The sequence below is a fragment of the Nicotiana tabacum genome, chromosome 18 (assembly GCF_000715075.1).
Source record: "Nicotiana tabacum cultivar K326 chromosome 18, ASM71507v2, whole genome shotgun sequence".
Lineage (NCBI taxonomy): Eukaryota > Viridiplantae > Streptophyta > Magnoliopsida > Solanales > Solanaceae > Nicotiana > Nicotiana tabacum.
Window position 1 is genome coordinate 154,998,094 of NC_134097.1, and position 72,089 is coordinate 155,070,182.

Consider the following 72,089-nt stretch of genomic DNA (forward strand, 5'->3'; position numbering starts at 1 on the left):
ACATCGAGCCTAGTTATAAACATCCATGTAAGTGGTACGGGGTGAAGTGGCCTGAAAACTCACGAATTTGGGAAAATATAAGGGGTTAGGGTTTCGGGTTTTTGCCTATTCGTGGAGATTGGTGAGGTTTTGGGGGATTTGAGTTAAAGATATGGAAAGAGGAGAGAAATATGAGCAGATGGTGAAGTTTTGAGGGCATTTGGACCACTGCCCGCGGCGCCACCGCCGTGGGGGACGGACAACGGCGATAGGAGGAGAAGAACAGAGGAGAAGGGCTTCTAGGGTTTGGGTTATGGAGAAATGGCCAATTTTCTGATTTTTAGAGGGGTTATATACCTCTTGGGAGATCAAATGAGGGTCATTGGATCAAATACCATGGATGGATGAGCTTGATCTTTGTCACTTAACTAAAACGACATAGTTTCGATATAAAACTATGTCATTTCAACCCTCCTATGGAAGCCCCCATTTGGACCGGATCTGGGCTCTTTGGGCTTCTAATTTGGAATATATAATTTAAAGATGCAAACTAAAATATACAAATAAAAGGTAAAAATATTTTTGGTATTTTTAATAAAGGAAATGCAATATAAAAAATGCACAAATAACTAAAAATCATCCAAATACTAGTATTTCTAGGAGAATTAAAAGCATGCAAAAATTAGGTATTCACAACAATGAGGCAGAGTATGAAGCTGCGATTGCAGGTTTAGAACTGGCACGAGAACTTGGCATAAATCAGATTATAATTAAAAGCGATTCACAACTCATAGTTAATCAAATGCTGGGGACTTATACGGCCAGGGAAGCAAGGATGCAGCAATACTTAGAGAAGGTACGGGATTTGATAAGGCAATTTCAAACCTGGAAAGTTACAAAAATACCAAGGGATGAAAATCTTGAGGTCGACGCCCTAGCTAATCTTGCATCTGCGGCAGATGTGGCAAGCAATGAAAATGCTTCAGTTATTCATTTGTTTCATTCTGTTCTCGACCTCGATAAGAATGAGGTAAATTTTAATAACTTAACTTGGGATTGGAGGAATGAGATTGTTGCTTTTTTGCAGTATGGTACCGTCCCTGAAGATAAGAAAAAAAAGCTCATGCGCTTAAGGCTGCTCGGTATTGCTTAAAGCAAGACAATCTTTACCGAAAAATGTTCGGTAATCCCTTAGCAAGATGCCTCGGACCTTCTCAGACGGAATAGTAATGAGAGAAATACACGAGGGGCATTGTGGGAATCACATAGGAGGAAGGTCATTGGTAAGAACCTTAATTAGGGTAGGTTATTATTGGCCCAAAATGGAAGAAGAAGCGGAAAGATTTGTGGCTAAATGTGATAATTGCCAAAGGTACGGTAATAATATGCATAGGCCCGCGAAGTTATTACATCCGATCATTGCAACATGGCCATTTATGAAATGGGGGATGGATATCGTGGGTCCACTACCGCAAGCAAAAGGACAGGTAAAATTTTTGCTCGTACTCACTGATTATTTTACTAAATGGGTAGAGGCAGGAGCATTTAAATAGGTGAGAGAAAAGGAAGTTAAAGATTTCATTTGGAGGAATATCATATATCGATTCGGTGTGCCAAAGGAGATCTTGTGTGATAATGGTCCTCAGTTTATAGGCACTCAAATCACAGAATTCTTTCAAAGTTAGCAGATTAAAAGGATTACGTCTACACCTTATCATCTGGTGGGTAATGGGCAAGCTGAGTTAACAAACAAAGTCATTATCAACAATTTAAAAAAGCGTTTAGAGGAATCTAAAGTTAATTGACCAGAAGTGTTACCTGGTGTTTTATGGACATATCGTACAACAACAAAAACAAATACAGGAGAAACACCATTTTTTATTGGTTTATGGAGCTGAAGCTTTAATTCCAATTGAGATAGGAGAGCCGAGTACATGATTTACACGGGCGACAGAAGAATCTAATGACGAGGAAATGCGTTTAAATCTTGATTTACTTGAAGAAAGAAGAGAAGCTGCACTAATAAGAATGGCAGCACAGAAGCAGGTCATAGAACGATACTACAACTGAAAAGAACACCTCAGATTCTTCAAAATTGGGGACTTCGTGCTCAAAAAGGTTTTTCAATATATGAAGGCAGCTAACTCGGGGAAATTAAGTCCAACATGGGAAGGACCCTATAGAATTCATGATATTGCAGGTAAAGGAGCATACGAGCTGGAAACAATGGATGTCAAGATACTACCTTCACATTGGAATGTTGTTCATCTGAAGAGATATTATTTCTGAGGAATACTCACGGTCAGGTATTCATATTTTAAAATTTAATTTTTGGATTGTTAAAATTTTACTAACTATTTTAGATGATAGGCAAAATGCTAGCCCGTACTAAATGATGAGTCACGACCTGCAAGGCACGTGGAATAAATTAAACTTCCTGGCCTAGGGTTACAATTATTCTGATAGAAATTCAAACGGGTGAAGCAGTCTTCATCTATAATCGTACCTCTGAGTCCTGTATGATTTTCCTTTACAGGGAAAGGACCAAATGAGAGGAACAATCAAGTGCTTGAGGCTTCATACTTCAACGCTCAAATACTTGGGGGACTACATAAAATACACGGGCATGTGTATAAGGAAGCAAAGAAGATCAAGCCCTGAAAAGTTCACTCATTGAATGAGTCAAGTGCAGAGCAAAGTCACGAGCTAAGGCTAAAGAAAAACCTTACCATAGTTAGGGTAAAGGCTATGTACTGAAACGGGTTATAGATAAAAACCTCATGTTTATTTTTCTTTTTTAAATATGTTACAAGAAAAATAGTTACGAGAAAATTATAGATGTAATTCAAATACGTGTAAAGTGTTATTCAAAATTAGACAAAGTTCAAATAAAAACTTGTCAAAGTTATTTCAAAGAAACATGTGTATTCCTATTTTTTTATCGTTTGTTAACACCATTGTGAAGTTGAGACGTCTTCTTCATTAAGTGTCGAATATAAAAGGGCTCTCTTTTATAAAATTCATGATTAATGTAAATATTCATGAAGTTAATAGAAGCATTTTTGAAGAATAAAAATGCAAATTATTCTATAAGACCTTAGAAATAAAAGCAAGAATAAACTAAACGGAAGTTCAAGATAGTAACGAAAAAACTTCTTAATATTAAAAAGCTAAAGACTAAGTACAAACTTAGTCATAAACTGTGAATTGTTTATACAAATTGCCCCATGAAAGGTCCGGGGACTTGAATTTCCAAAACAAACCCTCAAATGAGACCAAAACCACAATTTCCCCAAAAAACAAAACAACACAAAGAAATTCAAATGACTTAAACCTATCATTAAGAAGATCTAGGAACTGAAGTAGGTGCATCAACAGCAGCGGGGTCAACTTGGTTTACAACAGCGGGCTCAACTAGGCTTGAAGGAGTTGGGATACCCGTATCAACTCAACATTCATGGAAGCTTTGGCCACGGGAGAAGGAAAATATTGAGTTTGCTGAGCCTTCTCAATAGTTTCATTGATTTTAGCTAACTCAGATTCCAAGTTAAAAGTCTCTTGGCTAGCTTCAACTAGGGTATCACGGCGGGAATTCAAAAATTCCTAACTCACTTCAATGGCAGATTTATCCTCAAGAATTTCATAATCCTTTTCCCAGTCAGCAATTTTATTCTTTAATTTCTCATTTTCAGCCAAGGTAGAAGTGCAAGAAGCTTGAAGAGAGGCATGGGAACTTTCCAAGATGCAAACCTTATCAGAAGGAGTTGTGCTTGAGTCAAATTCAGCACGAGCTCTCCAACATAAGCCTCTTTCTCACCCAAGAGAGCCTTCAACTCTCTAATCTCTTCACTTGCCTTGGACAACTGCTCGGAGAAAGAGGTTTCAAGACGAGCCTTTTCTTTATCCGCTTGACTTGAGGAAGCCTTTTCAACTGTCAACTCTGAAGTCAAGGCCCGTACCTGCTGCTCCAAGGTACTCTTACTTTATTCTAAGTACTCCACATCAATCTGAAGGTTTTCATACTGTTCCTTCTAATTCCATGTCTCTAATTGAGAATCACGCACTAATTGCTCAGAGAGGGCAACCCTTTTCATAATCTCCGTGCCGATAAGATTGGCCTATAAAAAAAAGGAAGGGAAATGAGAATCTCAAAGATAGAAAAATTTTAAAGCATAGCGAAGGAAAAAAGAGAAGGGGAATACCTTTAAATAAGCATGTACAATATCATTCATCAAAGTCAAGGAGCTATGGCTTTCTAGCTTGGCTCTTTCAATTGGTCCAATTAAGGGCTTTAGCCATACATCTGCTTGACCCGATTTCCTTAAGAGATTGCCCTCAGTGGGGACTTCAATGATCACTTGCCTCATAGCACCACTCCTACTTGAGGAGCCAACTTCAGCACGGTGAATGATTGGGGGAAGAATTGTTGAAGGGGGAACAGTAGAAGTAGGAACAGTAGAAGTAGTAAAGACAGTCTGGGAAGGAACGGAAACAGCCGAGATCGGCAAAGAAGGAGTCATAGACACGGGTGTAGAAAAAGAAGCTAGAGATGCTTCATCCAAAACTGGGCCTAAGCCTTCACCACCAAACCCGCTGATAAAAAGCCGCTCAAGAGAGTCATGAGCAACAGCAAGAGCAACATCATCGTCAGGAATCACTATCGAGGCCTCAACTGATTCGGTTAGGGGAATAGAACGGCGGGGGGATGCTTCCTCTTCATCATCAGAAATGATGCATCTTCGAGCCCGTGGCCTTGTTACCAAAGCGCCCCCGTCTTCCTCTTCTTCAGAATCATGTTTATCAACGGTTTTTCTCTTCGATGAAGAACTCAAGATTATTTTTTGGGCTCTTTCCAAAGAGATACGAGAAGCCATGACCGTCTCGGTAGTAACTCCTCAAATAGCAAATCCTGATAGAAAGAAGGATTGAAATTAGTTCAGAGAAATAAAAATATATGTAAGATAAAATAAAATAAAAGCTCTTACCATGAGTTTTTACTTTCCAACCAAATTGTTGGGAAAGGGTATTCCAAGATCTACCATCCATTGGAATAATCTTCAATAGTTTGTCTACCCCATCACGGAAATTGGGGACATCTTCCACAACTCCCATGGTTGCTGAAAAAGAAAAGAAAAATTAGAAGAAAAATCAACAAACTTGAAGAAAAAGGTACGAGAAAGCCAGAAGACTCACGTGCAAAATTTCACTTCACAGGGAAGGGAACGTCCTCATCACCCACTAAACCAACAGTGGGGGCAGCAACAAACCTGGCATACCAGCCACGGTCTTTGTCATCTTCAGGGCTCACCAAAACTCTTTTGCTCCTGGCTACTAGTGTAAAAACACCATTGCGAAAGAGTCTAGGAGAGTAAAGGTAGATCAGATGTGGGAAAGTAAAAGGCACACTAGATGTGTTGGTCAAATGCCTCAAATAGGCAACAACCCTCCATATTATTGGGCCAATTTGACCCAAGCAAACATCAAAGAAACGACAGAACTTAAGGATAACAGGGTCAATAGTTGGTTTAAATCCTAAAGTAAAAGGGTATGTATAAACAAAGGAAAATTCGATTAAGTAGGAAGTAATTCTTTGATTCGAATTGGGAATGATAATAGGAAAATCATGACTCCAATGGCAGTCTCTATGAACTATAGAAATCAAACCTTCAGTAATTTGAGTAGGATAGATATCAACACGATCTAAAGAAGATACTTGGTTTCTAAGAGACTCTCTATCATGATAAAAAGACAGTTCCGCGGGAACTATCTCTTCTACTAAAGGCTCACGAAGAGGTTCAAAAAGTTCTTTACCCCTAGAAGAAGATCTTTGTGAAAGAGAACCTCTAGTTCTAGAAGAAGGGCAAGAACTAGGTGAAGGAATAGAAGAACCGCGTGCAGATCCTAAACTACGGAGCCTACCTCCTCTTCTGCTCCTACTGGGGGCATTAGGGAAGGTATCAACAATGGGAACCCTTCTAGAGTTAGGTTTTGATGAAGACATGATGATACGATGAAGAAGCAAATAGAGATTTGTGAAAATTGGATGTTCAGAAAACGTTATGTGGTAAAGACAAAGAAGGAAGTTATATTTATATTGATAAGCAACCGCCAAAGGAAAATGTGCGATGATGGAAGGACCATAATAATGATAACTGACGCTTCGTGAATAGTGAAGCCGTGAAAAAGCCTTAAAAAGTACTGCAAAACTGCAGAACTAATGAAAAGGTAACACATGTGAAAAACATTAAATGGAAGTGACAATTGAAGCATCGATTCTGTCATAGCATTAATGGTGACAAAAATCCTCATTTTAATGAAATTTACTTCCCAAATATTCAATCGATGAATAAATGGCAAGTTGGGGGATTATCTGTATTAGAAAAAATTGAGTTTCATATTAAAGTGGTGTAAAGATGACATGTCATGACATATAGACTGGTCAAAGAGTTGCAACTGACAAAGAGGCACGAGTTGCAACAGATACGAGCAGAGGTAAAGGAAGAGGCACGAGCGGTTATCCAAAAGACTCAGCGCTCGTACTTTTTTAAGTCCAAGAATCAAGGGGAATGAATCTGACACTACATGGGAGTACAGATACAATATTTAATGAGCCTTAAATACTAAAAACGTTAGAGAATCTGTATTAAATATAATGATTATGTAACGTAGCATTTAATGTCTTTAATTGTCTATAATGGCCTTATTATGACAAAGGCAAAACGCATATCTCCAAAATAGCTATAAAAGGGAGAGAACAGATCAATTGTAGGGACACGAAATACTATCTGAATATACCGATTTACTTGATTTTCTTTTGATTATCTTATTGCTAGCCAAATTACTTTCTTTCATACATTCTTTTGATTATCAGTAACCCGAGTTCTTCTAAATTAAAACTTTGATCGAAATTCTATTTTTTGGTTAAACAATATGCTTAGTAAAAAATTTCAATAAAGCGGTGTTGAATGATACCACTTCGTTCAACGTATGTCCGCCCCTGCTTAAGATGAAGGAGTAAACGTTGTCGAACCTACACGCCCGGAAAGCTTTGAAAACGCAATTTCGTATCGGAAATGTTGAGTTATGAGTCATGAGGTAAAGTTCTTTTATATGTTAACGCTTTATCCTCATTATAAACTTATTAAACGTGAACTGAATTATGTGACTAAAAGAGTTCGAATATGGAATGATTAAAAACAGAAGAAAAAAAAGATTTTATCTTGGGGAAGAATTTTCTTTCACGGGTGAGATTCGAATTATGTGAAAATAGAGATATTGTTAATTTTAAAAATGAAACGTGAAAGGAGTTTAAAAATAAAAATTCCTGGCATATTTTGGTATGATTTATAACTTTTAGTAATAAAGTTGCCCTCAAAGGCTGATGAAGTTATGAGTTATTCGTTCGTTCAAACTCAATAATTTTGATTCAAACTTTTATATGTGTTTAAACTATTACGGAATTAAGTATAAATAATAAAATTTGAACCAGTAAATCAAATGGATTATGGATTAGAACCAGTTAATCAAATGGGTTCTGGATCGGTCTCTGATTATCATACGTATGTGAGCTGATTTACTTAAACTCTTCAATTATATGGTATGTACATGTCTTTGACTAGATTTGGATCTTAAATATATTAATATTAGTATGGCTTTCATATTAGTATATTAAAATAAGAAAATAATTTAAATAATGGCTAATTTTGTGCGAAATTTAAACTTTTACGAATAGATATCACAAAAAAATTACAAAATATAAATACCAAACGTTTTTTTCCTTTGAAAACGACAAAAAAGAGAGTAAAAATGAGTTTGAGCGGAGAAAGAAGTGCTCCTAACTTTTTGCTCATGTCAGTGTCTCGTCTCATTATTGACCCAATAAAGTTATGAGATTCACATGACTCAATCAAACAAAAGAAATAATGTCAAATCAAATCAAACTATGACAAACAAAGTGAAAGAGAATACAAATAATTAAAACAAGTTACTGAAAATAAGATATACTAGTACTTATTAGTGTGTGTTTAGACATAAAAATGGTAAAATTTCAACAAAAAGAAAAGTAAAATTTATTTTTAAGTGACCATGATATTTGAAATTTAGAATTGTGTTTGGACATTAATATAATTTTGGGCTATTTTTGAATTTTTGTGAGTGATTTGAAGTGAAAATTTTAAAAAATAGTTTTTTTTTTGGAGTTTTCAAATTTTTTCAAAATTTCGAAATTTATCTTCAAGTAAAAATAAATTTCATGGCCAAACACTGATTTTGAAAAAAAAAGTGAAAAATTTCCCAAAAAAAAAAGAATCTTTTTGTATGGCCAAACGGGCCGTTATTATACCGAATTAAATTATATTACTAGAAAAAAAAAAATCTTTACACTATCTGTATATTTAAGTTCAATCTAATTAATTAAAGGCGCTAAGTGAAAGAAAATGCAATGAATGAAATATACTCGTACTTATCTGCGTATGGAATGTGATTAGTTGGGTATCCTTGTTATGTTCAACAGGGAAACAGAGAATGTTTAAATTATTAGATATTTAAGTGAAATAAATAGTAACGTCAATTTTTTTTATAACCTCATAATGATTAAACTATTAAATATTTATTTTAATACTTAATAAACAGTGGAATGTATTCTCATTTGAACTTTGATGTTCTTTTGTTTAGTTATCTACCTAGTTTTTGGTGACTTCGTTATGATAATTTAATTAGATCATGGTGTCTATTTCAGACAACCAGTTCGGGTTCATGTCGGGGCGATCTACCACAGAAGCTATCCACCTTATTAGGAGGATGGTGGAACAGTACAGGGATAGAAAGAAGGATCTCCACATGGTGTTTATTGATCTGGAGAAAGCGTACGATAAAGTTCCTAGGGAGGTCTTATGGAGTTGCCTAGAGGATAAAGGGGTCTCGGTTGACTATATTAGGTTAATTAAAGACATGTATGCTGGAGCTAAGACTCGGGTTAGGACAGTAGGAGGCGACTCTGAACACTTTCCAGTTATTACGGGGTTGCACCAAGGGTCTGCGCTCAGCCCATTCCTATTTGCTCTGGTGATGGATGCACTGACTCATCATATTCAAGGGGAGGTGCCATGGTGCATGCTATTTGCTGATGACATTATTCTAATTGACGAGACACGAGGCGGCGTCAACGAGAGGCTAGAGATTTGGAGACATGCTCTTGAGTCTAAAGGTTTCAAGTTGAGCAGGACGAAGACGAAATACCTCGAGTGCAAATTTGGAGTTGAGCCGACGGAAGCGGGAGTTGAAGTGAGGCTTGACTCTCAAGTCATTCCCAAAAGGGGTAGTTTCAAGTACCTTGGATCGGTTATTCAGGGGATCGGGGAGATTGACGAGGATGTCACACACCGTATAGGGGTGGGGTGGATGAAGTGGAGGTTAGCGCCGGGAGTCTTGTGTGACAAGAAAGTGTCACCGTTACTAAAAGGTAAGTTTTATAGAGCAGTGGTTAGGCCTGCCATGTTATATTGAACTGAATGTTGGCCGGTAAAGAACTCACACATCCAGAAGATGAAAGCAGCAGAGATGAGGATGTTGAGGTGGATGTGCGGGCATACAAGGATGTATAAGATTAGGAATGAAGATATTCGAGAGAAGGTGGGCGTGGCCCCCATGGAGGACAAGATGCGGGAAGTAAGACCCAGATGGTTCGGGCACATTCAGAGGAGGAGCACTGATGCACCGGTGAGGAGGTGTGAGCGACTGGCTGTAGTGGGCACGCGAAGAGGTAGAGGGCGACCTAAGAAGTATTGGGGAGAGGTGATTAGACAGGACATGGCGTGACTTAGGATTACTGAGGACATGGCCCTTGACAGGGAATTATGGAGGTCGAGCATTAAGGTTGTAGGTTAGGGAAAGTTGTGAATATTTCTACAGCACAATAGAGTGAGACTAGCCAGTTAGGAGTTAGACTAAGAATGTCATTGGTCGTATATTGATGCAGAGCTTTACCTGCTAGTTTTACTATACCAGTCATCTATTTCGTATTTCGTATTTTGTATTTCATATCTCTTATATTGATGTTATTTTATTATGCATTTTTATGGTACTAATATATCGGCTCCTGTTGCTTTTTTGAGCCGAGGGTCTCCTGGAAACAGTCTCTCTACCCTTCGGGGTAGGGGTAAGGTCTGCGTACATATTACCCTCCCCAGACCCCACTTGTAAGATTATACTGAGTCGTTGTTGTTGTTGTTGTTGTTGGTGGTGTCCATTTTAACTTATACATAAATCTTTTCATTTCAAGACGGTCTAAATTGTTTGAAATTATTTTATTTGTATATAAATTCTATAAATTTTAAGAATTCAAATTCAAATGTGATAAGTTCTTTACTAAACTAAGTTTTTAATTATTATTTTAATATTTTCTACCATATTTAAACTTCATGCAAGTAGAATGCAACATAAAAATGTAATGGACCCAAATAACTGCTTAGCTAATCTCTTAAACTAAAAATAATCGGTAGGTATGTGTGTGTGGGGGGGTATATATAAGTAGTTCATATATTTATATAATTATGTATAATCTGTATATACCGGTTAAAGCAGGTCAGCAAGAAATTTGGCCAGCTATTTGTGTAACTGTAAAAGTATAAAACATTATCCAATTGTACGGCCCATTTTGAAACGAAAGGATGTAACTTATTTGCATGTGATATATGTCCTACAGTCACTCTTTTACTACCTACAGGGAGCAGAGTATGATAGCCAACTAATTTACTGTAATCCTACTTACCACAGTAACTATAATAATGACTATATATAGATAGCTCATATCACTTCACTGTATAACACAAACCATTCAGCGAAAAACGGCAACCATGAACAATATGCTCATAATGTTAATGGTGGCTGCATTTTTGTTTTGCAGCCACCAACAAGTGGCCACAGCGAGAGAAGTGGTTGTGGCCGAATTGGCCGTGGCCGATGACAGGAATGAGTTACAACTACTCTGGCCATGGGAAATTCCATGTTATCTGACATGGCCATTCCCGTGGCCACCGCCACCCCCATGGCCATGCCCTCCTCCACGTCCACGACCACGACCACGACCATGCCCTAGCCCTCCTCCACCACCACGACCGCGACCATGCCCTAGCCCTCCTCCACCACCACGACCACGACCATGCCCTAGCCCTCCTCCGCCACCACAGCCACGACCACGACCAAGCCCTCCACCACCATCCCCACCCCCTCCCGCCCCGAGTTCGAGCTGCTCAGCTAGTGATGAATCAAATATTTACAGGTGCATGTTCAACGAAACTAAAATTGATCCATGCTGCCCAACATTCAAGAGCATACTTGGTACTAGTTGCCCTTGCTATAAATATGCAGAGAATTTGGATAATCAAGTGTTAATTACTATTGAAGCTTATTGTGATGTTGATAGCCCTTGCAAGGGTGTTCAAGTAAGTTATAACCCCCTTCTATCATTTTTTTATATGTCGTTTAAGATTTTGACACACTTTTAATAGCACTAATCATGATGTGTATTTGACTAAATTATCCTTACTTTTTCCATAAGTGAGTGATAAATGATTGTACGTCTTCTTCAAACGTTAAGGGTGGAATTCACTCCAATAATTACAATATTTTTTCAAGTGAAATGCATGTCCAAGCATAATTTCAAATATCATTTTTAAAATTAATTCCAAGTATTACTTTTTTCAAAAAATTACACTTTTTAGTCCAAGCAGTTCATTGTTTTCTTTTTCTTTTTCAAATTGTTTCTATAATTGGTGAAGTAGTTCTTCATTTAATAATATATACAGTGCCTAATGCTGCATTATGTTAATTAATTTCAGGTGATTAAGCTGTCCAAGGAAGAGGAGAAGAAGAAGAAGTAAAAATAAAGTTTTAATGTTTAATTCCAGATCATTTATTAGTAGATGATTTGCTATTAATTATCCTTTATGTTGAAAGTCTCTAGGTTATGTTTTTGGTCTTCCTTGTTGTGTTTCAGAAATAATTTGCCATATATGTCAAAATCTTAGTACTAATAATAAGAATATTATAATATATAAAATCTCTCATCTAGTAGTATCCTTTCATCAAATCTTGTTTATTTTCGTCAACTGTTGATTTTTTCCTGATTCTATACAATGTTGATCTAATTATATTTGGAAAAATCATGATTTACAGTCAAACTTGGAATATATCTTACTATATTTTATCTTTTTGAATATTAATTCTTTTCTAGGTAATGGTTAACTATAAGCATCGACTAACTCTGTGCCCGCAGTCGTGGTAATACAGATTACGTAAGCGTTATCCGAAATGATTAGGCCTGAAGCGTCTGTAGGGCCTATAATCTTTTTTATTAAGAGGTTTATGATTTATTAAAAGCCTTGACATCCCTCTCTTTTCTTCACTCCAGTTTTGTACCAAAAAAACTTGCACAATTGAAATAAGATCATAACTTAGCTATCAAAGCCGGCTTTTGGGGCAGTTTTACGTGTTCAACTGAATATATTGCATTTGCCTCAAACTATGTTGGAGGGTCTCCTGGAAACAGCCTCTCTGCCTCTCGGGGTAGAGGTAAGGTCTGCGTACATATTACCCTTCCCAGACCCCACTTGTGGGATTACACTGGGTTGTTGTTGTTGTTGTGCCTCAAACTATGTTGCATATGAAATAATCTGAAAACATAAAAATAAAATAATAAGAACAAACTGAACATGTTGAACCCATTGATTCTAAATTCAGTTCGATTTAGCAGCAAAATCGCGACGATTCATGTTTGACTTTAAGCCAATTCTTCATGTATAGAATGAACAATAGTTTAGGGCAAAGATCACTTCTAGTTTGCGACCGAAATTTTATATATATATTTTTCAGTTATTATTTTGAGAGCAGCTATATAATATCATTTTTTCAATACTTTGAGATAATTTGTAACAAAGTAATGTACAAATTTTATTGCATCTTCAATTTTAAATCTAAATTTAGAGGGCAGCTATCAAAAGAATGATGACTATTTTGATAAAGCACATGGTCATGAAGCCAATTATTGATGTCATTTATTCGAATTTAAAAGCTAGCCCACTTTTAAAAAAGTAGCCTCATTCTTAGTTAACTACCCGCCACCCGGTTTGTACATATTGTCATATAGCCAAATACTAATGGAAGGTCTATAGACCTTTTCCACCTGTAATATTAATCCCATTGCACACTTTGAAATACCCCTCTTTTTCAAGTCACATTATTCTTATTAGACCGTTAAAAAAAAAATATTTTTACTATTAAAAATAATTTAACTTTTTAAACTTTTTATTTTATTTATTTTACCTTTAATGTGAAGCTTTTACAACCAGCTATCTCATCTAAATCAAAACTAAGGGAGTAGTAAAATATGAAATTGCATAATTCTGTTCAAGTTCAAAACAACAAACCCATTAATTTTTTACAAGTAGTGTCCGGGGAGAATGAGATGTTCGCAACCTTACACCTACCCTAGAAGGGCGGGGAAGAAAGACCGATGGACGGCTCAAGTTCAAACCGGAAAAAGAAAGGGAAAAAAAACAAGTTGTAGACGCACAAAAATTCAGTACCATTTAGACACCTCATTTAAGTCTTCACAAAGGCATAATTTAAAACTGGTAGTTCATTACATAAAAGGTTACATACTAAAGGGAGGTGGAGGATGCATTTTGTTCCTCTATTTTTTTTCATTTTTTTTTCTCCCAGTTTCATCAAAAACATAAACCTAACATACAAAAAGTACAAAACACTAGCTAAATTAACTTAAAATCCATAATACATACTTAAGACTCTTAGACTCAGACCAAACATAACCAAAGATCAATTCCAAATTCCATGTTCAGAGTTTGTTTTTGTACCAGAAAACACCTTTGCCTTGAGATGCTTCATCTTTCTCAACATAGATACACTCTTTTGCTTCCCTCCACATTGCCTTGAAAACCGGAGTTCCGTCAAATTGGTAGTAGTCTCCGAGTAATGGCTTGACTGCTTTTGTTGCCTCCATCGCGTTGTAGTGTGGCATGGTTGAGAACAGATGGTGGACTACGTGAGTATCGGTGATGTTGTGGAAGACCTTGTTTAGAATGCCATAGTCTCTGTCGACTGTTGCCAAAGCTCCCCTTAGCCAATCCCATTCGGATGAATCGTAGTGAGGCAATGACGGGTGAGTGTGCTGCAAATAAGTGATCAAGACAAGGAAGCCGTTCACAATTAGGAGGGGTACGCCATACATACACACGAGCCAAGCTAGCCCTTTAACTAAGGCAATACGATATAGCAGATAACCAGCTCCAAGAACTCCAGCATCAGAAAGGAAGATCTGTAGCCTCTCGCGGTCATTGTAGATTGGGCCGTAAGGGTCATAGTGACATGCAAAGCGATCATAATGTCGGCCAGAAACATTGAAAGCCAAGTACAAAGGCCAGCCAAGAGTAAGGGTGATTGTAAGTGAAATCACCCGGCCTGGTGGATTGTTCAAGTACTTGGAATACCATCCGAGTTGTGATTTCGGCTTAGGCACAAAGACCTCATCACGCTCGAGAGAGCCAGTGTTGGAGTGGTGGCGACGATGACTATATTTCCAAGAGAAGTAAGGCACCATCAGAGCAGAGTGGAGGATTAGCCCGACAGCGTCATCGACCCACTGGTAGTCACTAAAGGCATGGTGGCCACATTCGTGCGCAATGACCCAAATACCAGTGCAAACGCAACCCTGACAAATCCAGTAAATAGGCCATGCAAGGTAGCAATACGGGGACGGGAGGAGGTGGAAATAAGTGGTGGCAATGTAGTAGAAGACGGACACCAGTAAAAGGTCATACACAACATAGGAGAACGAACGAACGAGAGAACGCTGAAAGCAGTGAGGTGGGATGGCCTTCTTGATATCACCAACTGTGAAAGGAGGCTTTGAGGTTGGCACCTTTTCAAGAGGATTCTTCTTTTCGCCAGTCTTGCCGGTTACAACAGACATATTACCGCCGGCTCCCATTTTCGCTTCCTTACCTCTTCAATCCCGAACCTGCAAAATGTACATTAATCTTGTTTCACTTAACAGTTCGTCGATTATTATCTTGATATAAGATAATCTGTAAGCAAACAGATGAATGCATAAAAGAAAGAAAAATTAAACATTCGCAAAATAAGTGTGGTCCCTTAATGTTTCCACCCCACAATCAATAAAGTCAAGAACCAAATCAGACATGAAAGGTCTTAATTTAGAGATCAAACTATCACTGGCAGAGAAGAAGTACCAAATCAACAATTCAATCTTCTGACAGAAACTTGAGGTCTATAGCAACAGGGTCCACATAAAATTCCAAAACAGAAATATGAGGCCCCAAATTTCCACTGATTTATAACTCAAATACAGAAACATAAATAAGACTAATACATCAAAAGATTTACATTACACAGATACACAATCATAATACAGCACATTACAGCTATTCCTACTAAATGCCCAAATCAAAGTCATTATCACCACAAATTTTCATGCATCATAGAACTAAGGTTGCAAAGATCAAAGATCAGGAAATATATAGATCATAACCAAGTGCAGAGTGCCCAAACCAAAGGGTAGGCCAATGCACAAGACTTCCCGCCAATTGTTAGTGGCTGCTTCCACGGCTCGAACCCAAAGGTACAAAAAATAATGAATAACTGATAATCAGACAGCAAACCAACCACTTATACTGGATGGGGAAAAACTGAATGAATTGAAACTTTTTCATGGAAAAGGAATGTTTCATCATTTGTATATTAGGTTACACACACACACATACAAAAGAAAATTGACAACAAAAAGTTGGCATCAATCATTCATTTTTCATCACTGAAGTAGAGTGTACCTAATGCCTAAAGAATATTAGTCCAGTTTCCACATTTAAACAACTTGACAAGAAGTAGATTAATAAGAGTTTCCTAAAGAAAAAAAATCATCACATGCATAAACTCAGTTGACATCTCACCAAACTTTTAGTCATCTCATTCGTGTAACACGAGTCGTGTTCTAGGCCAATAAGTACTACTTTTTTTATCAAATTCAACATATCATTACATTAAGCAATTTCCAAACATACTCAAATCTCTCAACCAGTCAAAACTCAACAACTAATGACTATATAGGTAACTCAATTAAGTTTACTATAATTATAATTAGTGTTTGCTTTCTCTGAAATAACTTGTATATGTAACTTCCATTACTACACGTTATTCTACTTTTTCCAGTTCCTTCAAATTCAAAACAATGCAACAGTGATGTGAAAACATCTATACAACTAATTAAAGAAGAAAAATTAGTCTGGTGCAACTCAACAATAATGAAGGTTATTGACTTTTTTAAGCTAGGACCATTGGACCCTCATCTATTAATTAAAAGGTAAACCATTAATAACATCAACCAACCAACCAATTAAAATAGACAGCAAAAGCAATTAAAAAGTACAGCACTACTACAGCATTAATTTTCCAAGTCATAAATCACTTCTCACATCCACCTCTAGAGGAAATCATATCACAGAAGAGAACTAAAATGTGGAAGGTGTGCCACATACTTTTGTTGTGCACTTGTTTACATACCTTTTACAGAGCTGAAGAGAGAGAATAGGCTCTTTTGTGGCCGGCGAACCTATGCTATGCTATATAAAGAGGGGTTATCGGCACCCGTAAAATTCAGCAAATATTCTACGTATACAAGTATATATGTCTTTAGAGAATAGTGATATATCGGACACTCTATATACAAAACAAATTTTGATTGAATCCAAAAGTGCTACTTGACCTTCAAATCCTGGGTCCGGCTATGTTTGTGGCAAGTATATAGAGTTACTCAAAGAAGTGAAGCACCCGCACCGCGGTACCGGATATAGCAAGTACCAAGTGGCAAAGTCTAGGTCCACGCAAGCTAACCCAAACCCCACCTTGATTAAAAAGGGAAAAAAAAAGATAAAACTACAACAACGACAACAACAACAACATACCCAGTGAAATAGTGTATACGCAATCCTTACCCTACCTCATGAGTATAGAAAGGATAGAGAAGTTGTTTCTAATAGACCATCGGCTCAGAAAAGCATAAGCACTACACTAATGAAAATAGATAGTAAAAATAAAACTACCTACCACAGAAATTTCCCAGCCATTCAAGCTAGGGAACCAAAGCATAGTAATCTTGACCATTCAAAGGAGTAATACTCTGACAATTCCCATTTACTCTCACAAGTCATGTCCCCATCTGAGATATAACATCAGTACAGAATCTCTAAAAACTTATGGTGGCTGTATATCTATAATAGGCAATGGGTACATTGAATCTAATCAAATAGTAAAAATTTATTTCTCAAATTCTTTTTTTAAATGGATTATTACTTTTCAAATTCTATGCAGTAATAATAACAATGATTTTCATAAAAGCTAATGCTTTTACAAAAATTGATAACCCAAACTGGAAATCAAAACCATTTTTCAATCCTCTTTAGAAAAAAAAATTCAAAATCTTAAAAGAAAAGACTTGTGAGGTCAACAAAAGTAAGAATCACTATTTTTTTGTCATGATGGAAAAGTGGATTTGTCAAAATCATAACGCCCCACATAATGATTTGAACAAATCAAATCGAAATAATTTTTTTTTACTAAAATACGAAAAAAAAAGGACTGATATAAACCAAGATTGATTTGGCCGGTAGCCGCCACCTAAAAAGGATTAAAAATTTCATCTTTCTACCCCCAAAAGCTTTTCAAATTCTCACATTAAACATGCTCCAATATACCAAACTTTGAGAAAAATCTGTACTTACCGCTCTCAAGCAAAAACAAATCCCATAAAAATATCAATATATCATCCAAAAATCATGCATGAAAATTCTATAGTTCTGGATAAAAAAAACTAAAATAAACCCAGAAAACTACCTATCACATAAAGGTTTTAAAAAAACACTTTTTCTCGCCATGCATGCAAAAATTCACACACAAAAACAGAAATCAAAGGCTTATGTGACAAATTTAAATATGTGACTTTGTTTCTGCAAAATATAAAGAGAAATAATCACTCTTGATTAGAAGTCTCGGGTTCAACGCTCCCCTCTAACAAGCCTTACGTAGCACAAATCCAGATTAGCCAGAGCATATAGCTCGAATCCAGATTAACCAGAACCCCAATTAAAATAAACCCAAAAATTTACCTATCACAAAATAGTTAAAAAAAACACTTTTTCTCAAGATGGCTCATGCATGCAAAATTTCACACACAAAAAAAGAAATCAAAGGCTTTTGTGACAAATTTAAATAAGTGACTCTGTTTCTACCAAGTCTAAAAAGAAACCTCAACTCTTAATTAGAAGTCTCGGGTTCAAAAGTCTCCTTTAACAAGCCTCAAGTAGAGCAAATCCAAATTAATCAGAAGATGTATCCAGATTAAGCTCGAATCCAGATTAATCCAAATTAAATAGAGGAGGTATCCAGATTAAGCTCGAATCCAGATTAATCAGAGCCCCAATGGAAGTACCAAACATGGGAAATCACAGAAAAACTAAAGAGAAACCCCATTACAGATCTAGCCAAGAAAAACTCAATGCAGCTAAAATCAAACAAAAAAACTCATAACAAATCAAGAATCATGAAATTAAAAAACAAATAAAATGCAGGTGAAAACAATGTCGATAATTGGAGGAAAAATTACCTCTTTGGCCTTGAGCCTTCACCCCCACACACACACTCTCTCTCTTTCTATTAGGGAAAGAGAATGAGGCTAATTTTTTTGGCTATTTGAGAAAATGGGATTCACAAAAAGGGAGTTGTGTAAATATATATAATAGGCGATATAAGGGGAGGATCCTGCGACGGTCTTTCTTCCTTACATGCATGCTTAAACGTAACAAGCTCTCGAGGTGTCCACGTGTCATAATTTTATTGGTAGTTTGACACGTCATTCGATATCTTGGTCTTTTAAGTACAACAAAGATGGCATATTTGGAGATCTGATTTTTTTATTTTTTTATTTTTTCTTGATACCCTTGTATATATACAACTATTGCACTTCGCGTACATCTTTTTGTCTTGTTATTAATTAGCCCCCTAATTTTTCTCTATACTAGTTCTATTCTTTTTACATATTAATTCCCTAATATAGAATTAATTGACCCGATTAAATCATATTTGCGTTATGTAAAACCCCTTTTATTCTTTCGCAAATCATTGCAAAAAGAAAGGAGTTCGGGTTGCAACAACAATAACAAACCTAGTAGTTCGGACTATGAAAGTTAAATTACCTAATTTTCTAGCTTAATTCAGACATCAATTTTTTAAATTTAAAAAAATTAATTTTACATATTTATTACATACAAAGTATTACTCCATAAGTTACGACTTAAAATGACTAAAAATATATGAGAACATGTAATAAGCAATATTACGACTCTCAAATAGTAAGAGTGTCATATAGTGAAATGAAAATCTCTTTATTATGAAATGAATTCTTCCTTACTCCTAACATTTTGACAACAAATATTCAGTACGACAAGCTGATATGAAATCTTATTGCACGAATGTAATTGCTCTAGCTACATGGAAGAAGGCATAGTGATCATAGACGAATTCAGGATTTAGATTATGTGAGTACAATATTTAAGTAATATCGAACATATTATATTTGTAAAGTTATGAATTCATATATATAATTTATTATAATTATAGGAGATTTTTACACACAATTTTTTGTTGTGAATCAAAAGTTATGGATTCAATTGAATTTGTCCTTGATATACATTTGCCCTTGATAGTGATGATCATATCATAGTCATTTCACGAAACCATACATAGATAATTGGAATTAAAATAATCAAGGTACAAGTCACCAACTAGAGATCTCGGGTTCGAGCTCTGGGTATTAAAAAATCTTTGGTAGGGAACGCTTCCCCTTAAATAAGGCCCTACGTAGCGCGAATTCGAATATAATTGAGTTCCAATACGGATACCGTACACGAATCGGAAACAAAAAAAGGTACAAGTCACAATCCTAAGATTTAAACAATAAGGTTACAAATTGAGTAAATTTTCATAAGTTAGGGGGTATAAAAGCAACTAATTCAGACTTTTATATGGAAAAAGTTTATGTGGGGTGTGACAAAAGAGAGTTTGCATGTGAGTAAGAAAAGGCCAAAAGTTATTGGGGATGAAAATGGCCATTAGTGGCAAAGATGTGTCCACCTGAGTGTGCCTTGTAATTCGTGAAGCACTGAGAAAGAGTTTGAATATTAGTTAGAATATTTTATCTGCAGCTAAGTATTTTCTCTTTGGGGTTGTCTCCTCCACATATAAGTTAAAAGGAAGTGAAAATTTAGTGGAATTATTTTATTATTATTATTATTATTATTATTATTATTTAACACTTGTCTAACTTGGCAAGTTGTTTGATTCCTCTGATCTCACATATTTTATTACTGATTTAGCAAATTTTTGTTCCTTTTTACATTAAAAAGAAAAATAGTTCGGTGAAGAAAGTACTTCGCAATATGCGCATGCGTTAGTGATTATATTCACGACTCGAATCCGTGACTTATATATCAGACGAAAATAACTTTATCGCTACTCTAAAGCTCCCATTCAGTTCTTTTCTTACATGTCGTAAAAAATGTGTTTAGAAATTTTTATTATTTTGCACTTAAAGGTATGTTCTAGTGTTCAATAAATTAGTTGAGAATTATGATATTTTAGGTTCAAATTCCGAGAAAAAAACTAGGTGATTTCATCTTATTTGTCCAGACATTAATGAATCGAAAACCATGATTATTAGAAAAATATATTATTTGAGAAAAAGGGGCGGTAAGACATTTACCCGTCTTATTCTTTTAAAAAAAAAAATTAAACCAAAAGGTTGGTAGGGTATTTGATCCCCTGACCTTAGGCTATTGGAAATAAGAGACCAAAACTAGTACACCACTTAGTCTCTTTTGACCATGAGTTCTATCAAGTATATATAATTATTTTTGCCAAATTATGTACATTATATCTATATTTTAATCCGAGGACCACGGGTTCACGTGAACCATGTTTTACGTGGTAAATCCGCCTCTGCCCGTCTTACAACACGTTCTTGTTTTTAGTAAGTTCTTTTTGGTTATTTCATAAATAGCATAAATAATTAAAATAGTTTGGCTAACACTCTACTTTCTATGTAGGCTATAAATATAAACTTTTCTTTACAAGAAATTAACCCATTTAGGAGCAACTCAAAAAGATCAAATGATTTCCTTTTTATACAAAGTTGACACTTAATGTGGAAAAAGATGAACACTATTTTGGGGGGGGAAATCAGGTAAATTATACACCTTTTTTCCCCATTTGCTATGCCTGCATAATTTATTGCTATTTGCTAGATATTTGTTCCACATTAATGGCAGATTTAAAGTATCTGATTACTCTAGATTTTGAATATAACTTTGGATTTAACGATAAATGTTTGTAGTAAATGAACAAAAGAGTCCCTCTAGTTTACGGTTTCATTCTCTATTAACCACGTGTTTTGATTTCCAATATCTACCAATCCCATACTTACTGGTTATTTTTAGCCACGTCTGACCTTTACCGGATTTAACTGAACCTATAAATTTATATGTAAAAGTTTATTAATATTGAACCTTAAAAAATGAATGTATAGAGAATAAATTTTAAATATGCCTCTATTTTCACCAACACCATTCTTTGTTACCCTCCGGCACATGTGGGATGATGGGAACTATTGCACCACCCACTAGAATTTTGAGTTCGAGCCATAAAAATTAATTTCCTTATGGGAGAGGAATAAATCCATCCGATGTAAATTCTGATTAGTCGGACTAGTAAGCCTCGAATACCATATAATTAAAATAATATTCTTTATTTTTAGTTAATAAAAGAACTCATATATGTTTAAGCATTTCTTTGTTTGTTTTTTAGGCTCGAGAGAAAAAGTTGTACTATACCTTAAAAAATATTCAAGACCTTGTGTAATTTGTGAGAATTCGTAAGTTTTATTATCAAGAAATAAGATAAGAAAAAATTCATCTATTTCATGTGAACTAACCTATAATGTATCAAAAAGTTGTCGCACTATACACCATAACACCACATATCCTTGAGCTTGATCTTACACTAGAATGACAAGAGAAAATGGGAAAATATAGAATGTTTTATAGGGACGAGTGCACGGGTAGTCATTCTCAGGGGTGCTATTTAGGAATTGACTAATATTTATTTTGTTCTGAAATTTTAAATTAAAAATCTTAATTTTAGGACAACTCAGGATATTTTTTTCCTGAACAATTGAATTGAAAAATTGACATTCAGGACGCACTGCCTAATTCTTAAATAACAGTCTTTTAGAATGGCTACCTGGTGTCGTTTCTACGGCTTTATAGGTCTGATGCAAGTTTTAACAACAACAACAACAACAACCCAGTATAATCCCACTAGTGGGTTTTGGGGAGGGTAGTATGTACGCAGACCATACCCCTACCAAAGGTAGAGAGGCTGTTTCCAAATAGACCTTCGACATCCTTTTCTCCAAGAACTCCCCACCTTTGCTCTTGGGGTGACTCGAATTCACTACCTCTCGGTTGGAAGTGGGGGTTGCTTACCATCAGAGCAACCCCTCTTGTATCTGATGCAAGTTTTAAATGAGTTTGAATATAGCCCAATTGAATTGGCCCTCTCTTCTGGATTACTCATACAGTCAAACCTCTCTATAACAACCTCATTTGTTCCGAATATTTTTGGATGTTATCGAGAACATATATTATAACATAATATAAAAATTGGTTCTAGAAAAACTTGGTTTTTATAGTGAAGTATTGCTATATGAGAATACTGTTATAGAGAGGTTTGACTGTATTGGGTTCTCGTCCTTTTTTTAATTTCATTCCAAAATATGATACTCCCTCTATTCCAATTTATGTGAACCTATTTCCTTTTTGGTCTGTTTTAAAAAGATGACTCATTTCTAAATTTAGTAACAATTTAGCTTAAACTTACCATTCTACCTTTAATGAAAAGCTTTTATAACTACACAAATACTTCGGGCTCCTTTTTGACTTGTTTAGGACCATAAATTCCAAAAGTCTTCATTTTTTCTTACAGTTAGTGCTCAATCAAACAAGTTCACAAAAATTAGAACGGAGGGAGTAGTAAGAAAAAAGGACCAAACTTTTCCATCCTTTTTTTTTTCTTTCTGTTTTTCCTTTTAATCATTCATAATGTGTTTAGTAGGTGACATATACATGCTCGATGAGCTAATTACTCAACATTTGTTTATCTTGAATTCTAAAATATGTTTGCATTTTAAAGACTTGCATAACTTAAACTGAAAATTATTAACCTTTTTTTTTGGACCCGTTCGGTGTCCGATATTTGTATTAGATCCCGATTAGATATGAATTTGCACTGTGTAAGGCTTATTTAAGTTCCCTAACATGGTTAATATTAATTAACAATGAAATTGGTCATATTAACCTTTACTATCTCTACACATAAATATTTGTAACACATACTCCAATATTATTTACTCCAAGAGAAATGTAGGAAAAAATAATTAATTCATTCTTGAAATCCGGGAAAAACACTTATTTTTAGACACAAAAAAGGCCAAAAAATCAATTACTCCCTCCGGTCCAAAATAAGTGATTTTTTAGTTGTTTTCACACGGATTAAGAAATCCATCTTTTAACATTAATTAACAGTGAAATTGACCATATTAACCTTTACTATCTCTTCACATAAACACTCCTAACACATACTCCATCACTATTTACTCCAAGGGCATGTAGGAAAAAATAATTAATTCATTCTTGAAATCTGAAAAAATCACTTATTTTGCACCACAAAAAAAACCAAAAATTCACTTATTTTGGATCGGAGAGAGTATTATGAACCGGAGTGAGTACCTACTTTAGATGCTCTCAAATCTAAAAAGTTCCAATATCGCCGAGTTTTTACCTTTATATGATTTCCTATATGTTTCACATACGTAACCCTTTTTTGAATGTTAAAAGCCTTTTTATTTCTGTCAAATTGTGAGGATGATGTCACCTATATAGTCCTTAAGATTGCTAACCAGTATTTTAAAAGGCGTGGGCGTAATGCGAGACATTTTCAGTGAAGCATAAGCCCCGAGGCACGGGGCGTAAGCTCCATAGTTATTTAATCTTTAATATTTTATAAAATAATATAATTATAGTAAATATTTATAAACAAGTAAAATTGCATAAAAATTGAAGAAAACTATAAATATGTGAAAATTATATATATAAATATGCTCCATCTCCATAAAAAACTAGTCAAAATAATCTATCATACGCTACTTAGAAATACAAGTCACCTCAGCCGAAAAGAATAAAATTTTCTATATGGAGGAACAAAAAGGATAACTCGCCTGCAATTTGAATTTTGAACTTGCTACTATATACGAAGGAGAATGAAGTTCTCTTTATATTTGTAAAAAAAAAATTAAATATTCGTTGCTTTTGGAAGATATTAGCAGAGTAGCGGATAAGATAAAGAATTGAGAAAGACCATGAATTAGGGCTTCAATCAATAAAAAAGGTCTTGACTTTTAAATTTAATACATTTCAGTAAAACTTTTGAGTAATTACTAAGCTGAAATTTGAGAATTTGGGTATTATATAAAACACTATTCAACAAATTTTAAAAAGTCTTTGAGACTTACGCCTCACTAAAAATAGGCGCCTCAAACGCCCAGGCGTACACCCCACCCCAAATGCTCGGGCTTACGCCTTTTGAAGTTTTTGCCCAACACCATCGCCTCATGGTGTTTTTGGTGCGCCTCGTCTCGGGGCCCGAAAACGCCTTTTAAAACACTGCTGCTTACAGATTAATGTTAATGTAGCGATTCATGCCTGTAATTCTAATTTTTGTAAATCTGAAGACCTCTATTGAGTGCTTGGTTGACCAACATACGAGTTTGGAACTCGGACACAAATGCCAGAAAAGAACAGAAGCAATCCCATCAAAATCTCATATCCACTAACTACAGTCTGAACCGATCCCCAGAATCCAGCTCTTCGAATAACAGGCTGAATTCAATGCTTGAGCAATCTGGGAATAAAAATGCAAACAAAAGGATATTAACTAATTAGTATTAAGTGCTCCCTATTTTACTTTGCTATTTTGGATAGCAGAAAGACTCGTGTTCTTTAATAGTCATTCCTATAAAGTTGTATTTTAACACAACCAACCAAATGCGAACCCTATAACAACAACAACAACAGCAAATCCAATGGAATCCCACACGTGGGGTCTAGCGAGTGTAGTGTGTACATAGATTTTACCCCTACTCTAGAAAGATAGAGAAGTTGCTTCCGGTCTCGGATTAAGAAAGATGACAAATGTGAACCCTATATTGTAATATCAAATGTTATTTATTCTCCTTTTATCAAAATCTTTATATTTTAATCTCCATAACTCTTCTGTGTACACACATATTTGGTTAAAGTTCACAAAAAGAAAAGATTTATAGTTGAAGTTCAAAAATAGTATATGGAAGTTGAAGTTGTGAGTGAACGCCATTATTGAAGGTGTTGGGAATAAACCTCCTACCAAAATAATATTCACGGTAATAAAAGCGGAATAATAATGTAGCACCGAGATATGATAATTAACAAGAATAAAAGAGTAACAATGACACCAAAATTTTTACGTGGAAAACCCTTCTGAATAAGGGAAAAACCACGACCCCGAGAGGAGCAACTGATATCACTATAGTAAGGAATTTACACTTTGTAGGCTCGAGTAAAATACTACAAAGACCACTACAATACTCAAAAGAAATAACCCTCTTTTGATATTTCAGCTCACTACAATATCGCTCACACTCTCTATTTTCTTCACAGACTATTTTCTTATATCCTGTCTGTGAAACCTCACTCTTTCTTTCTAACTCTCACATATATTTTCCTCTGAGATTGATGATGTTAAAAATGAGAGTCGAAGCTCTCATTTTATAGGCAAAATACAGCCTACCTCATTTGATATTACAGGTTCTGCAGACTGCTTAATTCGATAAAGAAATTGAACGTGGGCTGCTTAGCAGCCATATTTGACAAAAGTTAACAAAGGAAGAGAATTCTTCCATAATTCAAGGGCTGGACCCCACAAATCTCCCCCTCCAGTCTCATTCACCCGAAGGAGGTAACATCAGAGGTACTAGTTTGAGTATATGCCGACAAGTTCTTTGCAAAGCTCGAACTTGTCTCTTGGTACTACTTTGGTTTGCATATCCGCAGGATTTTTGCTTGTGTAAATCTTTTTGACCTGTAAAGATTCGTTCGCCACCTGCTCACGAATCCAATGATATCTCGCATCTATGTGTTTGGTCCTTGCATGATACATAGAGTTCTTGCTAAGGTCTATTGCACTTTGACTGTCACAATAGACGACATACTCCTTCTGATGCAATCCAAGCTCTTGAAGGAACCGTTTGAGCCATATCATCTCCTTGCCAACTTCAGTAGCGGCAATATACTCCGCTTCAGTTGTAGAGAGTGCAACACACTTCTGCAACCTCGACTGCCATGATATAGCTCCCCCTGAAAATGTAAACAAATATCCAGTAGTGGATTTTCTATTATCAATGTCACCTGCCATATCAGCATCTGTATAGCCCTTCAAGATTGGATCAGATCCTCCAAAGCACAAACAATCTCCCGTGGTACCTCTCAGCTACCTGAGTATCCACTTGACTGCTTCCCAATGTTCCTTTCCAGGATTTTCAAGAAACCTGCTGACAACACCAACTGCGTGAGCAATACAGGTCTAGTGCATACCATTGCATACATTAAACTTTCGACTGCTGAAGAATAAGGAACTTTAGCCATGTTCCCTTTCTCCTCCACTATTGTAGGACACATCTTCTTACTCAACTTTAGATGACCAGCAAGAGGTGTGCTAACTAGCTTAGCATTCTTCATGTTGAAGCGGTCTAGTACATGTTCAATGTACTTCTCCTAAGATAGCCACAACTTTCTACTTGTTCTCTCTCGAACTATCTTCATCCCTAGAATTTGTTGTGTTGGGCCCAAGTCCTTCATATCAAATGACTTGGACAAATCTCCTTTCAACTTTGCTATCAACCCCTTGTCTTTTCCTACAATTAACATGTCATCCACATACAATAATAATATAATGAAGTTATTCTCAGAAAATCTTTTGAAGTATACACATGGATCAGAATAGGTCTTTAGGTATGTTTGACTTTTCATGAATGAGTCAAACTTCATGTACCACTGCCTTGGTGCCTGCTTCAATCCATAAAGACTCTTATTCAATTTGCACACCATGTGTTTCTTTCCAGCTACTTCAAATCCTTCTGGCTGCTCCATATAAATCTCCTCTTCCAAATCTCCATGAAGAAATGCAGTTTTCACATCCAACTGCTCCACTTCAAGATCTAGGCTAGCTGCTAAGCTCAAAATTGTTCGAATAGAAGTCATTTTGACAACAGGTGAGAAAATTTCATCAAAATCAATACCTTTCTTTTGTTCGAAGCCTTTAACCACCAATTGAGCTTTGTATTTGATCAGCTTGCCATTTTCATATTTCTTGAGTTTAAAGACCTATTTGCATTTAAGTGATCTTTTACCCTTTGGAAGTTCAACCAGCTTGTATGTGCCATTTTTCTATAGAGATTCCATCTCTTCTTGCATAGCTTTCATCCACTGGTTCTTTTCTGGATGGGACAACACCTCCTTAAGACTTTCTGGCTCCCCCTCATCACTGATGAGGACATACTCTGTGGAAGGGTACCTGCATGACTCTACCCTTGGCCTCTCTGATCTCCTCAGAGGTTGAGGTTGTTCTTCTCCCTGAATGGGGTGCTCCACTTCCTCGACACCTTCATCAAGTTGCTCCCCCTGCTCAATAACCTCACCAGGTTGCTCCCCTGCTCGGCAACCTCGCCGGTTGTACTTTCTGCACTTGTGGGATTGTTAGAAGTAGAAGGAATAGTAACAAGGTTAGGAATTATACTATTCTTTGCATATTCTGACATATCAGCAGCAGTTCCAACTTCACTTTCTCAGAAGACTACATCTCTGCTTCTGATGACCTTCTTCTTTACAGGATCTCACAGTCTGTACCCGAACTCTTCATCTCCATATCCGATAAATATGCAGGGAACAGATTTATCATCCAGCTTTGTTCTCTGCTCTTTTGGTACATGTGCAAAAGCTCTGCAACCGAACACCTTCAGATGCGAGTAGGACACCTCCTTATTGGTCCAAACTCTCTCTGGGATGTCAAACGCCAACGGAACTGATGGGCTCCTATTGATCAGGAAACAGGCTGTCTGAACTGCTTCACCCCAGAATGACTTAGGTAGTTTAGCCATTCTGAGCATGCTTCTCACCTTCTCCACAATGGTGCGGTTCATCCTCTCGGCTACGCCATTGTGTTGTGGGGTTCCAGGAACTGTCTTTTCATGTCTGATCTCATGACTTGAACAATATTCTTCAAATTCCCTTGAAGTGTACTCACCTCCATTGTCACTTCGGAGACGCTTTAGCTTTCGACCTGTCTCCCTTTCTACTAGAGCATGAAACTTCTGGAAAACTTGAAACACATGATCTTTGGTTTTCAAAATATAAACCCATAATTTTCGTGAAGCATCATCAATAAAAGTAACAAACTGTTTGTTACCGCCCATTGATTCAATTTCCATTGGGCCGGAAACATCAGAATATACTAAATCAAGTATATTCAATTTTCTTTCAGACGATGTCTGAAATGAGACTCTATGCTACTTACCAAATAAACAGTAGTCACAAGGTTTTACCGTTGTACCTTTGGCATAAGAAATGAGTGATTTCTTGGCAAGAATCTGCAATCCTTTTTCGCTCATATGACCCATTCTTTTGTGCCACAATATCTGCAGAAATCTCATCTTGTGCCGCGTTCAATTCACCTTGGCATATTTATGCATTTGTCCTGTACAACGTGCCGCGAGCAGCTCCCTTTGCAATCACCAATGATCCCTTAGTGAGTCTCCACTTTTGATTTGCAAAATAGTTCTCGTATCCATCTCGGTCTAATGCAATTCCCGAGATCAAGTTCATCCGCAAATCAGGTACATGCCGCACATCCTTTAGAACCAATGTGCATCCGACATTTGTCTTGATACAAATGTCACCAATCCCCGAAATCTTTGAGTAACTTGTGTTACCCCTTCTGATTGGCTCTATAATTCTACAGCCTTTATTCAAGGCTTCTTTATCCCCTCTATTCACGAAGTGATAGTTGCCTTTATTATAGGCTTTCCATCATTACACTTCTTTGTTTGACGATTGTTATTATATACATATTTAACCTTTTTTCCTTTATTTCATCCTTTCTCTGCAATGGCGTCTCTGAATCCTAACCCTAAGAGAATCCCAATTCTTGATAGCTTCCCCAACGCCCCTGTAAGACATAGAAGGGGTAGAGGTGGCAGGCTTCGTAGCCTAGGATCCGTTCGTGGTGGTTCCTCTGGTTCCATCACTCCTTCTTCTAGTTTTGGCACTATTTCTAGAGGTTCTATCACTAAGAAATCCTCTTCTAAAGGTAAAGAACTTTCTGAGCCTCTTCAAGAGCCTTTAGTTGAGGAAATAGTACCCAATGACTTATCCTTTGAGAATGATAGAAAATCTCTTCATGAACAAGTTGTTAATTTAGAGAAAGCTGACATTTTTCCTTCTCTAATCACTGAACCTTTGATTTCTATTGTTCGAAAAGATTGCAACTGGAGAAGTGACGCGCTAACCTAGATCCCACAAAGGGTGTTGGTTGATTAAGAAAGCAGGACGGTGGTCATGGAAGTCGAAATCCACTAAGGAGTGTGTAACAACTCACTTGTCGAATCAACTAGCCCCGAAAATGGATGGCGCTTAAGCGCGCGACCTACACCCGGTCGTCGGGGCAAGTGCCAGGCCCCGATGAGTAAGAGGGCGCGGCGGTCGCTCTTCGTATAGTGATCCCTAATCCAAACCAAAGAATATCTTCTTTTAGGATTGGATTTTCTTTTGTTTATACTTACCCCTTTACTTTGGGATTAGGACCAGAGGAACCACCACGAATGGATCCTAGGCTACGAAGCCTGCCACCTCTACCCCTTCTATGTCTTACAGGGGCGTTGGGGAAGCTATCAAGAATTGGGATTCTCTTAGGGTTAGGATTCAGAGACGCCATTGCAGAGAAAGGATGAACTAAAGGAAAAAAAGGTTAAATATGTATATAATACCAATCATCAAACAAAGAAGTGTAATGATGGAAAGCCTATAATAAAGGCAACTATCACTTCGTGAATAGAGGGGATGAAGAAGCCTTGAATAAAGACTGTAGAATTACAGAGCCAATCAAAAGGTGACATGTGTGCAGAGCATTAAATATAAAAGACAACTAAAGCGTCAGTACTGTTATAGCATTGATTACGACGAAAATTCCTTTTTCGTGAAGATCCACTTCCCAAATATTTAATTGATAAATAAATGGAAAGTGGGGGGACTATCTGTATTGGAAAAAAACTGAGTCTGAATATTGAAGATGACGTGTCATGACACGTGGACTGGTCAAAAGGTTAGAACGCAATAAATAGCCAAGAGGCACGGGAGACAACAGATATGGGGAGAAGAAAACAACATAGGTGTGGACCGTTACTCAAAAAGGTACGAGTCTCGTACCTATTCGAGTCATTTAAAGACCGAAGATCGGAAGAAGTTGAAGATACGAATCTGATGACGTAAAAGAGTCTAAATACAGCATTAAATATCAAATATGTTAGAAAATTTGAATTAAATAGAAATGATTGTGTAACATTTCTTTTAATGTCATTTATTGTTCATAATTGCCTCATTAAGACAAAGGCATTACATCTTCTCCTAGAATCAACTATAAAAGGAGAAGGACTCAACATCTGTAGACACACGAAATATTATTGACATTAAACTGATTTTCCATCCTTTTTTTTTCTTTCTGTTTTTCCTTTTAATCATTCATAATGTGTTTAGTAGGTGACATATACATGCTCGATGAGCTAATTACTCAATATTTGTTTATCTTGAATTTTTAAAAAATGTTTGCATTTTAAAGACTTGCATAACTTAAACTGAAAATTATTATCCTTTTCTTTTTTGGACCCGTTCGGTGTCCGATATTTGTATTAGATCCCGATTAGATATGAATTTGCACTGTGTAAGGATTATTTAAGTTCCCTAACATGGTTTTTTTATACCTAGAGCTCGACCCGAGAGCTCCAGTTAAAGATGATATCCATGTGTTCCATATATAATATTTTGAAGTATCATCCAAACACTATTCCAATGCCATATGTTTCACCTTGTAACGTAATAAATATTACTCCATCCGATTCAAAATAAGCGATTTTTTGGTTGTTTTCATACATATTAAGGAATTTATCTTTTAATATTAATTAACAATGAAATTGAACATATTAACTTTTACTATCTCTACACATAAATATTTGTAACACATACTCCAACATTATTTACTCCAAGGGCAATGTATGAAAAAATAATTAATTCATTCTTGAAATCTGGAAAAGCACTTATTTTTAGACACAAAAAAGGCCAAAAAATCAATTACTCCCTCCGGTCCAAAATAAGTGATTTTTTAGTTGTTTTCACACGGATTAAGAAATCCATCTTTTAACATTAATTAACAGTGAAATTGACCATATTAACCTTTATTATCTCTTCACATAAACACTCCTAACACATACTCCAACACTATTTACTTCAAGGGCAATGTAGGAAAAAATAATTAATTAATTCTTAAAATTTGAAAAAATCACTTATTTTGGACCACAAAAAAAAATAAAAAAAATCACTTATTTTGGACCGGAGAGAGTATTATGAACCGGAGTGAGTACCTACTTTAGACGCTGTCAAATCTAAAAAGTTCCAATATCGCCGAGTTTTTACCTTTATATGATTTCCTATATGTTTCACATACGTAACCCTTTTTTGAATGTTAAAAGCCTTTTTATTTCTGTCAAATTGTGAGGATGATGTCACCTATATAGTCCTTAAGATTGCTAACCAGTATTTTAAAAGGCGTGGGCGTAATGCGAAACATTTTCAGTGATGCATAAGCCCTAGGCACGGGGCGTAAGCTCCATAGTTATTTAATCTTTAATATTTTATAAAATAATATAATTATAGTAAATATTTATAAACAAGTAAAATTGCATAAAAATTGAAGAAAACTATAAATATGTGAAAATTATATATATAAATATGCTCCATCTCCATAAAAAACTAGTCAAAATAATCTATCATACGCTACTTAGAAGCACAAGTCACTTGAGTCGAAAAGAATAAAGTTTTCTATATGGAGAAACAAAAATGATAACTAGCCTGCAATTTAAACTTTGAACTTGCTACTATATACGAAGGAGAATGGAGTTCTCTTTATATTTGTAAAAAAAATAAATTAAATATTCATTGCTTTTGGAAGATATTAACAGAGTAGCGGACAAGATAAAGAATTGAGAAAGACCATGAATTAGGGCTTCAGTCAATAAAAAGGTCTTGACTTTTAAATTTAATACATTTCAGTAAAACTTTTGAGTAATTACTAAGCTGAAATTTGAGAATTTGGGTATTATATAAAACACTTATTCAACAAATTTTAAAAAGTCTTTGAGGCTTACGCCTCACTAAAAATAGGCGCCTCAAACGCCCAGGCGTACACCCCATAACTCTACTGTGTACACACATATTTGGTTAAAGTTCACAAAAAGAAAAGATTTATAGTTGAAGTTCAAAAACAGTACATATGGAAGTTGAAGTTGTGAGTGAACACCATTATTGAAGGGTTGCATATAGATGTTCTTAACACGCAGCGAAAAACAATAACAATCCTAGGCAGATCTTTTTCGTATTTAAAATTTATTTACATGTCAAAGATCGAATCTAAGACGTACCTGGTGAAGAGAGCCTCGTTTCAGAATTTTCTTCGATAGTGCGGAGAATCTATGCGTATCCATACCGAGACCGATCCTTGCTATGAACTGTTTGATCAATGAAATCTGTGAACAAATTGAACGAAATATTGTATTGAAATTTTTCTCAAAAATCTCAACTCAATATTAGAAGAAGAAGAAACACTTTTCTTGTAATGACGGGCGTATGCAGGAATTTTTGTAAGCGGTGTCGAAATTTATAGAAGAACTGGAATGTTACTTTGATTATCATACTTTTAGACAGGAAATAACCTTAGTTTATTGGCTTTGTTGAGTCTTAAGTTAAAAAAGATTTTGAGTTCAATTCTACTTCATCACAATTTTTAACTTCAAAGGCTCTCTCAAAATATTTACAAAAGAAAAATGTGCTAGTTAAGGTTCGAACCTTTGACCTCTTAGAGCAAAATCAAGCATAAAATCAACATATCAAGGCACAATTTATGTCATGTGGTGTCATTTTTTCTTACTTATCCGTTTCCGTACAATATTAATACATATATTTAGTAAAAAGTTTCGACGAAGCGGTGTCGCATGACACCGCTTGAGGAAGCGTGCATCCGCCCCTGCTTGTAATTGTATTTTCTCTCTTGGCTTGTGTTGCACTCTCACTTTCACAAAGTGATTTTTCTTCTCAAGAATTAATAATGCAAATTTTGTTCCATCATCTATAAACCATTTTCCTATTTGGTTGAGGTAATGATTTACTTAAGATAAAAGTTTATTCCAAAATAAACGTCAATCGAATTGTATGGAAAATTGAAAATCATGTCTTAATTAAAATGTGACTGCCGAACCATTCCTCAACTCAAAGTTGGATTCTGGTCAATCCAACTTAATGTTGGATTCAATTTATACGTCCTTTTATGGACTTTACCTTTCCAATTCCAAATTGGTAAATTAATTGATATTATATATATAACCTTTATATAAATCAATATTAATTCATATTATATATATCTCATATATATTTCAACTAAGAAAAATAATTTATTTTCTATTCCAAATAGAAACTTTGATTTGTTCACAATATTAATTATATCCTCTGTGCTAGCAAATAATATAATAATATTTTATTTGGACTAATAACTAAATTTATTTGACTAATTAAATTATTTAATTCAATTATCAAATAATAAGTTAATTAACCCTTTAGTAAAGATCAGAACACTCGTTAGTGTGCGACCTCATAGGTTAAATACTAAACCGGTAGTAAATTGATCATATCAATATACTAATCAAGGGTGGCGTCTAGCAACACTCCTTAACGACCGGATAGCATGAAGTATATAATTTGCTCTCAAGAACCAGTAGAAGAATAATGTATTAATTCCTTCTGTCCTTATAGCTTCGAGTCACCCTAGGATATGGTTCAACTGTCAAATCCTAATAGGCGACCAACTATGTGTTCATGTCACATATAATCGACCATTGAATGACCTAAGAAACTCATTTCTTCTTTCATTCAATTGCCCTGGCCAAGGTCTTAATTTGGTCGTTTATAATTCATGATAACATGGAGCTTAAACTCATTACTAAAAGTTGACAGATTCCATCTTGATCAATCACTAATTCTACAAGCATTTAATCATACCCAATATCCTTTCAACTATCGCCCTAGGGCCATAGGTGTCTGGTATCAAAACACAATAAATAACTTGTCAATTACTATGACGATCTCAGATCAAAGGAAACTTTTACATCACATTCTTCAAGAGAATATCCTTCTGACAATATATGATAATTCTAACCATTAGGAATTATCCAATGAGTCGGTTCAATGATCACATCTCTATATGCATCATCTATCTATGTAATTTAGTTAATGAGATCAACTAATCTTTATCCCATAAAGACGATCACATAAATATTGATCTAACCGGATTACTAATGTCCAAATTAATAACCCTACGATCAAGAACAAATTTAGATTAAATTATAAGAAACTTTACTCTTATTATCATGATTTCCATCACAATGTCAAGTCTCAAAATTTAATCAAGGACCTTATCAAATTAATCAAGCAATTAATAATAATGATAAAAGAATATCAAATGCCATATATTTTTATATCAAATAACGTTCACAAAATATGTTCAAATCATCAAATATGATATTGGATTTAGGGCATATCTACTATATCCCTAACAATTATAGCACCTGAAATACTCCTCAAACAAGCTTTCAATACTTAGTATTTAAGTTCAATATTTGCAGATACTAAAATACTATCTATGGCCAAACAGTCTGTTTTTTATGCGCTAGTACTAGATTGTAGGCGGATATTACTTATCTCTGTACTGGTACTACTAGATGATTGGTGCCCGTGCACAGCACTAAGTAATATGCTTACATACATACTATACTGGAAAAAAGAAGATAACATCCCTTGTAAAAGTTGATCAGTCCATAACCTTTGTTGTTAAAAGCCTCATTTCCCTTGAAGCACGCAGTTCTTGTCAGTCTTCCTACATGACTAGGCGGGTAAAAACGGACGGGTAGGGTCGGATATGGTTCGGACCAAAAATTGATTATGAGAAAACGGATAAATTATTAGATCCGACCCATATTTAATACAGATAAAAAACGGGTTAACCGACGTATAATATGGGTAACTATATTATCCATGACTTTTGAATATAATCACTTTTGGAAGAACTCTTATAGCCTGTTTGGCGAAAAGTGTTTTTGGCCAAAAATTGAGGTGTTTGGCCAAGCTTCTGGAAGGAAAAAAAATGTTTTTGAGGAGAAGCAGAAAAAGTAGTTTCTCTCCGAAAACACTTTTTTGAAAAGCACTTTTGAGAAAAATACACTTAAAAACAGTTTTTTAAAGATTGGCCAAACACTAATTGCTGCTCAGAAGTGTTTTTCAAACTAATTAAGCAAGCACAAACTGCTTCTCACCAAAAGTACTTTTGAGAAAAACACTTTTCAAAATAAGCTGATTTTTGCAGCTTGGCCAAACGGGCTATTAGTCTCCCAAACTTGAGGAACCCTCAATGGCCGAACGAGCTATTAGTCTCCCAAACTTGAGGAACCCCCAATTTGAGACTTTAAAAATGTTAAAGTTCAACTTATTGGTTATCCATTGGTTACCTATTAGTTAACCATTTTTTAAATGGATAATATGGTTCTTATCCATATTTGACCCGTTTTTAAAAATTTTATTATCCAACACATTTTTTAGTAAATAATATGAGTGGTTAACTGTTTTCTTTTAACTATTTTGCCGCCGTCATACATGACCAAATTTACGGCACCAAGTTTTTTATAACAACCTCGGGGCTCGGAAGCACTTGAGCAATAAGATACTTGTGATTCCATTTTGAAGGAACTCCATTCCAAATGCAGGAAGTTGGAGTCAAACTGCAGAAAAATACGTGGAAATTACAAAAATATACACCAAAAAAGCGCATAAACAGTTGCAAGAGTACAAAACTTAGTCCAGAATGTAGATTCATGTAGAGACTAAAATTCTCAATCCAAGCCACATTTCGCACGTACCAAGCTGCGGAAAACGCTAAAAGAATATAAAATAGTATCCAGATTTTAAAATAACATAGGAACCTAAGTTCTCGATCAAAATGATATCCTCATTTTTCATTGGATAACCTTTATATGATGCAAAAAGTGATCAAATAAGGTTCTGAAGTGGTACTGTAAACTATTTCAACTGACAAGGTAATAACTGTATCCTATAATCATCTTTTCAATGATTTTCTCAATCTTATTCTAAATCAAATATTCTAATCTAACATGTGCCCACATAAAACACATGAATAAGTACCCGTGACCTATACCCAAATTTTTATATAGACACTCTACCTTTGCGGGATTTTAATTATCCCCCTAAATTATTTTAAAGTAAATTATCTGCACTCTTTAAGCTAACGTGGCAAAGTGTGTATTTTACTCTCCTTGGGAGAGTGAGAAGCAAGAAAAAATGATTTTTATATTTTTCTTTTTTCTTTTTTACCATTTTTTCTTACTTTTTTCCCTTTTCCTTTCCCTTTTTCTTTGTCTTTTTCTTTACTTCTTTTTTCGTTTCTTCTCTAATTCCGGCGGATATTCATTCACCGGCAACTTTGGGGGGAGGGGGGGGGGGGGGAATTCATCATCGAAAAACCTTCCGCGGCAGAAAAAATTGAGATATTGAAATTTTAACTGAAAAAGTCTTCTCAGTACTTATATTCGTTTTTCTTTCTTTTGCTCTTCCTCCCACACATAAATTACACTTTCAAAAAAAATTCACACACACACACACACACACACACACACACACACATATATATATATATATATATGTCGCCGGAAAGAATGGTGTCCCTGAAATTCCGACGACCATCATTTTATGCCGTAGGTGACCAAAACAAAAAGAAAGAGAATGAAATAACAAAATAAAATGAGAATAATAAGAAATAAGAAAAAAGGTTAAGAAAAAGAAGAAAGAATAAAAAAGTACTAAATATACATGTGGCAGCGCGTGTAGTTCACCACTTGCCAAGAGTTTGGTTGTCTAGTTTTAGGGTGGTATTTATTCCATTTTAAAAAGTTTAGAGGGGTAATAAAATTCCCGCAAAAATAAAGTGTGTAGTTGAAAATCCATGTATAGGTTAGGAAGGTGCTTATGCACAGGGGCGGCGGGAGGACCAAGCAAATAAAGCATTTGCTTAAGTCCCCCAACCACTTGGGCCCCCCCACAAATTAGTACTAGTAATGATTCTTTTAGCTTAAACTAAAAAGTATTGGAGAGAGGTGATCAGATAGGATATGGCGAGGCTTCAGATTTTCGAGAACATGACACTTGATAGGAAGATGTGGAGGTCGAGTATTAGGGTTGTAGGTTAGGAGGTAGTTGGGTCTTGCCTTACTTTGTATCTTTGCGAGCCTAGTCTGTTAGGGTTTTTGTTTAAGATAGCTAGTGGCAATGTTGTGTCTTACTATTTCGCTTTTAAGTGCAGGACCTATTTACTAGCCATTGCTTTTGCTTTGCATCTTTCTTCTGGATTTCATGTTGTTCCTATTTTTCCTATGAATTTCTGTGGTAAAATTAATATTGTCTCCTTTTGTGTTTTTATTTTCTTGAGCCGAGGGTCTTTTGGAAATAGTCTCTCTACTCCTTCGAGGTAAGGGTAATGTCTCCGTACACACTATCCTCCCTAGACCCCACTAATGAGATTTTACTGAATTGTTGTTGTTGTTGATTCTTTTAGCTTAATTTTTTAATAGAAAATATTGAAGAAAAGAATTAGAAAAAAAGGACAACTTATGAATGGAGTTACGGACATACCACATGCCGGTATCCTTTTAAGGTCATATTTTCCCAATTCTATTTCATTCTTTTGAAAGATTTTAAGCATTAAAATAAACAAAGTAAAATTGATTTATTCGATATCAATAGTCAAAATTATCAACTTCTAGCATTAAATTAATCCTATATTGTTATAATATTTTTTTATGTGATAGCTTTATTCCCTGTATGCTTATTTCTACGTATATATTATGTTTTTATTATATACTAGGATTTAAATATGTCAACTGAAAAATTGGATCACCTCAAGTCTCAAAAAAAAAAAAAAAAAAAGAGAAAAGAATTGGAATTTGATATAATTTCAAAAAGATTTTCTTGATGAAGTCTTAAGAAACAATAAAAAATTGACGTTCTTTAACAAGGCTCTCGTAGCTCAGTTGGTTAGAGCACCCGTTTAGTAAGCGGGAGGTCTTGAGTTCGACTCTCAACGAGAGCATTTTGGCTAAGCTGAAATCCCTCCTCAACGAGAGCATTTTGGCTAAGCTGAAATCCCTCCTAAAAGGGCTTCAATTATCCCTCCTAAAAGGGCTTCAATTAGCAGAGCAAAATGGATAGTAATTCAAATGGCCGATGGCGAAAGAGGCAGCAAAGTCATATTTTTGGGAAGACAGTACTCCAACATAGACAATACTATGCATTGTATTTTCTAGTTTTATAAGCTTTTATAAATATATATATTTATTTATAGATTGGATGCCCATGTATGTGAATAGCTTACAAATGAAATCTTCTACTTTATGTCCATCCCATTCACTATTTACAATATTAAGTCTTCTCATTTTATGCCTATAAAAGGCTATGTAAATTGTAATGGAGAACACACCAAAGTGAAAGAAGAAAAGAGTTCTTCCTTTTTTCTGTCTCTTCTTATTTATATTTTACTGATTGCTTTTCTTTTATAAGACGTTATCAGCGCGAAACTCTAATTTTATTCTTAATCTCCGCTAAGTTGAGCCATATTCTATTAAGGTATGTATCGTTATATTCATTTTATTTATGGCAGTACATATAATATGCTCACTGTTTGCAAATTACTTGTGATCTTGGGCATCTTAAATAGTTTAAGTACATTGCAATGATAAAATAACTATTTCCTTCAGTGCTCAACTCTTAGAGGACCTCAAAGTCATCGAACTAGCTACCCACTAATGACATACTTATAATATTCATGAACTTCCTCGATCAAAACATATCTTTAAGGCATTTGAAGAACTGTGAGAAATGAATTGACAAGTAATAATTTCACACTAGTTTAATTACTTTATATTTATTGGATTGGAACATATAAATAATGTTAGTCACGTTCAATTCTATTAACACATATATATCAATAATATAAAGTGATATGAAACAGTATGTTGTTTCCAATTTATGTCCAGAATAAAATAAAATAGTAGGTTGTTTACATGATATAGCTCTATTTTCGTTTCTTTTTCCCTTGCTCGTTTTGTTTCATTAATTGTTTATTAATATAATTATTTCTCTAACTTATTTATCTTTTATGGTAATTTTTACTATGTCAAATTTATCAAAACTTGAATTTGTGGCACTTGACATCACCAGGAAGAACTATTTATCACGGGTCCTTGATACTGAAATTCATCTTGACCCTAAAGGTCTTGAAAATACTATTATACAAGAAAATGAAGCATCAAATCAGGATAAAGCGAAGGCATGATTTTCCTTCGTCATCATCTACATGAAGGGTTAAAAACTGAATATTTAACTGTAAAAGATCCACTTGAATTATGGATTAATTTGAAGGATCGATATGATCACCTAAAACTTACGGTATTACCGAAAGCTCGGTATGAGTGGATACCATTAATGTTGCAAGACTTTAAAACCGTAAGTGAGTATAATTATGATATCTATAAAGTAAGTTCTCTATTAAAATTATGTGGTGACACTATCACATATGAGTACTTATTGGAAAAAATATTTTATACTTTTCACGCTTCAAATGTGGTGCTACAACAGCAATACCGTGAAAAAGGTTTTAAGAAATATTCTGAGTTAATCATATGCCTACTTGTGGCAGAGTAGTATAATACTCTATTAATGAAAAATCATGAAGCCCGTCCCACTGGGTCAGCTCTATTCCCGGAAGTGAATATTGTAGCAACATATGATAAGTTTGAAAGAAAACAAAATAATTACCGTGGTCGTGGACATGGTCGTAGATGTGAACGTGGTAGGGGACGAAACAATTATCGTCATTATGGTGGAAATAAACTGGAGAACAATAAGGATTCTCAAATTAATCCTTTAAAAGGTAAAATTAGTATATGTCACCGATGTGGTATGAAAGATCATTGGGCATGCATTTGTCGTACGCCAGATCATTTTGTCAAACTTTATCAAGCCTCTGTCAGAAAGAAAGAAAATAATGTGGAGGCACACTTGACCTTTCAAAATAATGATGATGAAGCAGGTCCCTCAAACAAATATGATTCTAAGGCACATCTTGCATATAAAAATGATGATTTTGGAGGCCTAGCAAATATTACTCATTTAGAAGCTGGGGACTTCTTTGAGGATATTGACTGAAGAACTAATCATCTTACTGGGGAATGAAGCTATAAAAGTTGTCATTTTTTATGTTTGCAACTAGTTTATTTTTCTTGAGTGTATTTTCCTAATGCATCATGTGTTGCTAGTTTCTACATTCCTAATGTATTTCTTAATGTTCTTTTTCTGTTTGTCTTTCATATTTCTTATGATATATTTTTTGAATTTTTTTATAAAGAATATGAAAATTTCTCAGTCTTCAGTTGGACTAAAGATTAATAAAGATGATCTGTATCTTCTGGATAGTGCTACAATACACACTATTTTAAGAGATAAGAGATATTTCTCTTATTTGGTAATGAAAGAAGCCAATGTTAATATAATATCCGGTAGTACAAGATTAATTAAAGGTTCTGGTAGAGCCAATTTATTACTACGAGGAGGAACGAATTTGGCCATTGATGAAGCATTATATTGTAGTACATCTCAAAGAAACTTATTAAGTTTCAAAGATATTCGCCAAAATGGCTATCATATTGAGACTATAAATGTTGAAAAGTTTGAATATCTTTATATTGTTACAATAATATCTGGTAAGAAATATGTGCTTGAAATATTACCTGCTCTTTCCTCCGGCTTATACTACACAAGTATTAGCAGGATTAAATCACATGCCATAGTAAACGAGAAGTTTACTAATCAAGATAATTTTATTATTTGGCATGACCGTTGGACCATCCTGGTTCTAATATGATGCGTAAAATAATTAAGAATTTATATGGACATTCAATGAAGAACCAGAAGATTCTTCAATTTAAGGAATTCTCTTGTGCTGCATGTTCTCAAGGCAAATTAATTATTTGACCATCAATTACTAAAATTAGGATAGAATCCCCTGCATTTCTGGAATGTATACATGGTGATATATGTGGGCCCATTCACCCTCCATGTGGACCATTCAAATATTATATGGTTTTGGTAGATGCATCTACAAGATGGTCACATGTGTGCTTACTATCAACTTGCAATATGGTGTAATGACCCGGCCAGTCGTTTCATGAGTTACCGCTCCATTTCCCCCATTTTTGCTTCTTTTTGCCTTATTCAGCTATATTATGTGTTATCAGGTTGGTTAGCTCGGGTTCGGAAAGGTTTTGGTAAGGTTTGAGATACTTAGTCTCTTTTGAGTGAGCTTAAGTTGGAAAAGTCAATCGGATGTTGACTTATGTGAAAAAGGGCACGGATGTGAGTTCCGATGATTTGGGAAGTTATTTAGGACTTAGGAGCGTGATCAGAATGTATTTTGGAGGTCCGAGGTAGATTTAGGCTTGAATTGGCGAAATTGAAATTTTGGCGTTTTCCGGTTAGTAGGTGAGATTTTGATATAGGGGTCGGAATGAAATTCCGGAAGTTGCAGTAGGTCCGTTGTGTCATTTGGGATGTGTGTGCAAAATTTCAGGTCATTCGGACGTGGTTTGATAGACTTTTTGATCGAAAGCAGAATTTGGAAGTTTTTGGAATTCTTAGGCTTGAATCCGATGCAAAATTGGTGTTTTGATGTTGTTTTGAGCGTTCCGAAGGTTGGAACAAGTTTGAATAATGTTATGGGATATGTTGGAATGTTTGGTTGAGGTCCCGAGGTCCTCGAGTGAGTTTCAGGTAGTTAAACGGACCATTTCATGTTGGAAGATATTGTAGAAAAACTGTTATTGGTGTTGCAGGTTTTTGACCTTCGCGTTCGCGATACATGGCCCGTGTTCGCAAAGGGTTGGGAAGTGAGGCTGTGAAGTTAGCCTTCACGTTCACGAAGGTGGTCTCGCGATCGCGAAGGTTTGAGATCGATGGTCATCGCGTTCGCGAGGGGTTAGTCGCGTTCGCGTAGAGGAAGGTGAGCAGCTGGGTCCAGGTTGATTTGTTCTTCGCATTCGCGGGTATGGAATTGCGTTCGCGATGAGTTGGGAATCTGAGTCTTCGCGTTCACGTACGGGGAGTCGCGATCACGATGAAGGAAAAAGTGGCCAACTCAAGTTTGTGCTTCGCGAACGCGAGGCGTTGACCACATTCGCGAAGAAGGATTTTGAATAGCTGGGCAGAATGTTTTAAAAGGTCATATCCTTGATTTTGGGTCAAAGTTTCATCATTGTTGGGCGATCTTTAAGCTTTTTGAGGAAGATTGAAGAGGGAATCAAGGGAAAACATTTGGAGGTAAGATTTATGGACTTAATACTCAATCCTAATGTAATTTCTACCTAATTAATTATGGAATTTGTGGAATTTAAGCTTAAAAATTGGAGGTTAGGGCTTGAAAACTGGAGACCTAAATCTAGGGATTTGAGAGGTCATTTGTGGTCGGATTTTGATGCATTTGATATGTATGAACTCGTGAGGGTGTAAGGATTCTAGTTTATGATTTTTATCGGAATGCGAGACGTGGGCCCGGGTCGGGTTTGGCCAATTTCGGGATTTATGATGTAAATCGATTATTTTCGAGTGGGCTTTGTTCCCTTAGTATATTTTGATGGTATAATTCTATTTTTGGATAGATTTGGAGCATCCGGAGGCCGATTCGAGAGGAAAAGGCATCGCGGGCTAGAGTTTGGACCGGATAGAGGTAAGTAATGATTGTAACTATTGTCCTAAGGGTATGAAACCCCGAATTTCACATCGTTGTGCTATTATGAGGTGCGCACACGTTAGATGACGAGCGTGAGGTCGTGCACCATTGGGGATTGTGACTTAGTCCGTACTGTATGACTATTAAATTGCGTATTTGACTGAAAACATTTTGCTATCATCATGTTTTGGGCTGAATGCTATATTTGGGGCTCATGCCAACTGTTTTGGACCCTTAGGGGATTTTTACTACTATTCCTCACTGTTTTGACTTTATATTTATACTCAGCCATGCTGTATTCAACTGTTTTCATAATTCAACCATATTTACTCTATTTTGACATCTTAAATGATATTTTGGGCTGAGAATCATATTTTTACTGTGCCCGAGTGGCTTTGAGAGATTTCTGACTAAGTAAGGCCGAAGACCTATATTGTGAGGTGATTATAGGATCGGGTTGCGGGCCGCAACGGTATTGTACGGATTCATGATTATGAGGCCGAGGGCCTGAGTTGTTACGCCACAAGGTGGCTTGATATGAGGCCGATAGTCTGTTTGATTATGCCATAAGATGGCTTGTTATTGTGCTTGGGCCGTAAGGGCCCCCTCTTGGAGTCTGTACACCCCCAGTGAGCGCGGGTACCCAGTGTGATACGTGATATAGCCCGAGGGGCTGATGTTGTTCCATGTTATTGCCCGAGGGGTTGATATGAGTGATTGTGAGATAGCCCAAGGGGCTGATTCTGTTGATATTTTCCCCGAGGGGCTGATATATGTCTCTATCTTTTCTCCTTGTTTTCATTCACTCATTTGAACTATTAAAATATTTTTTAAAGAGGTTTTCACCGAACTAAGGTGTTCTATGAGTTTTCACTATTTTATTGCATTGTATTGATTTTATACTGCCACGTTGTAGCATTTTGCTGTGTTTTACATATTTTCTTATCGCTCAATTGCCTTTACTTTTATTACTTACTGAGTTGGAGTACTCACATTACTCCCTGTACCCTGTGTGCAGATCCAGGAGTCTCGGGTCACGCTAGCGAGGGCTGATTACTTCCAGCAGGCTGTTCTGAGTTTACTAGGTAGCTGCTCGGCCTTTGCAGCCTAGTGCTTCTCCCTCCTATCTTTACTTTCCTTTGTACTAGTTCTATAATAGACTGTGTAGTCCTTTTTAATACTCTTAGACAGATGTTTAGATGCTCATGACTGGTGATACCCCGATGTCGGCTATGTTTGTTTCCGCAATTATTCTATTTCACTCTATTTTGGGATTTATTAGTTATTAATGACTAAATTATGACTTATTATAACTGTTAATTGGTTTTGGGGGTTTGTGTCGGCTGACCTTGTTTCACGAGAGGCACCATCACGACCAAGTCCGGTTTGGGGTTGTGATAAATTGATATCAGAGCCTAGGTTACATAGGTCTCACGAGTCATGAGCAAGTTTAGTAGAGTCTCGTGGATCGCTACAGATACGTCTGTATTTATCCTCGAGAGGCCGTATAACCTTTTGGAAAACTTTATATTCTTGAAATTCTTGTCGTGCGAAACTGTTGATCCGAGTACTAAACTTCTGTTATTCTATTCTCTCACAGATGGCGAGGATGCGTGCTACCGTTTAGGATGGACGACCACCAGTACCACCAGTTGGGGCCACTAGAGGCTGATGACGCAGTCGAGGTCGTGGTAAGGGCAGGGGTGTAGCCCGTACAGCAGCTAGAGCAGCACCCGTAGATCTACCAACCTCCCTAGTTCATGATCAGGTCCTAGTTGTGGACGCTTCAACAGCACCAGCTCAGGCACCAGTTGTGTCCATTGTGATTCCAGGTCTTCAGGAGGCCCTGGCTCAGATTCTATCAGTATGCACTAGCCTAGCTCAGGAGGTCTCAGTTACTACAGCTGCAGCTACTTCTCAGGCCGTGGGAGGCACTCAGACTCCCGCCGATCGCACATCTGAGTAGGTTGTATAGGGACTTCAGACACCGGGGGCACCCCCAGCCCAGCCGGTTGTAGCTGTTCAGGACTATGTAGCTCCTGTTATACTAGAGGACGATTAGCGCAAGTTGGAAAGGTCTGGTAGACTTCAGCCTCTGACTTTCAATGATACAGAGGGCAAAGATGCCAAGGGTTTCTTGGACCAGTGTTAGAAGATTCTTTGTATAGCAGGTATTTTGGAGACCAGCGGGGTCGCTTTCACTACTTTTCAATTTTATGGAGTTGCCTTCCCTTGGTGGGAGGCTTATGAGAGGCGTAGGCCTGTTGGTGCATCACCTCTTACCTGGCAGCAATTCTCCGTTCTCTTTTTGGAGAAGTATGTGCCACAGTCTCGTAGAGAGGAGCTGCGCAGGCAGTTCGAATGGTTGTGTCAGAGAGAGATGATTGTGACATAGTAAGAGATGAAGTTCTTGGAGTTAGCTTGTCATGCTGTTTGGTTGGTTCCTACAGAGAGAGAGAGAGAGGATTAGGAGGTTCGTTGATGGCCTCACGTATCAGCTTCGTATTCTTATTACAAGGGAGAGAGTGTCTGGTGCTACTTTTGAGGAGGTTGTTGACATTGCTCACGAGATTGAGTCAGTTCGTCGCTAGGAGCGAGATGAGAGGGAGGCAAAAAGTCCTCGGGGATCTGGTAGTTATGGTGGTGCTCCTTCGAGGGGTTAGTTTCAGCACGACAGAGGCCATCCATTCAGACATGCTCAGTTAGTTCGCCCGGGTTATCGTGGGACGTCATCGGGTCATGGTTCTCACAGTTCTCATCAGGGCCAGTCATCACTCAGTGCCTTTCCATCCTAGAGTTTGTCCCGTGCTGCATCGGTTCAGTGCTCTTCTATGCCAGGTACATCTGCTAGTCATTTCGGTGTTAGGGGTTCCCTTCAGTCCCCGTCTCCAGCACTAGAGAGTTGTTATGAGTGTAGAGAGTTGGGCCATATATGGATGCAGTGTCCTCATCGTCTTGGAGGTTCGTCTTAGTAGAGAAGTCAACCATCAGCTTCAGCGCCAGTTACTTCACCACCACCCACCCAACCAGCTAGGGGTGGGGTCAGTCAGCTAGGGGTCGCCCTAGAGGGGGAGGTCGATCAGGTGGTAGTTAGGCCCGTTTCTATGCACTCCAAGCTCGACACGATACTATTGCTTCAGATGCTATGATTATAGGTATTATCTTAGTCTACTACCGAGATGCCTCTATATTATTTGATCCCGGTTCCACGTTTTCATATGTGTCATCATATTTTTCTTGTTATTTGGATATGACCCATGAGTCTCTTGTTTTATCTGTTTGTGTATCTACTCTTGTGGGCGATACTATTGTTGTGGACCGTGTGTACCGATCATGTGTGGTGACTATTAGGGGTCTGTAGACTTGAGTGGATTTGTTATTACTATGTATGGTAGACTTTGATGTGAGATTGGGAATGGATTGGTTATCTCTGTATCGTGCTATTTTGGACTGTCATGCTAAGATAGTGACATTGGCTATGCCGGGTGTGCCACGGATTGAGTGGCGGGGTTCGACTGATTATGTTCCTAGTAGGGTAATTTCATTCTTGAAGTCCCGACATATGGTTGGGAAGAGTTGTCTTTTTTACTTAGCCTTTGTTAGGGATGTCGGTGCAGAGACTCCTAGTATTGATTATGTTCTTGTTGTGAGGGATTTTCCCGATGTGTTTCCTACAGACTTGCCAGGCATACCGCCGGATAGGGATATTGATTTTGGTATTGATCTGGTACCGGGAACTCAGCCCATTTCTATTTCACTATATCGTATGGCACCAGCGGAGTTGAAAGAGTTAAAGGAGAAGCTTCAGGAACTCCTTGATAAGGGGTTTATTCGGCCTAGTGTGTCGCCTTGGGGTGCGCCTGTTCTATTTGTGAAGAAGAAGGATGGCACGATGAGGATGTACATTGATTACAAGTAGTTGAACAAAGTAACAATCAAGAACAAATATCCTTTGCCTCGTATTGATGATTTGTTTGACCAGTTTCAGGGAGCGAGAGTGTTTTCCAAGATTGATCTCCGTTCAGGTTATCACCAGCTGAAGATCAAATACTTGGATATTCTTAAGATAACGTTTAGGACCTGATATGGTCATTATGAGTTCCTAGTGATGTCTTTTGGGCCGACCAATGCCCCAACAGCGTTCATGCATTTGATGAACATCGTATTTTGGCCTTATATCGACTCGTTTGTCATAGTTTTCATTGATGATATTTTGGTATACTCGCGTAGTCAGGAGGAGCACGCGGAATATTTGAGAGTTGTGTTGTAGAGATTGAGAAGAAGCTTTATGCAAAGTTCTCCAAGTGTGGGTTTTGGCTTAGTTTAATGGCTTTCTTGGGGCATGTGGTGTCCATTGAGGGTACTTAGGTTGATCCAAAGAAGATAGAGGCGGTTCAGAGTTGGCCCAAACCGTCCTCAGCCATAAAGATTCACAGCTTTCTTGGTTTGATGGGTTATTACCGCCGGTTTGTTCAGGGATTCTCATCTATCGCATCGCCCTTGACCAAGTTGAACCAAAAGGGTGCTCCATTCAGGTGGTTGGATGAGTGTGAGGAGAGCTTTTAAAAGCTCAAGACTGCCTTGACCACAGCTCCAGTGTTAGTTTTGCCATCAGCTTCAGGTTCATATATTGTGAATTGTGATGCTTCGAGAGTTGGTATTAGGTGTGTGTTGATGCAGGAGGGTAGAGTTACTGCTTATGCTTCTCGTCAGTTGAAGCCCCATGAGAAGAACTACCCTGTTCATGATTTGGAGTTACTTGCCATTGTTCACACGTTGAAGATTTAGAGGCATTATTTGTATGGCGTGTCTTGTAAGGTGTTTACTGATCATCGTAGCCTCCAGCATTTGTTCAAACAAAAGGATCTCAATTTGAGGCAGCGAAGATGGTTGGAGTTGCTAAAGAATTATGATATTACTATTTTGTACCATCCGGGGAAGACCAATGTGGTGGCCGATGCCTTGAATATGAAAACGGTGAGTATGGGGAGTTTGGCATATATTCTAGTTGGGGAGAGACCTCTTGTAGTTGATGTTTAGGCCTTGGCCAATCGGTTCGTGAGGTTAGATATTTCGGAGCCCAGTCAGGTATTGGCTTGTGTGCTTTCTTGATCTTACTTATTTGATCGTATCAGGGAGTGTTAGTATGATGATCCTCATTTGCTTATCCTTAAGGACAGAGTTCAGCACGATGATGCCAGAGATGTGACCATTGGTGATGATGGGGTATTGAGGATGCATGGCCGGATATGTGTGCCCAATGTAGGTGGACTTCGAGAGTTGATTCTGGAGGAGGCTCATAGCTCGTGGTATTCTATTCATCTAGGTGCCACAAAGATGTATTAGGATCTGAGACAGCATTATTGGTGGAGGAGAATAAAGATCGACATTGTAGGATTTGTAGCTTAGTGTCTCAATTGCCAGCAGGTGAAATATGAGCATCAGAGACCAGGTGGCTTGTTTCAGCAGATGGATATTCCTGAGTTGAAGTGGGAGCGGATCACCATGGACTTTGTAGTTGGGCTCCCACGGACTTTGAAGAAGTTCGAGGCTATTTGGGTGATTGTGGATTGGCTGACCAAGTCCGCGCACTTCATTCCTATGTGTACTACCTATTCTTCAGAGCGGTTGGCAGAGATCTATATTCGGGAGATTGTTCGTTTGCATGTGTCCCAGTTTCCATCATTTCATATAGGGGCACTCAGTTTACTTCATAGTTAGGTCTGTATAGCGAGAGTTGGGTACTCAGGCTAAGTTGAGCACATCTTTTCACCCTCAGATGTATGGGTAGTCCGAACGCACTATTCAGATATTGGAGGACATGTTGCGTGCTTGTGTCATTGATTTTGGAGGGTCATGGGATCAGTTTCAATCGCTTGCAGAGTTTGCTTATAATAACAATTACCAATCGAGTATTCAGATGGCTCCATATGAGGCTTTGTATGGGAGGCGGTGTAGATCTCTAGTTGGTTGGTTTGAGCCGGAAGAGGCTAGGCTTTTGGGTATAGACTTGGTGCAAGATGCTTTAGTGAAGGTGATTCAGGAGAGGCTTCATACATCACAGTCAAGACAAAAGAGTTATGCTGACAGGAAGGTTCGGGATGTGTCCTATATGGTTGGTGAGAAGGTTCTGTTGAAGGTTTCACCCATGAAGGGTGTTATGAGATTTGGGAAGAAGGGTAAATTGAGTCCTCGGTTCATTGGGCCTTTTGAGGTACTTCAGAGGATTGAGGAGGTTTCTTATGAGCTTGCTTTGCCACCCAGCTTGTCGAGTGTGCATTCGGTATTTCATGTTTCTATGCTTCAGAAGTATATTGGCGATCCATCTCATGTTTTGGAATTCAGCACGGTTCAGTTAGATGGTGATTTGACTTATGATGTGGAGCCAGTAGCTATTTTGGAGCGTCAGGTTCGAAAGTTGAGGTCAAAGGATCTAGCTTCAGTGAAAGTGCAATGGAGAGGTTGGCCCGTGGAGGAGGCTACCTGGGAGACCGAGCGAGAGATGCGGAGTAGATATCCTCACCTGTTTGAGGCTTCAGGTATATTTCTTGACTTGTTCGAGGATGAACGTTTGTTTAAGAGGGGGAGGATGTAATGACCCGGTCGGTCGTTTCATGAGTTACCGCTCCGTTTACCCTATTTATGCTTCTTATTGCCTTGTTCAGCTGTATTATGTGTTATCGGGTTGGTTGGCTCTGGTTCGGAAAAGTTTTGGTAAGGTTTGAGACACTTAATCTCTTTTGAGTGAGCTTAAGTTGGAAAAGTCAACCGAATATTGACTTATGTGAAAAAGGGATCGGATGTGAGTTCCGATGGTTCGGATAGCTTCGGAAAGTAATTTGGGACTTAGGACCGTGATTGAAATGTGTTTTGGAGGTCTGGAGTAGATTTAGGCTTGAATTGACGAAATTGGAATTTTGGCGTTTTCCGGTTGGTAGGTGATATTTTGATATAGAGGTCGGAATGGAATTCCGGGAGTTGCAGTAGGTCCGTTGTGTCATTTGGGACGTTTGTGCATAATTTTAGGTCATTCGGACATGGTTTGATAGACTTTTTGATCGAAAGCGGAATTTGGATGTTTTTGGAATTCTTAGGCTTGAATCCGATGCAAATTTGGTGTTTTGATGTTGTTTTGAGCGTTCCGAAGGTTGGAACAAGTTTGAATGATGTTATGGGATATGTTGGCATGTTTTTTTGAGGTCACGAGGGCCTCAGGTAAGTTTCAGGTGGTTAAACTGACCATTTCATGTTGGAAGATATTGCAGAAAAACTGCTATTTGTGTTGCAGGTTTTTGACCTTCGCGTTTGCGATGCATGTCCCGTGTTCGTGAAGAGTTGGGAAGTGAGGCTTAATGCTGTATTGTGGTCCGGGCCCAGGCCAAACGGGCCTAAACGGGCCGGGCCAAACTGGCCTGGGCTTGAGGCAGGCCGGGCTGAGGCGGTCCCGGGCCAAACGGTCCCAATGTGTGGAACCGGCCCACGATGGTCCTAAGTCCACATGGTCCCGGGCTAAATGGGTCGGGTCCGCGGGCCTAAACGGGCCTAACGGGCTTTTTCCGTTTCGGGCTATTTTTTTTAATTTTTTTTATCTAAGGCACTTTCTTGTAAACTATATATGTATATACTAGTATAAATTGCTTATATATAGCTATATAAATATATATAGTATATATAGTATGTATAGTATGTATATATAAGGGTGTATTATGTGTATATATAATTATATATTGCCTTATGTAATATATATTGCCTTATATATATATATATATATAGTTTATATGTATTAGAGATATATATAGTTTATATGTATTAGAGATATATATAGTGCCTTATAGATATGCGTATGTGTGTATATATATATATATATATACACACACACACACACACACATATATATAGGTTATTTTTTTTATGTAAGGCACTTTCTTGTAAATTATATATGTATATACTAGTATAAATTGCTTATATATAGCTATATAAATATATATACTAAAGCAATTTATCCGCCTCAGGCTCCCTTTATTTTACCTAATAATACTGGTATTACTTTCACTGCCTTTCAAAAATTTATTGATGATAATGTGGCAGCTATTAGTATTGCAGAAATTAATAAATTGATTTCTCAAAACAATTATTTGGGTTTATATGTTAAAATTTTAGGAGAACATATTGGTTCTCTTGATAAAAAACTTGATGATTTGACTATTTTAATAAAAAAAATGGGTACTAAGAAAGGACCAACTGATATTGCCTCCACTTCAGGAAGTAAAACAGTTGATCAAAACATTCTTACCCATATTCAAAGACCTCCTGAGATTCAAGATTTTAAATTTAAATCTCTTGATGACTTAGCTCAGCTTTTAGATAAAAAGCTTTCTGGTTTAAATATTAGACCTATTGATTTATCAAAAAATTTTGCTGATAAAATGGAGACCGTTTCTGATTATAAAACTGAGACTTGGTCAGAGTTTAATAAACTCAAAGGGATTGTTAAGCAAAATCATAGGTATGCTGATAAACCGAGAATGCAGACCTATTATTATCCTCGTCCTACTCCTCAAGATGTGTTGATTGAGGAACGAGATTGGAATCAGACTAATACGTCTTATAACGGTTCCGAAATTTATGAATGGAATCTTGAGGAGGGAAGTATTGATAAATCAATACTTAGAAGGGTTGAAAAGAAATCTGCTCCAATCACTAGATCAGTGTGAAAAATCAGACACTTCAATGAGAAGTGAGACGAGTGGTGATGACCTCGTAGAAGATACTCAACCTATACAGCCAGAAATGATATTATCTGACAGAGAAATTGACAAGGTGGAAGAATTCCTCCAACAGATGCAAAATATGGACAAAAAGAAGACTTGACAGCTTATCAGCCGCCAGGACCCACTTAAACAGTAGATACACTGTTCATCAACAGTAGAAACACTGTTTATCTACAGTAAAAACACTGTGTAGGGACCCAGATGTGGGACCCATTTTACTATTCAAGATTCTTTTTTTTGTTATTTAAGAATGCTTCTTCATTTGAAGAAGAGAAGGCCGGAACCCCCCTCTCTCTACTTTCTCTCTCCTCTCTCTCTCTCTCAACCAACCCCCTTTGTAAACACTTAGTTCATAGCTTAGTTTGTAAATCAAGTTCAAGAATTAATAAAAGTTTTGAAGTTCATCTTCAGGGCAGAACCAGGCGCATAATTATAACCATGCGTTTTCACATTTAAAGTTAAAGCATCAAGAATATTAACATCAGAAAGAGATAGTTGCAAATTGGGTTGAGTATTAAAATATACTGGACCATAGGCCACTGTAGATTCTATCGAACCCATTAGAGACTGTCTGAAATTCAGATTTCTAGCATCTCTAAGAGCTGCTAAGAAGGTCTCTGGTAACCCTTTAAGGGTTAAAGGTTTAAAAGCAATTTGAACCATACCAATATGCACATAATGGTAATGATGTTTATATAAATCTATATCATGCTTGTTTAACAAACGAATAGTCTGTTCAGATGAATTTCTACCTGAATCACAGACCTCTTTATATAAAGAGGTAAATAAGTTGTTATAAACCAAGGAACAAAATACATAATTTGATTATGTAAGGCACAAGTTTCATAAAATTCTTGAGATATATTACTCAAATCCTCTTTACTATAAGTATCAAAAAACCATGTTATAAAGACGGGAGTGGTAATATTACTAAAGCAATTTATCCGCCTCAGGCTCCCTTTATTTTACCTAATAATACTGGTATTACTTTCACTGCCTTTCAAAAATTTATTGATGATAATGTGGCAGCTATTAGTATTGCAGAAATTAATAAATTGATTTCTCAAAACAATTATTTGGGTTTATATGTTAAAATTTTAGGAGAACATATTAGTTCTCTTGATAAAAAACTTGATGATTTGACTATTTTAATAAAAAAAATGGGTACTAACATTCTTACCCATATTCAAAGACCTCCTGAGATTCAAGATTTTAAATTTAAATCTCTTGATGACTTAGCTCAGCTTTTAGATAAAAAGCTTTCTGGTTTAAATATTAGACCTATTGATTTATCAAAAAATTTTGCTGATAAAATGGAGACCGTTTCTGATTATAAAACTGAGACTTGGTCAGAGTTTAATAAACTCAAAGGGATTGTTAAGCAAAATCATAGGTATGCTGATAAACCGAGAATGCAGACCTATTATTATCCTCGTCCTACTCCTCAAGATGTGTTGATTGAGGAACGAGATTGGAATCAGACTAATACGTCTTATAACGGTTCCGAAATTTATGAATGGAATCTTGATGGTCTAACTGATAGACAATTAACCATTCTCGTACACAGAATGCTCATGTATTCGACTATCTGTAAAAGTGTTAAAAATACAGATAGAACTATTTGCAAAATGATTATTGCAGGTTTTACTGGCCAACTTCGTGGCTGGTGGGATAATCATTTATCTGTAGAGGAAAAGGCGTTCGTTATTAATGCTATGGCAACCGACGAAGGTGTTGATAACATAGGTATGGCTCTAGTAGTGGGTAGAGAAGATGCAGTTTATACTCTTATCCTTACAATTTTAGAGCATTTCAACGGTAGATTTACCTCAAACCATCAGACTGTCCGAACTTTACTTAATGGACTTAGATGTAAGACCCTTAGTGAGTTTAGATGGTATAAAGATACTTTTATGAGTAGAGTTATGGAACTACCCGAGAATAGATATGAGCACTGGAAAGCCAAGTTTATAGACGGCCTCCCTTCCTTATTTGCTGAAAGAGTAAGGAATGTGTTAAAGGGTAGTTGCGGAGAGATTCTGTATAATAATTATACCTATGGTAAGCTTATAGGTGTTTGTACAGAAGAAGGTCTTAAATTATGTAATGAGCTAAGACTTTCTAGACAGCTTAAGATAGATAAGCTTAAAGAAAGGTCCCAAGTAGGTGACTTTTGTACCCAGTTTGGTTTACCCGGAACTTCCACTCAAAATAGGAAGAAGAAAACCAAATATCATAGGTACCCTAACCCGGATAGCCCGTATAAGAAAAAGAGGTCTAGATATAGGCCTAAGGAAGAACGTGATACTAGAAAAGCGAACAGGAAATCTACTCGATTTGCGAAGAATAGATCCAAACGTGATCTCGCTGATATTAAGTGTTATAAGTGTGGAAAGTTTGGTCATATTTCTCCAAACTGCAAGCTTCAAAAGCTAAAAACCTTAGAACTCGATGATGAGTTACACGATAAGGTTTATGGCTTGTTATACACTTCGGGATCAGAATCTGACTATTACTCAGAGACTGAATCTGAAGCTGAAGTTGAGTTAATTGATTTTTCTGATAATAATAAAAATGTTGATACTGCTTGCACTGCTTGCAAAGGTGATATTTGTGCTTGTGATAGTGACGAATTTTATAAATTGAAATCACAATTTGATGATCTTAATATAAAAACTATTACATCTGACAATGTAATAGAACTTTTAAAAGAAGTTACTGATGAAAAACTTCGTGAAAAAATTATTACTTTAGCTGCAAGTTCAAGTTCTAGTAGTTCAAAAACTGTTGAAAAATACAAAAACGAATTTGAACACTTTGCACCATATTCTTTATCTGAAATAAATAGAAGACTTCAAAAGTCCAGTACTCCTAGTCGAGATACTTCTTTTGATGATTTAAAAGAAGAAATCGAAAATTTGAAAAGAGATATTAAGTCTCTTAAGCAAAATCAAATAATTTGCGATCACCGGATTACTCAAATTGAGAAAAATAATTCTCTACCTGAATCTTCGACTAAAGGATTTTCTGATTTTTCTAATGATAAAGAAAAAGAAATTTTTGATGAAAAATCTGATTTATTTTTAGGTATGATGCAAATTGTTACTGCACACAAATGGTATATTAAATGTACTATTTTAATTGATAATAATTTTTCTATAACTGATATAGCTATGATTGATAGTGGTGCAGATGTAAGCTGCATTCAGGAAGGATTGATTCCTACTAGATATTTTCAAAAGACTACTCATTTGGTGAAATCCGCTTCTGGTCATGCTTTAGATATAGAGTACAAATTGCCTAATACTCATATTTGCCAGAATAAAGTCTGTATTCCACATTTCTTCTTTTTGGTAAAAAACCAGTTATACCCTCCAATCATACTTGGAACACCTTTTATTAATGCTATTTATCCGTTTAATAATATAGATAAACATGGTTTTCTGCTACTTATCAAGATAAAAAGATAAGCTATTCCTTTGTTACAGATCCCGTAACTAGAGATATTAATGCCTTGATTAATATGAAACAAAGGCATGTTGATTCACTACAATTAGAAATTCTTAGTATGAATATATTTGATACTATACAATCTGCAAAAGTTCAGCAGAAGATTAAATTAATTGCTGAAAAAATGGCCGTTGATGTTTGCGCCGATCACCCTAGTGCCTTTTGGAACAGGAAAAGGCATATTGTAACTCTTCCATACGAGGAAACCTTTTCTGAGGATGATATTCCTACTAAATCTCGACCTTGCCAGATGAATGCTGAGCTAGTTGAATTCTGCAAAAACGAGATTGATAGTTTGTTACAAAAGGGTTTGATAAAACCCTCAAAATCTCCTTGGTCATGTTCTGCCTTTTATGTTAATAATGCGGCAGAGAAGGAACGAGGTATTCCTCGCTTAGTCATAAATTATAAACCATTAAATAAACATCTGAAATGGATTAGGTATCCTATCCCTAACAAAAGGGACTTGCTATCCAGATTATATGACGCCAATATATTTTCAAAATTTGATTTAAAATCTGGTTATTGGCAAATTCAAATATTTAAAGAGCATACTTATAGGACTGCTTTTAATGTTCCATTTGGGCAATATGAATGGAATGTTATGCCATTTGGTTTGAAAAATGCCCCTTCTGAATTTCAAAAAATTATGAATGATATTTTTAACCCATATTTGGATTTTATCATCGTTTATATTGACGACATATTGGTATTTTCTAAAACTCTGGAGATGCATATTAAGCATCTTGATATTTTCAAGAAAATTGTTATACAAAACGGTTTAGTAATCTCTAAGCCCAAGATGAGTCTATTCCAAACAAGTGTTCGTTTTCTAGGTCATAATATTTGCCAGGGAAAAATTACCCCAATACAAAGATCTATTGATTTTGCCTCAAAATTTCCTGATGTTATCACTGACAGGACTCAATTACAAAGATTTTTGGGAAGCCTAAATTATATTTCCCCTTTTTATAAAAGTTTGTCACGAGATCTAGCCCCTCTATACGATCGGCTAAAGAAAGATCATAAACACCCTTGGACTAACCAACATACTGAGTTAGTCAAAAGTATTAAAGGGCATGTTAAATCTTTACCATGTTTAACCCTTGCCAATCCTACTTGGTAAAAGATTATCGAGACAGATGCGTCTAATGTTGGATATGGAGGGATTTTGAAACAAGTAAATCCCAATAATAAGAGTGAATACTTAATAAGATTTCACTCTGGTAAATGGACCGAAGCTCAAAAGAAATACGCTACTGTGGCGCATGAAATGTTAACTATTGTTAAGTGTGTATTAAAATTTCAAGACGACTTATACAACCAAAAGTTTTTGATAAAAACTGATGCTCAATCGGTTAAATACATGTTTGACAAAGATTTTAAGCAATCTTTCTAATACCTTTATATAAAGAGGTAAATAAGTTGTTATAAACCAAGGAACAAAATACATAATTTGATTATGTTAGGCACAAGTTTCATAAAATTCTTGAGATATATTACTCAAATCCTCTTTACTATAAGTATCAAAAAACCATGTTTTAAACTGGTTCCATTTTTCACTAAAAAATTCTTTTTGAATATAAATACGGGCCCGAGAACCTGGGCTAAAATCAATTTGGTGTGGAATCATTAAATATTATTGGGGTCGAAATCCATCTCAGATAGAGAAGGAATATCCTTATCTGAAATATTGTCATTATCTTGAACAATATTTGTTTGAGGGTTAATCTTAACCCTTTCAACCCTCTTATCTTTGGAATCAGGCTTATCGCTAGCAATAGTGTGTAAAGAAGCTGCACGATTGCGTGCTGGACCGTAAACTGGTTCAACAGGGGAAAGAGCATACTTATAGGACTGCTTTTAATGTTCCATTTGGGCAATATGAATGGAATGTTATGCCATTTGGTTTGAAAAATGCCCCTTCTGAATTTCAAAAAATTATGAATGATATTTTTAACCCATATTTGGATTTTATCATCGTTTATATTGACGACATATTGGTATTTTCTAAAACTCTGGAGATGCATATTAAGCATCTTGATATTTTCAAGAAAATTGTTATACAAAACGGTTTAGTAATCTCTAAGCCCAAGATGAGTCTATTCCAAACAAGTGTTCGTTTTCTAGGTAGTGCAGAATTCCAGTACTTTTCAGGTTATAACACAAATGAAAATGTTTATAACTTTTCAAAAGTCATTATCAAACAGATTATATCTGTTGAAGAATGGGGTATTTCCACAATGAAAGAAAGGCAGATAAGCCTTAATAAATCACCAATGAATTTCACTTATTGGGATTATATTCAAGCATTTGATAGAGTGCTTTATTATAACAATGAAAGACATAAGCATACTTGGTTTATCAAGGTATGCGCCAAGGTATTTACAGGACCTATCCCTAACTGGTTTTTAAACTGGTGGTCATACCACGGTCCTACTACCAAAATTTTGCCTGAACCATTCCTGAAATTATACAAAGAATGGACAAAAGCCTCTCCGTTCTTAACAGATTTATATCATGCAGATCATATCTGCTATTTAGAAAAAATTGATCAGATTTACTTCTTTATTGAATTTTCTATCCCCTGGATCCATAAATGGACCCCGGAAATGGGTTATACGGAAGAACAAATCCCTTGTTTATATAGGGTATTCTACAACAATTTTTGGGACAAATTGATGAAAACTGATCCCAAAACAAAGACGTTATACGGCCAAGAATTATTAGATTCTATAAAAACACAAATTCATTTATATGTGACAGCCCCTCAAAAAAGGATAGTAGAAGAAAGCACTGTTAAACATATCGCTCGGAGAATATCAATCCAAGATGGAGATAAAATGGATTTGATAAATCAATACTTAGAAGGGTTGAAAAGAAATCTGCTCCAATCACTAGATCAGTGTGAAAAATCAGACACTTCAATGAGAAGTGAGACGAGTGGTGATGACCTCGTAGAAGATACTCAACCTATACAGCCAGAAATGATATTATCTGACAGAGAAATTGACAAGGTGGAAGAATTCCTCCAACAGATGCAAAATATGGACAAAAAGAAGACTTGACAGCTTATCAGCCGCCAGGACCCACTTAAACAGTAGATACACTGTTCATCAACAGTAGAAACACTGTTTATCTACAGTAAAAACACTGTGTAGGGACCCAGATGTGGGACCCATTTTACTATTCAAGATTCTTTTTTTTGTTATTTAAGAATGCTTCTTCATTTGAAGAAGAGAAGGCCGGAACCCCCCTCTCTCTACTTTCTCTCCTCTCTCTCTCTCTCTCTCAACCAACCCCCTTTGTAAACACTTAGTTCATAGCTTAGGTCGAGATTTAGTAGGAATATCATCCTCAGAGAAGGTTTCTTCGTATGGAAGAGTTACAATATGCCTTTTCCTGTTCCAAAAGGCACTAGGGTGATCGGCGCAAACATCAACGGCCATTTTTTCAGCAATTAATTTAATCTTCTGCTGAACTTTTGCAGATTGTATAGTATCAAATATATTCATACTAAGAATTTCTAATTGTAGTGAATCAACATGCCTTTGTTTCATATTAATCAAGGCATTAATATCTCTAGTTACGGGATCTGTAACAAAGGAATAGCTTATCTTTTTATCTTGATAAGTAGCAGAAAAACCATGTTTATCTATATTATTAAACGGATAAATAGCATTAATAAAAGGTGTTCCAAGTATGATTGGAGGGTATAACTAGTTTTTTACCAAAAAGAAGAAATGTGGAATACAGACTTTATTCTGGCAAATATGAGTATTAGGCAATTTGTACTCTATATCTAAAGCATGACCAGAAGCGGATTTCACCAAATGAGTAGTCTTTTGAAAATATCTAGTAGGAATCAATCCTTCCTGAATGCAGCTTACATCTGCACCACTATCAATCATAGCTATATCAGTTATAGAAAAATTATTATCAATTAAAATAGTACATTTAATATACCATTTGTGTGCAGTAACAATTTGCATCATACCTAAAAATAAATCAGATTTTTCATCAAAAATTTCTTTTTCTTTATCATTAGAAAAATCAGAAAATCCTTTAGTCGAAGATTCAGGTAGAGAATTATTTTTCTCAATTTGAGTAATCCGGTGATCGCAAATCATTTGATTTTGCTTAAGAGACTTAATATCTCTTTTCAAATTTTCGATTTCTTCTTTTAAATCATCAAAAGAAGTATCTCGACTAGGAGTACTGGACTTTTGAAGTCTTCTATTTATTTCAGATAAAGAATATGGTGCAAAGTGTTCAAATTCGTTTTTGTATTTTTCAACAGTTTTTGAACTACTAGAACTTGAACTTGCAGCTAAAGTAATAATTTTTTCACGAAGTTTTTCATCAGTAACTTCTTTTAAAAGTTCTATTACATTGTCAGATGTAATAGTTTTTATATTAAGATCATCAAATTGTGATTTCAATTTATAAAATTCGTCACTATCACAAGCACAAATATCACCTTTGCAAGCAGTGCAAGCAGTATCAACATTTTTATTATTATCAGAAAAATCAATTAACTCAACTTCAGCTTCAGATTCAGTCTCTGAGTAATAGTCAGATTCTGATCCCGAAGTGTATAACAAGCCATAAACCTTATCGTGTAACTCATCATCGAGTTCTAAGGTTTTTAGATTTTGAAGCTTGCAGTTTGGAGAAATATGACCAAACTTTCCACACTTATAACACTTAATATCAGCGAGATCACATTTGGATCTATTCTTCGCAAATCGAGTAGATTTCCTGTTCGCTTTTCTAGTATCACGTTCTTCCTTAGGCCTATATCTAGACCTCTTTTTCTTATACGGGCTATCCGGGTTAGGGTACCTATGATATTTGGTTTTCTTCTTCCTATTTTGAGTGGAAGTTCCGGGTAAACCAAACTGGGTACAAAAGTCACCTACTTGGGACCTTTCTTTAAGCTTATCTATCTTAAGCTGTCTAGAAAGTCTTAGCTCATTACATAATTTAAGACCTTCTTCTGTACAAACACCTATAAGCTTACCATAGGTATAATTATTATACAGAATCTCTCCGCAACTACCCTTTAACACATTCCTTACTCTTTCAGCAAATAAGGAAGGGAGGCCGTCTATAAACTTGGCTTTCCAGTGCTCATATCTATTCTCGGGTAGTTCCATAACTCTACTCATAAAAGTATCTTTATACCATCTAAACTCACTAAGGGTCTTACATCTAAGTCCATTAAGTAAAGTTCGGACAGTCTGATGGTTTGAGGTAAATCTACCGTTGAAATGCTCTAAAATTGTAAGGATAAGAGTATAAACTGCATCTTCTCTACCCACTACTAGAGCCATACCTATGTTATCAACACCTTCGTCGGTTGCCATAGCATTAATAACGAACGCCTTTTCCTCTACAGATAAATGATTATCCCACCAGCCACGAAGTTGGCCAGTAAAACCTGCAATAATCATTTTGCAAATAGTTCTATCTGTATTTTTAACACTTTTACAGATAGTCGAATACATGAGCATTCTGTGTACGAGAATGGTTAATTGTCTATCAGTTAGACCATCAAGATTCCATTCATAAATTTCGGAACCGTTATAAGACGTATTAGTCTGATTCCAATCTCGTTCCTCAATCAACACATCTTGAGGAGTAGGACGAGGATAATAATAGGTCTGCATTCTCGGTTTATCAGCATACCTATGATTTTGCTTAACAATCCCTTTGAGTTTATTAAACTCTGACCAAGTCTCAGTTTTATAATCAGAAACGGTCTCCATTTTATCAGCAAAATTTTTTGATAAATCAATAGGTCTAATATTTAAACCAGAAAGCTTTTTATCTAAAAGCTGAGCTAAGTCATCAAGAGATTTAAATTTAAAATCTTGAATCTCAGGAGGTCTTTGAATATGGGTAAGAATGTTTTGATCAACTGTTTTACTTCCTGAAGTGGAGGCAATATCAGTTGGTCCTTTCTTAGTACCCATTTTTTTTATTAAAATAGTCAAATCATCAAGTTTTTTATCAAGAGAACCAATATGTTCTCCTAAAATTTTAACATATAAACCCAAATAATTGTTTTGAGAAATCAATTTATTAATTTCTGCAATACTAATAGCTGCCACATTATCATCAATAAATTTTTGAAAGGCAGTGAAAGTAATACCAGTATTATTAGGTAAAATAAAGGGAGCCTGAGGCGGATAAATTGCTTTAGTAATATTACCACTCCCGTCTTTATAAGATCTTTCTAATACCTTTATATAAAGAGGTAAATAAGTTGTTATAAACCAAGGAACAAAATACATAATTTGATTATGTAAGGCACAAGTTTCATAAAATTCTTGAGATATATTACTCAAATCCTCTTTACTATAAGTATCAAAAAACCATGTTTTAAACTGGTTCCATTTTTCACTAAAAAATTCTTTTTGAATATAAATACGGGCCCGAGAACCTGGGCTAAAATCAATTTGGTGTGGAATCATTAAATATTATTGGGGTCGAAATCCATCTCAGATAGAGAAGGAATATCCTTATCTGAAATATTGTCATTATCTTGAACAATATTTGTTTGAGGGTTAATCTTAACCCTTTCAACCCTCTTATCTTTGGAATCAGGCTTATCGCTAGCAATAGTGTGTAAAGAAGCCGCACGATTGCGAGCTGGACCGTAAACTGGTTCAACAGGGGAAATATGTTGCATAGCAGGTAGAAGTCTGTGATTAGAAAAAGAATGTCTATTATAAATAGTAGACTTATCATCAAATTGAATACAAATCCTACCATCCGGATTTTGAGTGACATGCGAAAATTCAGTATTTGACAAGTCGTTAGTAATCTGACTTGGGGATATAACAGAATTTAAAGTCCATGTAGTCGGAAAATTAATTTCCTCCCATCTGATAGGTCTCCTAGTGGTGACCTTGGACTTTGCAAAATTGGTTTCGACCAATATGGTCTGATCCGAAGTATCGTATAACTTACATTTCGGATTTAAAGTAGATAATAATTTGAAATAAATCCTATAGGACAGACATATAAGTTCAGAACCAGGCGCATAATTATAACCATGCGTTTTCACATTTAAAGTTAAAGCATCAAGAATATTAACATCAGAAAGAGATAGTTGCAAATTGGGTTGAGTATTAAAATATACTGGACCATAGGCCACTGTAGATTCTATCGAACCCATTAGAGACTGTCTGAAATTCAGATTTCTAGCATCTCTAAGAGCTGCTAAGAAGGTCTCTGGTAACCCTTTAAGGGTTAAAGGTTTAAAAGCAATTTGAACCATACCAATATGCACATAATGGTAATGATGTTTATATAAATCTATATCATGCTTGTTTAACAAACGAATAGTCTGTTCAGATGAATTTAATGCTAAAGACTGTTCAGTCATTTTTATCAATTGTTTAGAAGAAAGTTTATCAAACCAACCATAATCATAAATGGTTTTTATAGAAACTTTAGGAATTGTCCATTTATTTAACAAATCAAGGTTTTGAGGTATATCTACCTCTTCAAGTCTAGTACTTTTAGTACTTGTTTCTCCCAGATCCATTCCAAAAGCTTCATATCTATGTTGAATCTTTCATATCTATTACACAATTACCATGAAAATATCTAGGCTCTGATACCAGTTTACACCAGGATCTAGGTAGGCGGGCGGTAGTCCGCACGGCCAACAAAGGAATAGCTTATCTTTTTATCTTGATAAGTAGCAGAAAAACCATGTTTATCTATATTATTAAACGGATAAATAGCATTAATAAAAGGTGTTCCAAGTATGATTGGAGGGTATAACTGGTTTTTTACCAAAAAGAAGAAATGTGGAATACAGACTTTATTCTGGCAAATATGAGTATTAGGCAATTTGTACTCTATATCTAAAGCATGACCAGAAGCGGATTTCACCAAATGAGTAGTCTTTTGAAAATATCTAGTAGGAATCAATCCTTCCTGAATGCAGCTTACATCTGCACCACTATCAATCATAGCTATATCAGTTATAGAAAAATTATTATCAATTAAAATAGTACATTTGATATACCATTTGTGTGCAGTAACAATTTGCATCATACCTAAAAATAAATCAGATTTTTCTTCAGAGATATCTGATTAATGGATTATACTATCCGGGTGAATCATATAAAACCCGCACCTATTATGAAACTATCCTGATCAGTACAGGTAGTGCAGAATTCCAGCACTTTTCAGGTTATAACACAAATGAAAATGTTTATAACTTTTCAAAAGTCATTATCAAACAGATTATATCTGTTGAAGAATGGGGTATTTCCACAATGAAAGAAAGGCAGATAAGCCTTAATAAATCACCAATGAATTTCACTTATTGGGATTATATTCAAGCATTTGATAGAGTGCTTTATTATAACAATGAAAGACATAAGCATACTTGGTTTATCAAGGTATGCGCCAAGGTATTTACAGGACCTATCCCTAACTGGTTTTTAAACTGGTGGTCATACCACGGTCCTACTACCAAAATTTTGCCTGAACCATTCCTGAAATTATACAAAGAATGGACAAAAGCCTCTCCGTTCTTAACAGATTTATATCATGCAGATCATATCTGCTATTTAGAAAAAATTGATCAGATTTACTTCTTTATTGAATTTTCTATCCCCTGGATCCATAAATGGACCCCGGAAATGGGTTATACGGAAGAACAAATCCCTTGTTTATATAGGGTATTCTACAACAATTTTTGGGACAAATTGATGAAAACTGATCCCAAAACAAAGACGTTATACGGCCAAGAATTATTAGATTCTATAAAAACACAAATTCATTTATATGTGACAGCCCCTCAAAAAAGGATAGTAGAAGAAAGCACTGTTAAACATATCGCTCGGAGAATATCAATCCAAGATGGAGATAAAATGGATTTGATAAATCAATACTTAGAAGGGTTGAAAAGAAATCTGCTCCAATCACTAGATCAGTGTGAAAAATCAGACACTTCAATGAGAAGTGAGACGAGTGGTGATGACCTCGTAGAAGATACTCAACCTATACAGCCAGAAATGATATTATCTGACAGAGAAATTGACAAGGTGGAAGAATTCCTCCAACAGATGCAAAATATGGACAAAAAGAAGACTTGACAGCTTATCAGCCGCCAGGACCCACTTAAACAGTAGATACACTGTTCATCAACAGTAGAAACACTGTTTATCTACAGTAAAAACACTGTGTAGGGACCCAGATGTGGGACCCATTTTACTATTCAAGATTCTTTTTTTTGTTATTTAAGAATGCTTCTTCATTTGAAGAAGAGAAGGCCGGAACCCCCCTCTCTCTACTTTCTCTCTCCTCTCTCTCTCTCTCTCAACCAACCCCCTTTGTAAACACTTAGTTCATAGCTTAGTTTGTAAATCAAGTTCAAGAATTAATAAAAGTTTTGAAGTTCATCTTCAGGGCCTTGCTTCTCGGCCTACAAGGTACATATTTATTCTTCTTTTAAGTATTTTTAGTATCTCTCCCTAGCCGTGACTATGTCCGGCTAAACGGATTCATATCTATGTTGAAGCACTAATTTCTCTTGCATATTAACCATGAAGAATCCAGACTCTTTCAAAATATAAAGAAATTGTAATATAGTTTCTTGATTTGGTTCCAAGATGGTGGTACAGTCGGTTCTGGTACTACTCTTATTGGCTTTGCCTTAGTGGCTACGTCTAGCCAGCTGTGACATTAAAAGCCCGCTGAAGTTGTCAAAAGGGCTATCTCTTTCACAGTTAGAACTGCTAGACACATGGGCTCAGTAAGAGTATGTATCGGGCTTAGACAGGCCCCTTGCTTGGGTAAAAGGATATAGATCCTTCCATACAGTCATTAAACTATAATAAAATTTCCGTATATTTCGAATCCTTATTGGTCGTGCGGACTACTATAATAGAATTTCCATATATTTCGAATCCTTATTGGTCGTGCGGACTACCGCCAACCTTTAAAGTGTACTAAAGCAGCTAGATCTGGATGGCCGTGCGGACTACCGCCCGCCTACCTAGATCCTGGTGTAATAAACTGGTATCAGAGCCTAGATATTTTCATGGTAATTGTGTAATAGATATGAAAGATTCAACATAGATATGAAGCTTTTGGAATGGATCTGGGAGAAACAAGTACTAAAAGTACTAGACTTGAAGAGGTAGATATACCTCAAAACCTTGATTTGTTAAATAAATGGACAATTCCTAAAGTTTCTATAAAAACCATTTATGATTATGGTTGGTTTGATAAACTTTCTTCTAAACAATTGATAAAAACGACTGAACAGTCTTTAGCATTAAATTCATCTGAACAGACTATTCGTTTGTTAAACAAGCATGATATAGATTTATATAAACATCATTACCATTATGTGCATATTGGTATGGTTCAAATTGCTTTTAAACCTTTAACCCTTAAAGGGTTACCAGAGACCTTCTTAGCAGCTCTTAGAGATGCTAGAAATCTGAATTTCAGACAGTCTCTAATGGGTTCGATAGAATCTACAGTGGCCTATGGTCCAGTATATTTTAATACTCAACCCAATTTGCAACTATCTCTTTCTGATGTTAATATTCTTGATGCTTTAACTTTAAATGTGAAAACGCATGGTTATAATTATGCGCCTGGTTCTGAACTTATATGTCTGTCCTATAGGATTTATTTCAAATTATTATCTACTTTAAATCCGAAATGTAAGTTATACGATACTTCGGATCAGACCATATTGGTCGAAACCAATTTTGCAAAGTCCAAGGTCACCACTAGGAGACCTATCAGATGGGAGGAAATTAATTTTCCGACTACATGGACTTTAAATTCTGTTATATCCCCAAGTCAGATTACTAACGACTTGTCAAATACTGAATTTTCGCATGTCACTCAAAATCCGGATGGTAGGATTTGTATTCAATTTGATGATAAGTCTACTATTTATAATAGACATTCTTTTTCTAATCACAGACTTCTACCTGCTATGCAACATATTTCCCCTGTTGAACCAGTTTACGGTCCAGCTCGCAATCGTGCGGCTTCTTTACACACTATTGCTAGCGATAAGCCTGATTCCAAAGATAAGAGGGTTGAAAGGGTTAAGATTAACCCTCAAACAAATATTGTTCAAGATAATGACAATATTTCAGATAAGGATATTCCTTCTCTATCTGAGATGGATTTCGACCCCAATAATATTTAATGATTCCACACCAAATTGATTTTAGCCCAGGTTCTCGGGCCCGTATTTATATTCAAAAAGAATTTTTTAGTGAAAAATGGAACCAGTTTAAAACATGGTTTTTTGATACTTATAGTAAAGAGGATTTGAGTAATATATCTCAAGAATTTTATGAAACTTGTGCCTTACATAATCAAATTATGTATTTTGTTCCTTGGTTTATAACAACTTATTTACCTCTTTATATAAAGGTATTAGAAAGATCTTATAAAGACGGGAGTGGTAATATTACTAAAGCAATTTATCCGCCTCAGGCTCCCTTTATTTTACCTAATAATACTGGTATTACTTTCACTGCCTTTCAAAAATTTATTGATGATAATGTGGCAGCTATTAGTATTGCAGAAATTAATAAATTGATTTCTCAAAACAATTATTTGGGTTTATATGTTAAAATTTTAGGAGAACATATTGGTTCTCTTGATAAAAAACTTGATGATTTGACTATTTTAATAAAAAAAATGGGTACTAAGAAAGGACCAACTGATATTGCCTCCACTTCAGGAAGTAAAACAGTTGATCAAAACATTCTTACCCATATTCAAAGACCTCCTGAGATTCAAGATTTTAAATTTAAATCTCTTGATGACTTAGCTCAGCTTTTAGATAAAAAGCTTTCTGGTTTAAATATTAGACCTATTGATTTATCAAAAAATTTTGCTGATAAAATGGAGACCGTTTCTGATTATAAAACTGAGACTTGGTCAGAGTTTAATAAACTCAAAGGGATTGTTAAGCAAAATCATAGGTATGCTGATAAACCGAGAATGCAGACCTATTATTATCCTCGTCCTACTCCTCAAGATGTGTTGATTGAGGAACGAGATTGGAATCAGACTAATACGTCTTATAACGGTTCCGAAATTTATGAATGGAATCTTGATGGTCTAACTGATAGACAATTAACCATTCTCGTACACAGAATGCTCATGTATTCGACTATCTGTAAAAGTGTTAAAAATACAGATAGAACTATTTGCAAAATGATTATTGCAGGTTTTACTGGCTAACTTCGTGGCTGGTGGGATAATCATTTATCTGTAGAGGAAAAGGCGTTCGTTATTAATGCTACGGCAACCGACGAAGGTGTTGATAACATAGGTATGGCTCTAGTAGTGGGTAGAGAAGATGCAGTTTATACTCTTATCCTTACAATTTTAGAGCATTTCAACGGTAGATTTACCTCAAACCATCAGACCGTCCGAACTTTACTTAATGGACTTAGATGTAAGACCCTTAGTGAGTTTAGATGGTATAAAGATACTTTTATGAGTAGAGTTATGGAACTACCCGAGAATAGATATGAGCACTGGAAAGCCAAGTTTATAGACGGCCTCCCTTCCTTATTTGCTGAAAGAGTAAGGAATGTGTTAAAGGGTAGTTGCGGAGAGATTCTGTATAATAATTATACCTATGGTAAGCTTATAGGTGTTTGTACAGAAGAAGGTCTTAAATTATGTAATGAGCTAAGACTTTCTAGACAGCTTAAGATAGATAAGCTTAAAGAAAGGTCCCAAGTAGGTGACTTTTGTACCCAGTTTGGTTTACCCGGAACTTCCACTCAAAATAGGAAGAAGAAAACCAAATATCATAGGTACCCTAACCCGGATAGCCCGTATAAGAAAAAGAGGTCTAGATATAGGCCTAAGGAAGAACGTGATACTAGAAAAGCGAACAGGAAATCTACTCGTTTTGCGAAGAATAGATCCAAACGTGATCTCGCTGATATTAAGTGTTATAAGTGTGGAAAGTTTGGTCATATTTCTCCAAACTGCAAGCTTCAAAAGCTAAAAACCTTAGAACTCGATGATGAGTTACACGATAAGGTTTATGGCTTGTTATACACTTCGGGATCAGAATCTGACTATTACTCAGAGACTGAATCTGAAGCTGAAGTTGAGTTAATTGATTTTTCTGATAATAATAAAAATGTTGATACTGCTTGCACTGCTTGCAAAGGTGATATTTGTGCTTGTGATAGTGACGAATTTTATAAATTGAAATCACAATTTGATGATCGAAATATACGGAAATTCTATTATAGTTTAATGACTGTATGGGAGGATCTATATCCTTTTACCCAAGCAAGGGGCCTGTCTAAGCCCGATACATACTCTTACTGAGCCCATGTGTCTAGCAGTTCTAACTGTGAAAGAGATAGCCCTTTTGACAACTTCAGCGGGCTTTTAATGTCACAGCTGGCTAGACGTAGCCACTAAGGCAAAGCCAATAAGAGTAGTACCAGAACCGACTGTACCACCATCTTGGAACCAAATCAAGAAACTATATTACAATTTCTTTATATTTTGAAAGAGTCTGGATTCTTCATGGTTAATATGCAAGAGAAATTAGTGCTTCAACATAGATATGAATCCGTTTAGCCGGACATAGTCACGGCTAGGGAGAGATACTAAAAATACTTAAAAGAAGAATAAATATGTACCTTGTAGGCCGAGAAGCAAGGCCCTGAAGATGAACTTCAAAACTTTTATTAATTCTTGAACTTGATTTACAAACTAAGCTATGAACTAAGTGTTTACAAAGGGGGTTGGTTGAGAGAGAGAGAGGAGAGAGAAAGTAGAGAGAGGGGGGTTCCGGCCTTCTCTTCTTCAAATGAAGAAGCATTCTTAAATAACAAAAAAAAAAGAATCTTGAATAGTAAAATGGGTCCCACATCTGGGTCCCTACACAGTGTTTTTACTATAGATAAACAGTGTTTCTACTGTTGATGAACAGTGTATCTACTGTTTAAGTGGGTCCTGGCGGCGGATAAGCTGTCAAGTCTTCTTTTTGTCCATATTTTGCATCTGTTGGAGGAATTCTTCCACCTTGTCAATTTCTCTGTCAGATAATATCATTTCTGGCTGTATAGGTTGAGTATCTTCTACGAGGTCATCACCACTCGTCTCACTTCTCATTGAAGTGTCTGATTTTTCACACTGATCTAGTGATTGGAGCAGATTTCTTTTCAACCCTTCTAAGTATTGATTTATCAAATCCATTTTATCTCCATCTTGGATTGATATTCTCCGAGCGATATGTTTAACAGTGCTTTCTTCTACTATCCTTTTTTGAGGGGCTGTCACATATAAATGAATTTGTGTTTTTATAGAATCTAATAATTCTTGGCCGTATAACGTCTTTGTTTTGGGATCAGTTTTCATCAATTTGTCCCAAAAATTGTTGTAGAATACCCTATATAAACAAGGGATTTGTTCTTCCGTATAACCCATTTCCGGGGTCCATTTATGGATCCAGGGGATAGAAAATTCAATAAAGAAGTAAATCTGATCAATTTTTTCTAAATAGCAGATATGATCTGCATGATATAAATCTGTTAAGAACGGAGAGGCTTTTGTCCATTCTTTGTATAATTTCAGGAATGGTTCAGGCAAAATTTTGGTAGTAGGACCGTGGTATGACCACCAGTTTAAAAACCAGTTAGGGATAGGTCCTGTAAATACCTTGGCGCATACCTTGATAAACCAAGTATGCTTATGTCTTTCATTGTTATAATAAAGCACTCTATCAAATTCTTGAATATAATCCCAATAAGTGAAATTCATTGGTGATTTATTAAGGCTTATCTGCCTTTCTTTCATTGTGGAAATACCCCATTCTTCAACAGATATAATCTGTTTGATAATGACTTTTGAAAAGTTATAAACATTTTCATTTGTGTTATAACCTGAAAAGTGCTGGAATTCTGCACTACCTGTACTGATCAGGATAGTTTCATAATAGGTGCGGGTTTTATATGATTCACCCGGATAGTATAATCCATTAATCAGATATCTCTGAAATATTTTCCACGGTTCTTCTTTTCTCTGAATCTCAGAGTTTTCAAGGAGAAATATCATTTCTCTTTTTGGTAACTTTTCATATGACTTGATATCATCATTGTCTTCCTCTTTAGCAATTGAAGCAAAAGTATCACTTTGCTTTTTAGATGCTAAATAAGCCTGCAGATGTCCGTATAACGGACTGTCTTCTGGAATATCTTCCAGATGTATAGAATGTCCTGAGGATTCTCCTGTATGCGGTACCTTTGAGTTTATCAAACTCTTTTTTCCTCTTTGTATTACTGGAGAGGTTGATGAGGATCCGTATGACGATCCCTGAGAATAAGTCCTACTAGGGGAAGATCTTCCCCTACCTCTGCCCCGGGTGACCCATGAAGGGTCCATTCTGCGGAAATTGCAAATCATTATTAATTAAAAAGTGATTGCAAATCATTATTAATTAAAAAGGATAACATAATTCTAGTGTTGATATCATCTTGACCGAAGGGACACACATTTTCAATTAACTGAAGAATATCAATAACTTCTTGAAAATTAGAGTGTTCTTCTTCCCTTGTTTGAATAATGTCAGCCATAATAATATCAAGTATAACTTCTTGTAAGTCTCTATTTAATTTAATCACTTTAAGAATAGTGATTAGTACCTTATCATCCAAAAACATGGTATAATAATTCATAATCTATTCTAAATATTCCCGGGATAGAAAATCCGGAAGGAAATTATCAATTCCTTTTTTGTATTGTATTTCAAAATCGAAAGGTGCTAGCTGAGCCTGCCATCTAGCAAATATTAATTTTGAAGCATCGTGCTTAAAATCTTTGTCAAACATGTATTTAACCGATTGAGCATCAGTTTTTATCAAAAACTTTTGGTTGTATAAGTCGTCTTGAAATTTTAATACACACTTAACAATAGTTAACATTTCATGCGCCACAGTAGCGTATTTCTTTTGAGCTTCGGTCCATTTACCAGAGTGAAATCTTATTAAGTATTCACTCTTATTATTGGGATTTACTTGTTTCAAAATCCCTCCATATCCAACATTAGACGCATCTGTCTCGATAATCTTTTGCCAAGTAGGATTGGCAAGGGTTAAACATGGTAAAGATTTAACACGCCCTTTAATACTTTTGACTAACTCAGTATGTTGGTTAGTCCAAGGGTGTTTATGATCTTTCTTTAGCCGATCGTATAGAGGGGCTAGATCTCGTGACAAACTTTTATAAAAAGGGGAAATATAATTTAGGCTTCCCAAAAATCTTTGTAATTGAGTCCTGTCAGTGATAACATCAGGAAATTTTGAGGCAAAATCAATAGATCTTTGTATTGGGGTA

At 36.0% G+C, this 72,089-nt stretch overlaps 2 protein-coding genes and 1 non-coding gene across 3 annotated transcripts; 2 read left to right on the top strand and 1 right to left on the bottom strand.

Moving 5' to 3' along the window:
• The first annotated feature begins 10,759 nt into the window (after positions 1-10,759).
• Positions 10,760-12,037, top strand: LOC107831843 (uncharacterized). The gene is made up of 2 exons (XM_016659638.2): positions 10,760-11,420; positions 11,817-12,037. The coding sequence occupies exons 1-2, from the start codon at positions 10,833-10,835 to the stop codon at positions 11,856-11,858; spliced, it is 630 nt and encodes a 209-aa protein (XP_016515124.2). The 5' UTR covers positions 10,760-10,832; the 3' UTR covers positions 11,859-12,037.
• A 1,540-nt stretch (positions 12,038-13,577) lies between these two features.
• On the bottom strand, positions 13,578-18,827 carry LOC107831844 (delta(12)-acyl-lipid-desaturase). Its single transcript, XM_016659639.2, has 2 exons — positions 18,671-18,827; positions 13,578-15,013 (listed from the first exon to the last, which is right to left on the bottom strand). The coding sequence occupies exon 2, from the start codon at positions 14,981-14,983 to the stop codon at positions 13,832-13,834; it is 1,152 nt and encodes a 383-aa protein (XP_016515125.1). The 5' UTR covers positions 14,984-15,013; positions 18,671-18,827; the 3' UTR covers positions 13,578-13,831.
• Positions 18,828-38,662: 19,835 nt separating this feature from the next.
• Positions 38,663-38,736, top strand: TRNAT-AGU (transfer RNA threonine (anticodon AGU)). Its single transcript has one exon. It is a non-coding gene; the product is annotated as a tRNA-Thr (tRNA).
• The last annotated feature ends 33,353 nt before the right edge of the window (positions 38,737-72,089 follow it).

Coding starts and splice junctions, on each gene's coding strand:
- LOC107831843 (XM_016659638.2), top strand. CDS start 10,833: ATGAACAATATGCTCATAATGTTAATGGTGGCTGCATTTTTGTTTTGC. Junction 11,421..11,816: donor GCCCTTGCAAGGGTGTTCAA/GTAAGTTATAAC, acceptor AATTAATTTCAG/GTGATTAAGCTGTCCAAGGA.
- LOC107831844 (XM_016659639.2), bottom strand. CDS start 14,983: ATGGGAGCCGGCGGTAATATGTCTGTTGTAACCGGCAAGACTGGCGAA.